At 36.4% G+C, this 72,089-nt stretch overlaps 1 pseudogene; it reads right to left on the reverse strand.

The window, feature by feature from the left end:
• Positions 1 to 33,399: 33,399 nt before the first annotated feature.
• Positions 33,400 to 42,594, reverse strand: LOC118989622 (40S ribosomal protein S2-like; annotated as a pseudogene).
• Between the last annotated feature and the right edge of the window lie 29,495 nt (positions 42,595 to 72,089).

Below are 72,089 nucleotides of genomic sequence, written 5' to 3' on the forward strand. Positions count from 1 at the left end.
ACCTTGCTCTTCATCAGAACTTGCATTTTCTTTTACTATTTTTCTTTCTTTTCATTTATTTAGGTTTTTGTTTGTTATTTTCTTCTCCCTTTCATATTACATTTTAATTTTTCTTCTTTCACTTCACTTGTATTCCAAATAACTCACTACTCTTGGTCTTTCATTTTTTATTCTTTTCCATTCAGATTACAGACTTTTTATCATATTATTGTTATTCCAAATCCTACATGGCACCCTTCCCTTGTCTTAATCAATTTTACCATCTTCCTGATGGCAAAAGCTTTATTTTCTATCACACTTCATCATGTTCCTATCCCTTACTCTCAGTATCTCTCTTCCATCTAACCTCGCATAAGTACCCTTCTTTCTTAAGTTAACTCACATTCTTTTTCCCTTCATATAAGAGTCTTATTTCTTTTCTACCTTTTATAAACAGTGGCTAGTTGGGCAAAATACCACAGTTGTTGCTGTGTTACTCCAACAGAACTCCTATTTGTTCACTATTTGTTTGTGAACAGTCTCCCCCTGATCATAGAATACTCTCCCCTGTCTTTCTCCATATCACTTTCCGCCTGCCCCTGATCAGTTGAGTGAATAATTTTATTTCATTATTTTTCTTTTTTTCTCCTCTCTCAAACTGGACTTTACTCTTTAGTCTTATTAGTTTTCTTACTCCATCCTCTCAAAATTATTTTTCTCTGCAGTAGACATCTCATATTCACATTTTGCTTTTGTACAATATTTTTATTCCCATTCCAATTTATTAAATTTTATTTAGCTATCATTGCTATCCACCTGCTGTGGTTTTTCCGCAGTTTTTCTCCCATTGGTCCAGTATCTTTTCAATCTTACTTCAAACCTTATAGTATACTATTCCCTTTCCTTACCCAATTGTTCCCAATCCCCTCTTGTGTTTTGTGTACATTGTAAATTTTGCCCTCTCCCTTTCTTCTCCCCAGTTGTATCCCATCTGTTATCAATTCTCTGCCGTCTTACTACACAACATTTTACCCTATTTTAGTCATCTCATATTCCCTTTGTCATATCTTATAATATCCATAATCTCTCTTCAACTTTATTAATCTTTGCTCCATTATAGTTGAGATTACACATGTGATAAGGGTGTTCTTTTTCCTGGCATAAGTTGGATGTCTGGTAATATTTCTTTGTTAACCAACACCTGTACATCAGGATACAAGACAAAGTGGGAGTTAGGACTATCAGTAAGTCCACTGGAAAAAGAATCCACCAAAAAGGAAGCAACCAACAAGTAAAACCCAAATACTGCAAGAGAACCCATACAAACAGAAGAAAGGGCAACCCTAGAGCATCCAGACAAGGAGATAAAGAGACCACACCACTGAGTCCCACAAATTCCTACCACAAAAATCCACCCTACAAAGAAAGCTGGCAAAGCATATGATCCTAAGATACATAAACAAACAAAAAGAGTCATGTAAAATGGGGAAATAAAAAAGACCCCTCTCAAAAATAATGGAAGACTCCCCAGTAAAAGAGCTAGAAGAAATTGAGGCAAGCAACTATCAGACATAGAATTCAAAACAATAGTTATAAGGATGCTAAAGGAACTCAGTGATAACTACAAGAAAGTAAGTGGGAACTACAGCAGCATAAAAAGGAAATAAAAATGATAAAAAAAGAACCAGAAAGAAATGAATAATACAATTTCTGAAATAAAAAATATATATTAGAAGGAATTACAAACAAGCTGGGTGGAGCAGAGGACTGAATTTTTGAGCTGGAAGACAAGGCAGAAAGAAATATCCAGGTAGAGCAACAACATAAAAAATGACTAAAAAGCATGAGGATAGCTTAAGGGAACTTCAGGACAACATGAAATCTAACAATATTCAAATCAAAAGATACAAGAAGAAGAAGAAAATGAGCAAGGGATAGAAAATCAGTTTGAGAAAAAAATAATGACAGAAAACTTCCCTAACCTGGAGAGGGCAAAAGCCACGAAAGTTTAGGAAGCACAGAGAGACTCAATCAAGATGAACCCAGAGAGGTTTACTCCAAAACACATCATAATTAAAAGGCCAAATTTTAAAGACAAAGATATAATCTTAAAGGAAGCAAGGGAGCAATAGATAACATGCAAGGAAGCTTCCGTAAGGCTAGCAGCTGCTGAAACACTACAAGCCAGAAGGAAATGGCAAGAAATATTCCAAGTAATGAAAAGCAGAAGCCTGCAACAAAGACTGCTCTACCCAGTAGGCTGTCATTTAAAATGGAAGGTGAAATAAAGACTTTCCCAGACAAAAGTAGATTAAAGAATACACCTCCACTAAAACAGCATTGCAAGACATACTAAAGGGTCTGCTTTATGAAGATGAAGGTAAAGTATGAGAGAGAGGATCACAAATACAAAAGGGAAAAAACAGCAATGAATGTATACCTATTAATCATATTAATGTAAGTGGATTAGTAATATTAAATGTAAATGGATTAAACAATCCAACCAAAAGACATAGGGTAGATGAATGGATAAGAAAACATGACCCATATATATGCTGTTTATGAGACCCACCTCAGAACAAAAGACCTACACAAACTAAAAGTGATGGGTTGGAAAAAAGCATTACAAACAAATAGACAGTGAAAAAAGCTAGGGTAGCAATACTCATGTCAGACAAAATAGATTTCAAGACAAAGGCCATGAAAAAAGACAAAAAAGGTCATTTCATAATTCTAAAGGGAAGAATCTACCAGAGAGCTATAAACATTGTAAACATATATGCTACCAACATAAGAGCACTCAAATATATAAGGAAAATCTTGGAGGACTTCAAGAAAGATGTAGACAGCAGAACACTTATAGTAGGGGAATTTAATACCCCACTGTCAATAATGCATAGATTTTCCAAGCAAAGAATCAATAAGCACACTGTGGCACTGAATAACATGATAGATCTAATTAACTTAACTGATTATATATATATATATATATATATATATATATATATATATATATATATATATAATCAGTTAGGTTAATTATATATATATATATAATCAGTTAAGGTTATATATATAACCTTTCACACCCAAAAAGCAAAATATATGTTCTTTTCAAATGCACATGGAACATTTTTAAAGATAGACCACATTATAGGACAGAAAACAAGCCTAAAAAATTCAAGAAAATTGAAATCACATCAAGGGTTTTCACAGACCACAAGTATTTGAAACTAGAAATGAACTTTAAGAAAAAGGCTGAAAAACAGTCAAATACATGGAGACTCAATAACATGTTACAAAACAATGAATGGGTAAACAATAAGATGAAGGGAGAAATTAAAAAATTTCTGGAAACAAATGAAAATGAACAGACAACAACCTAAAACCTATGGGACACAGCAAAAGCAGTCCTGAGAGGAAAGTTTATAGCAATACAAGCTTACTTAAAAAAGATCAAAGTTTCAAATTAATTACTTAATTGGACATATACAAAAATTAGAGAAGCAATAACAAACACAGCCCAGAAAGTATAGAAGGAAGGAATTCATCAAGATCAGAGCAGAATTAAATGACATAAAGACTAAAAGAACAATCCAAAGGATCAATAAATCCAGGAGATGATTTTTTGAAATAATAAAGGTAATTGACAAGCCTTTAACCAGGCTCATCAAAAAAAAAAAAAAAGGAGAGATGACCCAAGTAAATAAAATCAGCAATGAAAGTAGCAGAATTACAATCAATATCACAGAATCACAAAGGATAGTAAGAAATTACTATGATCAATTATATGCCAAGAAATTTCAAAACCTGAGTAAAATAGACAAATTTCTAGAAACAAGTAATCCTCCAAAACTGAGTCAAGAAGAAGCAGAAAGCCTGAATAGACCAATAACAGCTAGTGAGATCGAAGCAGTAATCAAAAAACTTCTGGCACATGAAAGCCCTAGGCTGGGTGGATTCAAAGGAGCATTTTACCAAACATTTAGAGAAGAGTTAACACTGATTCTTCTCATAGAAGAATACAGAAGGACTGTACACATATGAAAAAATGCTCAACATCACTAGTCATCAAAGAGATGCAAAATGAAACCACAATGAGATACCACTTCACACTGGTCAGAATGGTCATCATTAATAAGTTAAAAAACAAGTGCTGGAGAAGCTGTGGAGAAAAGGGAACCCTAGTACACTGTTAGTGGGGATGCAGACTGGTACAGCCACTGAGGTAAAACAGTGTGGAATTTCCTTGAAAAACTAAAAACAGAACTCTTTCAATCCAACAATCCCGCTGCTGAGACTATACCCTAAGAATCCTGAATCTCCAGTTCAAAAGAACCTGTGCACCACTGTGGGGGCGACTTTCCTCCCAAGTGCCCCTGAGTGCCACAGATGAGAGTAAATATGACAGAGACATGATATGATCTGCTGGGAGAGGAGACATAGCCAGTTTCCCAGAGAAAAAGGGCCTTGAAGAGTGGCCAGTTTTTCAGGGGAAAAAGGTGTTGAGTCCCCTCTTTCAAGGGCTTTTATTGTGTTCTAATACACAGGAATACAGAGTGGCAAGGATCAAACAGTAGATAGTCTGAGTCAGAGTCTGACAGGCAGAAAGTTTTAGAGTTTTCTGCTTTGACCCTTAACATATGAATGAAAGCACTTTTAAAAAATTTTTATTTAATTAGTGTTCAAATACAGTTTTCTGTCTTTTACTCCCAGCCCAGCCCCCCCCCCCCCAGTGCTCCCCAGCCCTCTCCCATTTCCACCCCACTTAATTGTTGTACATGTGTCCTTTATATTAGTTTCTGTAAATCCTTCCCCTTTTTCACCTGAAATTTCCTCCCCTCTCCCCTCTGGTCACTATCCCCTGTTCTCTATTTCAGTGTCTTTGTTTTTATTTTGCTTGCTTGTTTGTTTTGTTCTTTAGCTTTCTGTTAAAGGTGAGATCATATGGTATTTGTCTTTCACCACCTGGCTTATTTCATTCAGCATAATGCTTTCCAGTTCCATCCATGCTGTTACAAAGGGTAGAAGCTCCTTTATTTCTGCTGCATAGAATTCCATTGTGTAAATGTACCATAGTTTTTGGACCCACACATTTACTGATGGGCACCTAGGTTGTTTCCAGCACTTGGTATTGTAAATTGTGCTGCTATGAACATTGGTATGCATAGGTTCTTTTGGATTGGTGTTTTAGGGTTCTTAGGATATAGTCCTAGCAGTGAAATTGCTGGGTCAAAAGGCAGGCTCATTTTCAGTTTTCTGAGAAAATTCCATACTGTTTTCCATAGTGGTTGTACCAGTCTGCAATCCCACCAACAGTGCACTAGGGTTCTCTCTTCTCCACAACCTCTCCAGTACTTGTTGTTTGTTGCTTTGTTTATTTGTTTATGATAGCCATTCTGACTGGTGTAAAATGGTATCTCATTGTGGTTTTAATTTGCACCTTTCTGATAGCTAGTGATATTGAGCATCTTTTCATCTGTCTCTGGATCTTCTGTATGTCCTCCTTGGAGAAACGTCTGTTTAAGTCCTTTGCCCACTTTTTAATTGTGTTGCTTGTCTTCTTAGAGTGGAGTCATGTAAGTTATTGTGTAATCTCCAAAGGATATTAAACCCTTATCTGAGGTATCATTGGCAAATATGTTTTCCCATACAGATGGTTCTCTTTTGATATTAATACTATTTTCTTTAGTCATAAAGAAGTTTTTAATTTTGATGAGATCCCATTTGTTTATTCTTTTCTTTCTGTCCCTTGCTTTAGGGGACATATTAGTAAAAAAGTTGCTGCGTGAAATATCTGAGATTTTCCTTCCAGTGGTCTCCTCTAGGACTTTAATGGTGTCATGGCTTATATTTAAGTATTTTATCCACCTTGAATTTATTTTGGTGTATGGTGTAAGTTGGTGCTCAAGTTTCATTTTTTTACAGGTAGCTGTCTAGTTCTCCAAACACCATTTGTTGAAGAAGCTATTATTAATCCATTTTATGTTGGTACCCCCTTTGTTGAATATTAATTGGCCTTAGAGATTTGGGATTATTTCTGGGCTCTCTGTTCTGTTCCATTGGTCTATGTGCCTGTTTTTATGCCAGTAGCAGGCTGTTTTGATTACAGTGGCCTTGTAATACAGTTTGGTATCAGGTGTTGTGATCCCTCCTACTTTGTTCTTCTTTCTCAAAATTGCAGCTGCTATTTGGGGTTGTTTATAATTCCATATAAATTTTTGAAGTGTTTGTTTTATGTCTGTGAAATATTCCATTGGTACTTTAATAGGTATTGCATTGAATCTGTAACTTGCTTTGGGTAGTATGGACATTTTGATGATGTCAATTCTTCCAATCCATGAACACGGTATATGTTTCCATATGTTTGTGTCTTTCTTGATTCTTTCTTCAGTGTTGTGTAGTTTTCTGCATACAAGTCTTTTACATCCTTGGTAAGGTTTATTCCTAGGTATTTTGTTTTTGCTTTTGCTATATCAAATGGGATTTTTTCTTGATTTCTGCTTCTGCTGTTTCATTGTTAGTATGCAAAAATGCCTTTGATTTCTAGATATCGATTTTGCCAATGAACAATAGGTTGGGGGATTGTTATGTGAATGGGTGGGCAGAGTAAGGGTGAGCAATGGGAAAAAAGTCAGGACAAATGTAACTGAACAAAAATAAATTGAAAAATAAGTAAATTTCGGTGAAATTAATATAAAATATAGTAGCAAAAGAACTAGATGCACAGTGGTCGTTTTTTGCAATTTTATTGCATGAAAGGCATACATTGTTTTATTTACTTTTTGTATTTATTTAATTTTGAATAAGTAATAAATTAAGATAATCCTGTTTTAGAAGTGTATTAACATGGCATACATTGAAAAGTTTTTTTGTTTCCTAATACTCAATTCAATTTTCCTCCCCATAAGCAACTAAGGTTTATGGTTTTCTGAACAACCTTCCAATGTATTACATCGAAACATCAGTAAAAACATGCACTTTATTCATGGTTTTGACACCCTCCTGCAGTTAATTGTCTCAGGACTGAAAATTGCTAATGGTTTTAGCCATTTTTCAGGTCCTATTCTAAGCCCTTTTTCAGCATTTATTCATGTAATCCTCACAACAATCATATGAGAGGAGCAATATTGTCATTTTCATTTTTCAAATAAGAAAAATAATATGCAGAGAAGTAAAGTCTCCTTTGTTTATATCCATCTTTAAAGTTCAAACTTCTAAAAATGTCACTTTAATGTTTTGATATCATTCCATATTAATACACAAGGGTTGAAAAAAGTAGGTTTATAGTTAATTCAATACAGTAATTATACAATAACAATAATAAATAAATAATAATACAAGAACAAATTCTGTGTTTCATGTATGCACAACTGTAAATCTATTTTTGTTCATCCTTGTATAAAGAGCTTTTCACTTTCCCATGACTACAAATTATTACATTACATGAATGTACAATATTTATTGAACTGGTTTCCTGTTGATGTTATTTCTATCTTTTGTTATTTCAAAAAATGCTATCATGTATATATTTGTAGTGTCTTAGGGCTACTTTGAAATGCAACATCAATTTGCTAGAGTAGAATAACTGGGTTAAACAGCATAAACATTTGTAATTTTGACATGTATCTGCCAGATTGCTCTCCATTTTGTGTTGCATAAATGTACACTCATGCTAGCAATGGAAGGAAGAAAAGCTGGAAGGATATAAAACCAAATTAGTACTACACTCTTTTTCTCCCCTAATTGATGAATAATTGTACTTTTTGAAAGTCATCTACTGTGTTTTTGTTTCCATCAAGGTAGTAGAATATGTGACGGATCAATTTGCATCTTTCCTCTGTGTTTTTTAACTATTCTGATCTTGTCATTTTATTCAGGGAGGAAAAAGAAAGCCACTATTGGTCAATCCACAATCCTACCTTTGTAAAAACCTATGTTTATTGAAGAGATTGATGTTTATGGAGAAGACAATCTTAGAGAAACAAGGATTCAGTGGCTTTTTGCCTGAGTAATAACAGAGTGCCGCTGAGGGCTTCAAACTGCAAGAGGAGAAAAACAACTCCTTGGTGGCAGTTCTCCGATAAGTTGGCAGGATATCAGAAATGATGAATACATCATTGTCAAGAAGAGGCAAACCTGAAGAACGGGGTCCTGGAATCTCCAAAGAAGCCTGTGACACAAATATGGTTCCAAAAGAGCACTGGATTTGCAACAAAGTCTACCTCAAGAGTTTCCAGTGAGGACTAGTAACACCACCAAAAAGAGGGAACTCTCCAAATTTCATGCTTTGTGAGATTCCCAGGGCATTTTCAGGCCTTGGGAGGATTTACGTTCCCAGTATGACAAGAAAGTAAATTCATTTGTTTAGTGGAAGGTAGAGTGAGCTCAGAGTTATAGTTAAAGTATTTTGTGAAGTTCCTTTATACCTAAAATGTTAAAAAATTCACTAAAAGTACATGCTACTTTTCTTCCTCCCCTTTTCCTATTAGTGTCTATTGGAGTTTTCAGCTAACAGAAGACTGTACATTCATATCAAAGGAAGAAAACACTGTACTGAATATCTATTAATTAGTACATCGGTGAGCAGGGCACAGAAAGAAAAGGCTCTATGTGAAAATGGTGTTCAGAGTTCAATAATTTTAGTAAATAACATTTTACAAATAGTATTTCCTGATTCTGATATTGTTCTTCTTCTTCTGTGTGATCCAAGTTGTGTTTGCACTCAACACATAAGCTTTGTCCTATGGGGACAGTGACAAAGTTAATACCTTTCTTTCTTTCTTTTTTTGCTTTAGGTTATTGTTTCTTTATTACCCAAAGAGAGAATTCACCAAACTAGTAACGATTTTCTTGAAGATGTGGGGGGAAATGCTGAATGTGTAGATATTGAACCATTTCTCTAAATCTTTCAGCAGTTAATGTGATTATGAAACCCCAGGACAGGTTCCAGAAAAATCCATATGAATTTTGTTTTCATCCACCAATAGATATTTGAGGAAGAAGATTCATATCCTCATAGTCCAGTGCCTTAAGACTGCCTTTAAAAAGACATACCATCTAGTGAAATTGCAACTACTTTTGTCCTATTTAATCTTGGTTTAGTTTTATCAGTAGCTGCTTTGAGACCTCTGGTGAAAACACAACTATTCATTTCTTGAAAGATGCTGTAATGGATTATTTATTTTTAGTTGGAAAACAAACTGTCATGTGTCTAAAGCTGTACAAAAAACAAGATTCCATTTAGTTGGAGGATATTAATTGAGAAATTATGTATTTTTCTTTAAAAAAACTATGCTGATCTGTGGGTAAATAATGTATTTTTAAGTAATGGCCAAGTAGCTACTGAATTTTGCTATGTATAATGCCCAAATTTTTTGGGAAAAATAAGGATATGCATTATACATGGGTTGTACTGATTTCTTATCTATATAAATGTTTTAAATTCTTTTATTTATGCTATGTATTGAAAGTATAACTCTAAAAACAATAACAATATCTGTATGCAAAATAATACCCCAGAATACAATAATTAGCTTTGTCTCTAAATATAAATAAATACAAAAATGAATTTAAAAAATTAAAACAAAATATTTTTTTCTGAAAGTTTGGGCCAAAAATGTGGGCATGCCTTATACATCACAAAATACATCATATTTGAAAAATATAGAACAATACAAGAAAAACTGAACTGCTTTTAAAATTGATTTCTACATTTTTTCTGTTTGCATTAACTTATTTTCTATATCTACTTGTCACAGCACCACACACAAGATAGATCAGAACAAGCGTGGAAGACACTGTTGGTATCTCACCCAGAGTCTGTTGACCAGGCTGGTACACTTACACACTACCCTTAAGTATTGGTTACTGATGACTGACAGCAATTTCTTTTCTCCCTCAGCCTATAAACTTCAACCTGCCCAGGAGTCATACTACAGCAAAAGACTGATTGAGAATACAAACCATGGGTCCTGTTGCCTCAGGTGGGGGTATGTATCCAGATATCTGTGTGCATTAGGATATTCTAGATTACTCAAGACTATATCCTTACACATATCTTTCCCCCTCATTCTACCACTTTCATCATTCCCTTACAAATTTTCTCTTAAATATTCTGCTTTAATAAGTGATGCACATGCCCTGACCAGTGTGGTTCAGTTGGTTGAGCATTGTTCTGAAAAGCAAAGGTCACAGGTTTGATTCCCTTCAGGACATGTGGGTTACAGGTTCCGTCCCAGGTCAGGCCATGTACAGGAGGCAACAGTCAATGTTTCTCTCTCACATCAATGTTTCTCTCCCTCTCTTTCTCCCTTCCATTTTTTCTATAAATAAATAAATAAATAAATAAAATATTCTCAAAAACATGGCCTTACTTAAATCTTAAAAAAATAATAATAATAAATGATATACAACTAATCCATTTCTAAGGCTCTGGTTCTAGGCAAACAGAGTTGCCATGCTATGTGTTTAAGGTGAATAGGTATGTTGTGGGAAAACTCAGTTCTTCTTGCTGATGCAGTAAAGAATTAAATATCTGCAAGTCAGTTAGTATACAAGCAGAGTTTATTAGTGGTAATACCTTCTCAGGGAAGAGAATGGGCTCTGCCAAGGTGGGTGAGAAAGGCAGATCCCCTGGTCCCTTTGTCCTGAGGATTTACATAGTTGGCGGGATGGGGTGAGAGTTACATACTGATTGGTGGATAAAGGTAGTACCAGCTTCCCCTGGGGTAGTGGTGGTGGGGGGTAACCACCTAAATGTGTGCATGGGTAGAGGGTTGTTAACCCAGATTCTTACCTTGCTCTAGACCACATTTGGTCATCTTGTTGTAAAACAGATATGTGACAGGAGGCAGTTAATCAAAGTTGAGGCAGTTACCCAAAGTTATTTATGTTTTTTTTTTTTCTGTAAGCACTATGGACTGCCTCCTAAAACAGATAGCAACCTGAAGAAGATAATTAACCAAGGTTATTTATTGGCTTTTTGGTAGGACTCTGTGGACCCCCTCCCACAACCCTCCTCCTGCATTTTCTAACTTCTTTCTAAAAGGTATCTCTAGAAGAACAAAGTGGGTAAAGGTATTTTGTGTAAAGGGATAGTGTATTTATAAATTAAGAGCCAAAAAACCCTGGAACAGAACAAAAATAAAATAAACAAAAACAAACCTAAAGCTGCAGTGAGTAAGTGCAAGTCACAGGTGTAGACCTCCTAAGAAGAGAAGTATTTCACTTTTTTTGTTACATGTACAACTCAAAACCAACACATCACTCTCCTTCACCAGTTGCCCAGATTATTTTGACACTTCTGTCTGACAGTAATATGAATAGCCATGAGACAAATCCAAAATTCTAAATATAAATATAAGATAAGGAAGTTATCTTCAAGGATATAAATACTAAACTCTGCAAAGTACCTAAGACATCCTCTGACTCTCACTAAACAAGCCCCTCAAATGTCTTGAACTTTCATTTTACTTGCAATATACCTCTCTCAGTGAAATTTCCTGTGTTTTGCTTATATTCACTTGTCAGAGGTCTTCCTCTTGGGAGGTGTCTATGGAGCCTGAATAAGAAATTGGAAGAGGAGGGACTACGCCAAGATGGAGGCATAGGTGGAAACAGTGTGCCTTCTCCCACAACCAAGTTTGACTACAACAAAGGTTTGGAGAACAAAGACACAGCCAAAGAACAGAAAATTGAATTATACAGAAGTCTGACAACAACGAACCCATTCAACCGGCATGGTAAGAGGGGCGGAGCCAGCAACGGAGCAGGGTTGGGCAGGAAAGATCCCCAGACCTAGGCATGCAAGTAGCCCGGACCCAGTCAGGGTGTGGGGCAGACTGACCACAGTCGCACACTCACATGCAGTGGGACGAAATGCGCGGGCCCCGGTGACGGTGGCAGCTGCGGCACCTGTGGGGGCCGCGGTGGGAGGTGGCAGAGGGGACGCCATTGCTCCTCTTTGACCCTGCTCCCACATACAGCTTTACAACCCAGTGACTGAGTTGCCCTGCTCTGGTGAACACCTAGGACTCAGATCCTGCTACGTAACAGGCACGAACAGCTCAAAAGATGGCGCAAGAAGAACTCAAAGTCCCAGAGCCGATAACTCTAAGCGACCGAGAAATTGCCAGCCTCTCAGAAGCACAATTCAAGACACTATTTATCAGGATACTCACAGAACTGGTAGATTATAGTCACAAATTAGAGGAACATAGTCACAAATTAGAGGAACATAGTCACAAATTAGAGGAACAGATGAAGGCTAAACTAATTGAAATGAAGGGAGATGCACAGGAAACCAATAGTGATGGAAAGGAAATTGGGACTCAAATCAATGGAATGGACCAGAAGGAAGAACAAAACATCCCACCAGAAAGGAATGAAGAAATCAGAATTCAAAAAAAATGAGGAGAGGCTTAGGAACCTCCAGGACATCTTTAAAAGTTCCAACATCCGAATTATAGGGGTACCAGAAGGGGGAAAGAAACAGCCACGAGTGGAAAACGTATTTGAACAAATAATAAAGGAGAACTTCCCCAGTCTGGCAAAGGAAATGGACTTCCAGGAAATCCAGGAAGCTCAGAGAGTGCCAAAGAAGTTGGACCCGAGAAGGAACACACCAAGGCACATCATAATTACATTAGCCAAGACCAAAATGAAGGAGAGAACCCTAGAAGCATCAAGGGATAAGGGGACAGTCACCTACAAAGGAGTACCCATCAGACTGTCAGCGGATTTCTCAAAAGAGACCTTACAGGCAAGAAGGGGCTGGAAAGAAGTATTCCAAGTCATGAAATCCAAAGACCTACAGCCAAGATTGCTTTATCCAGCAAAACTTTCATTTAGAATGGAAGGACAGATAAAGTGCTTCTCAGATAAGGTCAAGTTCAAGGAGTTCATCATCACCAAGCCCTTATTGGTGATGCTAAATGCTAAAGGGACTGATATAAGAAAAAGAAGATGAAAAATATCAACAGTGAAAGGACAGCAAACTGACAGTTATTGACAACCACACCTAAAACAAAAGCAAACCTAGAGGACAGCTAGATCAGGAGTGGAACCATAGAAATGAAGAACACATGGAGGGTTAGCAACAGGGGAGTGGGAGGAGGAGAAGGGGGGAGAAGGTGCGGAAAATAGCATAGACAGTAGGTAGAAAATAGATAGGGGGGAGGGCAAGAATGGTGGAGGGAAATATAGAATCTAAAGAACTTGAGACTCGTGGTTATAAACTAAGGGGGAGAGAATGGTGGGGGAGGGAGTGTGTGGGTAGAGGGGAATGAAGTGGGGGAATAGAACAACTGTAATAGTATAATCAATAAAATATATTTAAAAAATAAATAAAGGTGAGATCATAACATAAAAAAAAGAAATTGGAAGAGAAGCTTAGCTGTGCTGCTTTCTCCCAGTCAGAGCAGTAAGCAGATCAGTTTAACCTGGTACAGTTTGAAATCTGGTGAAGAAATTCTGTCATGGAGGCATTTATTTTTTGAATCATAGTCTAAGCCATATTATAAAGATTATATTTTGAATATTTGCATAGGTTGAGAATAGGGGCAAATAGATATTAGCCTGTGGACCAGTTTAGTCACCCTGAAGTCTTTACAACACCGCAATCAGGCAGCTCTATTCAACAGATACATAGGTGAATAAAACCAGATTTGCCTCCAATTTACTTAAGCAGGTCAATCCCTCAGGGTACTTATGGATAGTAAGGGCTGCAGAAGTCAGAGCTGACCAGTGGCTATTCATCCATATCTTTAAACTTCGTCTGTATTGTCTTGTGTATTTTTACATTTTTCAGTTTACATTCAATATCATTTTTTATTGATTTCAGGAACACAGCATAGTAGTTAGACAATCACATACTTGATAAAGTGGTCTTAACCAGCTTGAATTTTGGTGTAGTACATTTTTCTAAGTATACTAATAACACATGCTAAGAGCAGAAAATATGTAAAACAGTACATCATAGAGGTAAGGAAATTCATAATAATGGTAACACCAACAATAATGACTATTAATTGATAAATCAGGACATTTTGATATAGCTGATTGGAGGTAGCTTTTTCATTGCCAAAGAACTTGTGAGATAGCACTCTTGATGCACTGTTTTGCTGTAGCCTCAAGAAAATAACTGCATTACACTTCTGGCCAAGATGGAGGTGTGGGTAGACACACTGTGCCTCCTCCCACAACCAAAAAAACAACAACAAAGTAAAAACAAAAAACAACCAGAACTGACAGAAAAAATTGAACTGTATGGAAGTCCAACAACCAAGGAGTTAAAGAAGAATCATTCATCCAGACTGGTAGGAGGGGCAGAGATGGGCAGCTGGGTGGAGAGGACTTCCAGAAAGACAATGGCTGAAAGACCAGGACAGGCAAGGCAGTGGCTAGCAGAGTGGACAAGGCAGTGGCTTGTGGACTAGGTGTTCCCACATTCGCATGCGACAACTGGGGAGTGAGATAGACTGCACAACCCAGGTTTCCAGGACCAGGCAATAGAGCCTCACAGCCTCTGACTGAAAACACTTGTGGGGGTTGAAGGCAGCAGCAGGAGAAATTGTCAGCCTCACAGGAGAGTTCATTGTAGAAACCCACAGGGTCCTAGAACATGCACAAAACCCACACACCTGGGAATCAGCACCAGAAGGGCCCAATTTGATTGTGGGTAGCAGGGGAAGTGACTGAAAAGCGCAGAGAGCAGAGCAAGCAGAACTGTTCCCCCTCAAACCCCTCCCCACAAACAGTGTCACAACAAAGCAATGTGGGTTGCTTTGCCCTGGTGAACACCTAAGGCTTCACCCCTTACTATGTAACAGGCACCCTCTAGACAAAAAAAAAAGTGTGGCCCAAATGAAAGAACAGATCAAAGCACCAGAAAAATTACAACTTAGTGACAAAGAGATAGCCAACCAAACAGATACACAGTTCAAAACACTGGTTATCAGGATGCTCAAGGAACTCAATGGGTACTTCAACAGCACAGGAAAGACCCAGGCAGCAATGAAGGTTGCATAATGTGAAATAAAGAAAAATCTACAGGGAACCAACAGTGAAAGGAAGAAAACCCAGGACTCAAATCAAGGGTTTGGAGCAGAAGGAAGAAAGAAATATACGACCAGAACAGAATGAAGAAACAAGAATTTGAAAAAATGAAGAGAGGCTTAGGAACCTCCAGGAAATCTTTAAATGTTCCAAAATCCAAATCATAGGGGTGCCAGAGGAGAACAGGAAGACCAGGAAATTGAAAACTTATTTGAAAATGTCATGAAGGAGAACTTCCCCAATGTGGGAAATGAAATAAACTTTCAGGGAGTCCAGGAAGCTCAGAGAGCTTTAAAGAAGTTGGACCCAATGAAGAACACACCAAGGCACATCATGATAACATTACCCAAGATGAAAGAGGAGGGAATCTCAAAAGCAGCAAGAGAAAAGGAGAGAGTTACTTACAAAGGAGTTCCCATTAGACTATCAGCTGATTTCTCAAAAGAAACCTTACAGGAACAAGGGGCTGGAAACAAGTATTCTAAGTCATGAAAGGCAAGGACCTACATCCAAAATTACTCTATTCAGCAAAGCTATAATTTACAATGGAAGGACAGATAAAGTGCTTCCCAGATAAAGTCAAGTTAAAGGAGTTCATTATCATCAAGCACTTATTATATGAAATATTAAAGGGACTTATCTATAAGAAATAGAAGAATATTAAAGAACTATGAACCATAGAATGACAAGAAACAACTATCAACAACTGGACCTAAAAAAACAAAAACAAACTAAGGAAACAGCTAGAACAGGAACAGAATCACAGAAATGGAGATCACATGGAGGGTTATCAGTGGGAAATGGGAGGGAGTGAGAGGGGAAAAAGGTAGAGAATAAGTAACATAAATAGTAGGTAGAAAATAGACAAGGGAAGGTTAAAAAGGGTATAGAAAATGGGGAAGCCAAAGAACTTATATGTGTGACACATGGACAAGAACTAAAATGGGGGAATGCAGGTGGGAGGAGGTGTGCAGGGCAGAGAGGAATAAAGGGGGAAATGGGATAACCGCAATATCATAATCAATAAGATATATTCAAAATAAAGATTCTTAACTTTCTGCTGTCTATTTTATGCCTATTATTTATGCTTCTTATTTCCTGTACCTTTTCTCCCATTCTTCCCTGTCCCCCTCTCTGCTGATAATGCTCCATGTGATCTCTAGTTCTGTGAATTTGTTTCTGTTTTAGTTATTTGCTTAGTTCATTGTTGTTTTTGTTTTCTTTTTAGGTTCAGTTGTTGATAGTTGTGAGTTTGTTGTCATTTTACTGTTTGTATTTTGATCTTCTATTTCTCAGATAAGTACCTTTAATATTTTATATAATAAGAGCTTGGTGATGATGAGTTCTTTTAACTTGACCTTATCTGGGAAGCACTTTATCTGTCTTTCCATTGTAAATTATAGCTTTGCTGTATAGAGTAATTTTGGATGTATGTCCTTGCCTTTCATGACTTAGAATACTTGTTTCCAGCCCCTTGTTCCTGTAAGGTTTCTTTTGAGAAATCAGCTGATAGTCTAATGGGAACTACTTTGTAGGTAACTCTCTCCTTTTCTCTTGCTGCTTTTAGGATTTTCTCCTTATCTTTAATCTTGGGTAATTAAATTATGATGTACGTTGGTGTGTGCTTCCTTGGGTTCAACTTCTTTGGGACTCTCTGAGCTTCTGGACTTCCTGGGAGTCTATTTCCTTTGCCTGATTAGGGGAGTTCTCCTTCAGTATGTTTTCAAATAAGTTTTTAATTCCTTGCTCTTCTTCTCCTTTCGGCAACTCTATGATTCTGGTGTTTGAATGTTCATAGTCGTCCCAGGGGTTCATAAGCCTCTCTTCATTTTTTAAATTCTCGTGTCTTCACTCTGTTCTGGTTGGTTGTTAATTTCTTCCTTCTTGTCCAAACCATTGATTTGAGTCCTGGTTTCCTTCCCATCACTGTTTCCTTTTATTTCACTTTGAACTAAATTACATTTCCTTTATTTCATTTTGCCTAACCATAACATTTTCCTCTGTTTTGTGACTATTCTCAACCATTTCTGTGAGTATCCTGATTATCAATGTTTTAAACTTTACATCTGATAGGTTGGCTACTTTTTCATTGCTTAGTTGTATTTTTGGAGTTTTGATCAATTCTTTGATTTGGGCCATATTTTTTGTCTAGGTGCACCTGTTAATAGTAAAGGATGGACCCTTGGGTATTTGCGAGGGTGGGGCAACCCACTTTGCTGAGCTGTGGTGCTGAATGTGGGGGAGGGGTCTGAGAGGGAACATTGCCACTTGCTCAGCTCTCTACAGGCATTCAGTCACTTCTCCTGCTACCACAACCAAATTGAGCCCCTCAGGTGCTGATTCCCTTGGTGGGTGGGTGGTTTTGTGTATGTTCTATGACCCTGCAGGTCTCTCCAATGAACTCCCTATGAAGCTGGGAGTTTCTCCCACCACCTGAACCTCCATAGATTTTTTTCAGTCAGAGGTTTTGAGGCTTCATTTCCCCACACTGGAACCCTGGGTTGCATGGTCTGTCTTACTCCCTAGTTGTTCCTCCTGATTTTCTGCACACAAATGTGGGACTGCCCTCTCCACCAGTCAGCATCTCACCTGGTCTGACTGCTGCTGCCTTGTCATGAGTCCTCTCTGCCCCAGCTGCCCATTTCCACCCCTCCTACTGGTCTGGCTGAATGTTTCAGCCAGAAACTCTGCTCTCTCTGCCCTTCTTTAACTCCTTGATTGTTGGACTTCCATACAGTTTGATTTTCTTTCAATTTTGGTTGTTTTTTGTTTTTAAATTTGTTGTTGTCCTCTTTTCAGTTTTGTGAGGAGGCAAAGTATACCTACCTATACCTCCATCTTGGCTGGAAGTAAAACAGTTAAAATGTTTTTTATTGTTGTTTTATTCTGTAGATTTGTTTTAGGCTTGACAAAAAAGACAAATGAAATGATTTGATTCAACTTACATTCAATTCAGTAAAATGCTAACAATTTTAATGTGCATTCTGAGAAGTACATTTTTCTTGTACTGATGAGTCCTTGGAATATAGCCATTTTTTATATATGTCTGTGTGGTTGAGTATATATGCACATACATTTATATATTTGCATATGCAAATATTTCTATCTGGCTACAATGTTCATAATAGCAAAACATTATAAGCAACTTAAATGGCAATCAACTTAGGATCATTTTAATATATTTGTTGTAAAAGCATGCAATCAAGTTTTATATAACAAAAATAATTAGACATATATGTGTGTGCTTGTTCATGGAAGTGAGAAAAATTAAAATATGTGTGGTCATAGTTTGTTAGATTACTTTATTTAAATATTTTATGGATTTTTTCTGAATATATGTATATGTATAGGTATATATTTTTATACATGCATACACATACAAACATTATATGTATAATATTAATGCTGATATTAAAAACTAAACAGGGACTATAAGGAAAACACCTAAATCAAACAAAAGCATAGACTGCACTAAGAAACAATAAACGAATTTTCTTTTATTTTTAAAGTTGATTTTGGTGGTCATTTGTGGTGTATGTATTTGTTAAAACTTATCGAACTATCACATTAAAATGAACACATTTATTATATGTAAATTATAGGTCAGTGAAGGCTTTTTTGTTTTTATTTTTAATATTTTGTTGTTTATTCTATTACAGTCTTCCCAATTTTTTTCCTTTTGCCCTCCTCTGTCTAGCCCTCAGCCACTTCCATAATCAATTCCCACAGCATTGTCCATGTCCATGAGTCCTTCATATATTTTCTTTGAATAATCCCTTCATCTTTTCAGTTAATCCCTACATCCTTCCCTCCCCTCTTACATCTGTCAGTTCATTCCACGATTCTAAGTCTCTGGTTCTATTTTTCTCATTAGTTTATTTTGTTCATGAGATTCATCTTATAAGTGAGATCATATGGTATTTGTCTTTCACCAACTGGCTTATTTCACTTAGCAAAATTGTCTCCAGTTCCATCCATGATGTCCTAAAAAGTAGAATTTTTTTTTTTTTGCAGTATGGTATTCCCTTGTGTAAATGTACCACACATTTTTTGATCCACTCATCTACTGATGGACACTTAGAAAATTTAAGATTAGGTTTCCAAATCTTAGCTACTGTAAATAACACTGTTATGACCATAAGGGTACATAAATTCTTTTGAAGTGGTGTTTCAGGATCCTTAGGGTATATTTCCAGGAGTGAAATTTCTGGCTCAAAAGGCAGTTCCATCTTTAATTTTTTGAGAAAATTCCATAGTATTTTCCTCAATGGCTGCACTAGTCTGCATTCCCACTAACAGTGTACTTGGGTCTCCACATCTTCATTAGCATTTGTTTGTTGATGTATTAATGATAGTCATTTTGGAAGATGTGAGGTGCTATTTCATTGTGGTCTTCATTACTCTCTCAATGAATAATGATGTCAAGCATATTTTCATATGTCTATGGGCCATTTGTATGTCCACCTTAGAGAAGTGTGTGGGACTTCAACATCTGAATATTTACTTTTTACTCTGATACTTTGCCAAATTCACTAGTAGGTCAAGTATTTTGGGGGGTGGAGTCTATAGAGTTTTCTATGTATACTATCATGTTGTCTGCAAATAATGACAGATTTACCAACTCCTTTCCAATTTGAATGTCCTTTATTTCTTTTTTTTTTGTTTTATCATTTTCACTAGGACTTCCAGTACTATATTTAATAAGAGTGGTGAGAGCAGATAGCCTTGTCTTATTTCTGATCTTAAGGGAAATGTTTTAGTTTTTACCGATGGAATATGATGTTGTCTGCAGGTTTCTCACATAGGGCCTTTAATAAGTTGAGGAATCTTTCATCTACTCTATCTACGCCCATTTTGCTGAGTGTATTTATTATAAATGGGTGCTGTACCCTACATAATGCTTTGTCCAGATCTATTGATATGCTTATGTGATTTTTATATTTCATTTTGATTTATGTGATGTATCATTTTTATTAATTTGAAGATATTGTACCTTTGTTTCATCCCTGGAATGAATCCAATTTGATTATGATGTATGATCTGTTTAATACATTGCTGGATCCAGTTTGCTAATATTTTGTTGAAAATTTTAGCATTCATGTTCATCAGAAATATTGACCTGTAATTTTCCTTCTTTGCTGTATCTTTATCTGGTTTTGAAATTAGGATAATACTGGCCTTGTAAAGAGAGTTTGGGACTGTTCCCTCTTCTTGGATCTTTTGAAGTAATTTGAAAAGGATAGGGGTTAGTCCTTCCTTGAGTGTTTGGTTAAATTCTCCTGTGAAGCCGTCTGGTCAGGGCTCTTGTGTGCTGGGGGGTTTTGATTATTGCTTTAATTTCACTAGGTGTTATCAGTCTATTCAGGTTTTCCACTTCTTCCTGATGGTTTCAGGAGACTGTGTTTCTGTAAATTTATCAACTTGCCAACATTGTCCAATTTCTTGGCATATGATTTTTATAATAATTTCTTACAATTCTCTGTATTTTTCTGTTGTAATTCCTTCTCTTTCATTTCTGATTTTATTTATTTGGATCACCTCTCTTTTTTTCTTGATGAATCTGGTTGAACATTTGTCAATTCTGTTTATCTTTTCAAAGAACCAGTTCCTGGATTCTTTGATTCTATGTCATTTAATTGTGCTCTCTGAACTTGACCATTTCCTTCCTTATACTCACTCTAGGGTTTGTTTGTTGTTGTGCCTCTAATTATTTTAGATGTAGGGTTAGATTGTTTATTTGATATTTTTCTATTTTCTTAGGTAGGCCTGTATTGCTATGAACTTCCCTCACAGTAATGTTTTTTCTTGTTCCATAGGTTTGGGGTTGTGTGTTCATTTTCATTTGTTTCCAGATACTTTTTTTAATTTCTTCCTTGCTGTCATTGTTACCCCATTCATTATTTAATAACATGTTATTCAATCTCTATGTATTTGAATGATTTTTAGTTTTTTCCTTGGGGTTGGATTCTAGTTTCAAGCCATCGTGATACAAAAAGATGCTTGATATAATTTCAATTTTCTTGAATTTGTTAAGGCTAGTTTTGTGTTCTACCATGTTGTCTATCTTTGAAAATGATATATGTGTCTTTGAGAAGAATGTCTTCTTTGCTTCTTTGGAATATAAGTTTTTGTATATATCAATTAGGTCCCCTTGATTTAGAGTACTGTTTAATGCCACAATATCCTTGTTGATTTTTTGTTTGGGAGATCTATCTATTGTTGGTAGTGGAGTGTTAAAATCCCTTTCAATGACTGTATTGTTGTTGATCTTTTTCTTAAAGTCCTCCAAGATTTTCTTTATATATTTAGGTGCTCCTATATTGGGTTTATATGTGTTTACAAAGGTTTTTGTTGGACTGCTCCTTTAAATATTTTGTATTGACCTTTGTCTCTTGTTATGGCCTTTGTTTTGAAGTCTATTTTGTCTAAGTATTTCTACCACAGCTCCACCCCCCATGTCTAGGCATGGAATATATATTTTCAATCCCTTCAATTTTAGCCTCTGTAAATCTTTCGTTCTGAGGTGGGTCTCTTGTAAACAGCATATATATGGGTCATGTTTTCTTACACACTTGGCTACCTTATGTATCTTGGTTGGAGTATTTAATCCATTTACATTGAAGGTTCTTATTGATAAGTACTTATTTATTGCCATTTTTCTTTGTACCTGTGTTCCTCTCTCTATATATTTTTTCTCTTCTTAGAATCACCTGAAATGTGAGTTGGGTGGTGATATACTCTTTTAGCTTTTTTTTTAAATCTGGGAAGCTCCTTATTTAACCATGAGAGCCTTGCTAAATAGAGTAGTCTTGGTTGAAGATCCTTGTTTTTCATTACTTGAAATATTTTATGCCAGTGCAGTCTGGCTTGTAGTGTTACAAGAAAAAATTTTCAATAAAGAGAGATAATGCTCCTAAACTTGAAAAAATTAACCTATATAAAAAGAAACTATCCATCAAATGATCTTGGAATTATCTCCCATATAATTTCTTAAAAATCACATACATGTGTTTTGGGAAAATTAACAAAATTAATCTAAATTTTATTTAAAACCTTGTTAGGAGCCAACCGACAGCCATCCCTTGACACAGTTGGGATGGATGAGATGCACCTGCACAGCAGAGGCAGCTGTGGCTGGATTTCCTGTCTATCTCTCCCTTGTGTATTTGTCTTTGCGATTAATAGGTGGTAGGATTTTTAGACACATGCATTCCAGGTCCAATGATCCACATAATTCCAATAAAGTTGTACAGAATAATTTCTTGGCTAGAGAACAAAGTCCCCTGCCTAATGAAGCAGCCCCTAAATATCTAAAAGTTGATGGAGTAACAGACCCTCCTTTACCTTGGATGGGAATATATACTAATTAGAATTAGGCAAAGAAACAGGAGAATCTGGTTAGCTACTACAAACTAAGCACGTAGAAACAATTACCAAGGAGTTAGAGTCCATATTACATGAAGAAATATTTTAGACAAAAAGATAGATAGCTAATTAGACATCACAAAGGCCTCATAATGAATTTTCTAACCTCTGCTCAGTCTAGTGTACCTTTTTGCCCCATGTCAAATTCTAAGACCTTTAATAAACAATAGGACATTCAAACTCTGTACATAGAGCTATTTCAAATTGTCTGATTAATGGCTCTCCTGGCCAAGACAACTTTTGTTTAACATAATTGAAACTATGGAAATTCTTGTACTTTTCCTGGTTACCTCTGTATTGTTTTTTTCTGCTTAGCTGATCACGCCATGCACCTTTCCTTTAATGTTATACAACAATCTCTATAAAAATAAAGCCTAAATCAAACTCTGAGTTCGGTCAGACCCACAGAGGGTGGCTTTTCTCCGGCATCCAATCAGGTGTCTGACTCATCATTCGTCGCCTGTGCCATCCATCCTTCAGGGACTCTGAACCCTGCCCAAGCTGGACCCCCAAAAAACCTTAAATATTGAGTTGGCCAAAAGTTTGTTTGTTTTTGTAAGATGGCTCTACTAGCTCTTAGTTGTCTTTAACTTCATTTGAAACAATTTTGTTAGATTGTATTATGACAGGTGTCATATCAATGTGCATTTTAAAAACTTATCAAATTGGTGAATTTTTGTGTAGCCATTTTAATATTAGAGATGAAAGAATATTTGCAACATTTTTGGAATATTATGCTTTATCATTCCATTCCATTTTGTAAAAATGCAATTGAAACGCACAAAGAAAGATTTGTTCAGTGTATGCAGAACACACTGTGACTGATTAGACACGTCAAAAACGGTTTGTGAGGTTTCATGCTGGACATTTCTTACTGGATAATTCTCCACAGTCAGGTAGACCAGTTGAAGTTGATAGTACTCAAATGGAGAAGTTAATTGAGAGCAATCAATTTTATACCATGTGGGAGAGAGCCGATGCAGTCAAAATACACAATAAAGTTATTGGTGAAAGTTAAAAATTTGTCTTTTATTTTAAGGAGAAAAGTAAATGGACTTTTTAGCCAACCCATTAGTTTGTATAAATTTTATAACGTTTTTCCTACAAAATCGTAAATGTATCTTCATATGAAATGTTTGGATTATTTATAGATTTGACTAAACACTAATTTACAAATAAAATCTCTGTGTATTTCAAAGTAGAAATAATAGAGGATATTTGTGGGAGCCCGCCAGGCCGCAGGGGACCAAGGACAGAGTCCCCCACTGTGAAAATGGTGGAGGGACTTGGTTTCTGGTCCCTGGAGCCGGCGGGTATCTTGACATCTTCCGGACCTTCTCCTTCTCAGCCTTGAAGGAAAGAACAAGATCTTGGCATATGCGTCATGTTCCAAGGAAGTGATAGTCATGAGGACACTGTTATCTTCGGCCTAATGTTCTCAGGATATGAGAACATCTTGCCCTCTTGATAACTCTCGGGAGTGTACGAACTTTTGTAAAACAACATTGTTCTCATTTCCTCGCGGCCTTGCTTCAGGCCACTGCAGTTTTGCATATAAGCCAGCAGTTCCTTGAATAAAGTTGCCATTTGCCAGCAGAGCTTATGGTCCTCTCCATTCTTTTAAGTCCCTCGCCTCACCTCGCGATCACCCTTGCTGCTGCGGGCAGCGGCAGATATTCTCTGATCACAACTGGAACAACAATGGGTTAGCAAAATAAAATATTGAAAAGATCCTAACATCTGGAAATTATAAAAAGAAATCTTTCTCAAGCAATTTAAGAGGAAAATCCAAACTTAAGTTGTAGAATGCTTAAAAATCATGAAAGTCATGCATATCAGAAACTGTGAGATAAAAGCATAAAGTTTTAATTAGAAATAGAAAAAAGAAAACAGTAATCTAGGGAAAGTAGAAGGATTCATTTAACACAGATAAAGCAAAATGCAATCAATTGGACCTAAAAAAATGTCAGAACTAATAAAAAACAAACACTAAATCCTTGAGTAAACCAATAAACTAGATGATACAGAAGTAGAAGACACAAATGCAAAAAGTAATATATAATGAAAGATATGTGGACAAAAGGAGGCCACATACTAAACCTGACAATCTCACGGAAGGCCTATGTGGTGGCCTTATAAACTCAAAGATCTAAAGTAACCACAAAGAATGGTCTGAAATTAAAACTTAGTAACTAAAATCAGTATATGGAGAGCAGTCATGTTCTAAGCTGGAATCTTTCCTTACAAAAGTCAATCTTTACCTTTAATTAAGCCTGTCTATTGTCTTTTTGCATGTGTTATAACATACCTTTGGAATGTCGATGTAGTTTCATTTTTCCAGAACTCTCAAAGCACAGATACTGCACCAGAGCACCAGAGCAGAGACCACAAATCCTCTCATTGTTATTGAGTCAATTGTTGACAGTTAACTATCTTGTACCCACCTATGTAAAAGAAGTATGTATTTGTCATTATACATTTTATTCAAACCCAGAAGTTTCCCCACTTTTCTTTCTTCTGCCTGCCTAATCTATTACTAATGGATTTCATGCAACCCGCCTACACCCTCTCTTTTGATTGTAATGTATAGGGCAGGATGCAGAACTGCCATTCTCTGAAGCATTTTCTCAATCCGTTGATGCTTTGCTTCTTGGCAATTGTCATCAGTTTGCCTCAAGAAAACTCATAAAAATACATACAGGTTTGGACGTTTCTTATATTAACAGGTAAATCACCATATTTGGAAGAAATTAAAAATTAACAAGATATTATGTTGTTAAAAAATACAAAAGCAATTGAAACCCCAGGGGGAAGAAGGAATGTTTTAAGGAAAGTGCGCTAAACTAAATTGACTTCAATGCAAAGTATCTATACACGCTTTGCTATAGAAAAAATACAGTTGTGAAAATGCTACCCCCCTGTCGAAAATAACCAAACTCAGACGTTTTTTGCAGTGAAATTTTACCAAAACTTGTACAGATCAGAAAATTCCCAAGCTATTTTAAATGTTCAATACTTTGTAAAAGTCTCTTTTTTGAAGCTTGTCTTACAATGATATCAAAATCCAACAAAAATGTTATTAAAAAGCCAAACATGTTTATTGTTGAAAATGTTAAATAAATATTAACAAACATTATTCACACACACACATTAAAACAGTAATATTATGGCATAACCAAGTGAAGTTTATTTCATTACAGCAAGAATGCTTCAGCATTATGAAACCTACTAAATTTATCATATTAATGTATGATAGAAGATAGTCACAAAATCATTTCCATAAATGTTTAAAATTTTTGGTGAAATGTAGTATGTTTTGCTTAAAAACTTAATAGAAATAATAATACATGAATACTGTTTAAACATTATAAAAAATACAGGTACCTCAACCTAGACCTCATTTCTTTTTTCTTTATGCCAAAGAGTCATTAGAAGTATTCTCATTAGGATTCTAAAAACAAAGGATAACCAGTCACTATTATCATTATCATATCATTTTGAAAATGTCAGCCATTGTAGAGAGACAAGTGAAAAATGTTAGGTATGTGAAAATGAGAAAGGGAGTCATGATGTTTTATTATTTGTCACTAATGTGAATGTATAATTGAAAACCTAAGATTCAGCTGGTAACAGTGATAACAATAAAGGAATTCAGATAGATTTGTAGATACCAAATCCCTATGTAGAAATCAATAGTTTTCTGATTTATAAACAACAAAAACAACAAACAAAATGGAATCAAAGTAATTAGAAAATGTCTTATTTGAAACAATTTAAAACTGATTAACTTAACAAGAATTTTTCTCTGGGTATAAAAATATTTTAAAGCATTATTTAAAAAGCCAAAGAAAAACTTGAACACACAGGAAGTAATATGGTAAGCTGCAATAAAGTATTTATACTCATACAAATGGCAGTTCTCCCTAACTAAATGTTACCCCAGTAATAATAATAGATTTTCAACTGAAGAGATAAGAGCTATATTTCCATGGAAAAATAAATGTGAAAAAGAAAAAGATATAAAAAAACATAAATAATATGAGGCTACCTGACTAACATATTAAAACTAGACAAAATAAAAGAGTGTAATACAAAGTCATAAATAGACATAAATTAATAAAAGAAATAAAACCAAATATTTACCAAAATGGTAATATTACATAAATATATTAGATAAATATTAGACAGAATTTTAAATAAACTAGAAAAAATAAATTAAACAATAAGTGTATGAGTTGTTTTAGTGGAAAGTAGTCATCTAGAGAAAAAAAAGATGTGTATATAACTTCCATTTTATACTAAAAGAAATTTCAAATGGATAAAAGAATGTTAAAAATAATCTGCTAAATGCATTTTTAAAAAGTATTCTAACAGAAAAATGTCGTATGATATAAAAGTGGGAGGGGCCTGTTCAATTATGAAGACAATATTCAGAAGCCTTAAAAAGTTAATAACTTTTATAACATTAAAAATTAATGTATGAGGCCCTGGCTGGTGTAGCTCAGTGGATAGAGCGCGGGCCTGCGAACCAGAGGATCGCAGTTCGATTCCCAGTCAGGGCACATTCCTGGGTTGTAGTCCAGTTCCCTGCAGGCCAACTCCCAGCAGGGGACACACAAAAGGTAACCATACATTGATGTTTCTCTCCCTCTCTCTTTCCCCTCTAAAGCTAAATAAATAAATAAAATATTTGAAAAAAAATTAATGTATAAAAGCAGAAGCATAATAAAGTCAAAATGAATATCAACTGCAAAACATTTTACAAATTATATCACAAAGAATTAATTGCCTAATTATGACAATAATTTCTATTAATAAGAAAAATGAACTAAATGAAAAATTTAGAACAAAAGTTTAAAAATTTAACTGAAATTAAAATTCAAGCAACAATCTCATTGTTTATATGAGAAAAGCAAAGGACAGAATTGAAAACAACAGGGCTATGTTCAAAGGCCACAGAGGCTAGCGTGAAGAAGCTCCAAAAAGCCAAATGTAAATCTATTTCAGAAAAAAACGGGAAATAATGAATCATTAACCATAGACTAATCTAAAATTCTATATGCCCAAACTTATATAAACAAATGAGCCAGTCAATCAATAATCCAAAAATAAGTAAAAGGGAAAGGGAGGAAAACTTGTTAGTAGATTTTCATCTACTTAGTGTAGAGTGAATGGATAGAAATGGAAAATCATCATTTATTTTTGTTGATAGATTCTAAATTGGTGGGTGAATGTGTGATTTAAGAATATCTGCATGCTCTCGAAGTATCTTCCAGAGGATACTTAATCATTACAAAGAGAAAATTATGATACAGTGCAAAACCTGCCAGATACTATCTAAAGCAAGTAATCAAATTTCACATCCTAAGTACCTGAACCAAATCCACAGCATATGCCTTCTGACACAATGAAAGACACACAATTACTTCTGTGGTATTCTTTCCACAGTCATAAGAAGACTTGACACAAGACAAAAATAGAGATATTATACAAAACAACTTGGCAATCCTCTTCAAAAATGTTAAGGTGTTGAAAGAGGGGAAAAAGATCTATTAACTATTATAGATTAAAGGAGACTAAGGTATATAGCAACTAAATGCTATATATAATCCTAAATATAATCCCACACCGGTATAAAGACACTAGTAGAGTATTTAGTGAATTATTTAAAAGATTTTATTTATTTTCTTGCCCTGGCTGGTGTAACTCAGTGGATTGAGTGCGGGCCTGCGAACCACACGATTGCAGTTCAATTCCCAGTCAGGGCACATGCCTGGGTTGCAGGCCAGTTCCCAGCAGGGGACTCACGAGAGGCAACCATACATTGATATTTCTCTCCCTCTCTCCTTCCCTTCCACTCTAAAGATAAAATCTTTTTTAAAAAAGATTTTATTTATTAAGATTTTATTTATTTTTTATTTTCAGATAGAGAAGAAGGGAAGGAGTAAGGGAGGGAGAGAAACATCCATGTGAGAGAAAAACATCCATAAGCTACCTATGCATTCCAACTGGATCCAACCCACAACTCAGGCATGTGCCCCTCTGGGGAATCGAACTGGTGACTCTTCACTCCCCGAATAATATCCAACCAACTGAGCCACACCAATCAGGAATATTTTGTGAAATTTTGATACAGTATTTAAGTTATAATTTTCCATGAATGTTAATCTCCTGGTTTTGGTAAATGTACTGTTTTTATGTAAGATGTTAATATCTGAGGGATATTGTTGATGTTTATACCAAAATTTTAGTAATCTTTGCAACAGTTTTATATGTGTGTAATCTTTTCAAAATGAAAAGTTAAATTTTAATAAATGAAAATGCCAAAAATATTTTTATTATAATTCTTGTAAGAAGCCAATAGTTTTATAACTATTGGTCAGCATGTGAGAAAACAGAAACCTTAATATATTGTTAATCAGGGCCATGTGGCTCTGTTGGAACATTGTCCCATAGGCCAAAATGTTGCAAGTTCCATCTCCAATCAGGGCACATACCTAGGCTGTGGGATCCCTGGAAGGAGCACACAGGAGGTAACTGGTAAATAGATGTTTCTCTCTCACATCTCTATTGCTCAATCAATCAATCAATAAACATATCCTCCAGTGAGGTTTAAGCATTTTTGTAAAAATATAAAATATATATTGTTAGTTGGAGTAAAATGAGTACTATCTTTATGGGGTACATCATGATTTAAATATTTATGGAATTCAAGTCAAAATTTAAAATTCATATACCTTTTGACTCAGCCTTTCCACATTACTATGTGATTTTAACTTCCAGTTAGTCTTGCATGGGTGTAAATAGTACAAATGCAAGGATAGACATTGCAGCATTATTTATAAATGGAAAATACTAGAGACCACATCATTTAATCTATCGAGGACTAGTTAATTCAAACAATAAAAATGAATAAATAAATAGCATTCCATTTAATTCTTAAAAATAAAAGTATAAGGAAGTACTTCAAGCAATAATATTGATTGATATTTAAAATATACAGTTAGATGGAAAAGGCAAGATTCATAAAATTTTACCATTTGTTACTACTCATGTGTATATTGCCTCGAAAAGAAATGTAAGAAACACTATTTGGATTGACAGTATGTTAATAGTTAAGAGGTAGGTAGTTAAGAACATAAGCTTTGCAACCACATTCTGAGTTCCAATATCAGCTATGTCACTACAAGTTGTAAATTACCACTTGTGGAAATTACTAAAGCAAACCAAGCCTCAGTTTTCCTCCTCTGTGAAATGGGGGAATAATAGTTGCTACCAACAGGGTTGTGTTGAAGATTAATTTCAGTCAATTGATTTAAAGTTTAGAACAGTGCCAGCACTTAAAAACAGTTCAAGAAATGCTGTTTTTGTAAATGCTGTTTTTGTAATTAGTCTCCCCTTTAGGGAGACTGATGCCAGGGTAGCAATTGCGACCTTTACAGACACAATTTTACATTTTTATTAGAGCTATGTGATTCTATTAACTATTTAAAAAATATATATTCAAATAAAAAGTAAAATTTTATTCTATGAGGAGAAAAAACCTCAATATTTGTGGACTTGTTTTCTAGTCATGTTCCACTCATAACTTTAGTACATACAACTATTCCACTGAAGATGAATTTGTACCTTAATATCACATCAAATATTTTTGTCAATATTTATCACTTAATTATTGGTTTCATGATTTCATCATGATTAAGCTGACAATATTATTCTTTCAAATTATCTAAATTCTGAACACATATTGAATGTTCCCATTCAAAATAATATGCATTGCTAATTTTTTATAACAAGTATTTTGGAATTAAGCACTTCGTTTTATTGTCAAAAACACAAAATGTTTTTATTAACTAACAAAAATAAGATTTTGTTTCAATATCCATGCTAGTTTAACCACATGTGCTTAATAAGTACAATAATGGTTACAAGTAATATTCAGGTTCAAATTTTATTAAAACTCTGTCATTTTAATTTAGAACCATATCTTCATATTATGTTCACAAACAAATTTCATAAAATTATTATCTTGTGAACAATTACTTAAATAGGAGAGAATTTGCCAAGTATGTCTTCTAATTATGACTTGATGTAATAAAATGCACTTAACTAATTTAGCCAGGCTAGAAAGTTTTATTACCCTTAATCTTTGATTCTAGAAATGGAAAATGAAGCAGGAACTTCAGTTTTCATAAAAAGCTATAAGAATGTATGCATATACTCACAGGGCTTTAATCTCATAAATTCTGTACTCTCTGCCAAGACCAACACTATCACAGAAAATTAGTTTGATATCAAAAGCTCTAATTGTGTTAAAACCCATCATTACCTTCCTTTTTAAGAATGGAACGTATCCAAGACCTCCTTGCCAAAGTCTGAATTCTACAAGATTTTGTATTAGGCTGACTGCTAGAGACACTTAACAAAACCTGAAAAAAATAGTTGTACACTGAAACAACATAAACATCTCAGTTGTACGTTAGTGTCCTTACCTTGCTATAGGATAAAAGCCACCAAATGTCCACCTATACCTACACAGTGAGATAAAAAAAGGTAATAAGCCCTGGCTGGTGTAGCTCAATGGCTTGAGTGCAGGCTGTGAACCAAAGGGTCACTAGTTTGATTCCCAGTCAGGGCACATGCCTGGGTTGCAGGCCAAGTCCCCAGCGGGGGGGCATGTGAGAGGCAACCACACATTGATGTTTCTCTCTCTCTTTCTTCCTCCCTCCCTCCTCCCTAAAAATAAATAAATAAAATCTGTAAAAAAGTAAATTTTGAAAAAGGGAATGGCATTATTGAGCCCATGTCTCCTACAGGTCATGTACATTGTTGCACATATAACACTTAATGCTCAAAATATTCATGACATATAAGGACTGTTAAACCCATTTGCAAATTAGGACTATACAACTGTAAAACAGAGAAGTTATATAGTCTATGCTAAGTTAAAAGTGTACCACATCTTCTATGACTGTGGTACAGCTTTACACACAACATCCTCTTTTTTTTGTTTGTTTTTCCTTCATATGCCTCCTCAAACTCAGTGAGTGATTGGATGCGGTTAGGGTTTGTGCTCTAGTTTGGAATAGTGATTCTCAAACTGTAATGTGTTTATAGAACAGGTAAAGACCTTGATGAAATGCAGATTCTGAATTGGTAAATCTGAGTTAAATCTTGGGTAATGTCCTTACTGCTATTCTGTGGGCCACACTCTAGGAAGGAGAGCACTTGTGCTTTCTCTCCTCCCGGAGGGACATGCTGGCTGTAAGCAAAAGCCATATTAAATATCCCCCATGCAAAATACTTTTCCATAGCATTTGGGGGCTACAGAATTCATACTGCAGCCTCATCAGGTTGACCAGTCTAAACTGATTCTAAACTTTGCTCATATGAGTGTCTTTCTCCATTGTAAAAGTAATGCATATTTGTTATAACAATCAGAAAATAACTACAAGCAAAGTGGAACAATAAATTTAAATTTTTACCTGAAAATTATACTCAGAAGGAAAAAAGGACTCAGAAAAACTTTTTGGTATATATCTTTACAGAATCGCAATGACATACTGCTTAATATATTTGTGGAACTTATTTTTCTGTTAATAAATGTACGTCTACCCCATCATAAAACAATCAAAGAAACTTGCTATATTCCACTTGTCTACAGCCTTTAAGTCCCTTTCTCTTTATGGACCTCAGTTTCCTCACCTTTAGAATGAGTTGAACCAAGTGAGCTGGCAGGTTCTTTTTCAGACCCTTCACTAGTGAAAACCACTGTTTTTATACGCTTAATTCAGGGTTCTGAATTGCTGTACAGCAATGACTCTATCCTCAGATGTCATAAATTCCCATAAGAACAAGGTCAAAGTAGTAGGTATGCAATCTTTGTACATCACAAAGGGTTAGCCTTAAAGGAATCTTCAAAAAGTAGCAATCACATTTAAACCTCCAGAACATGAATAGGTATACAGGATTTTTCTGTGTCTCTATCTGCTGCTACCTCAGCTGTTGAAGGTCAGTTTTTGCTTAGATCTACGTGGGTTTTTCAGAAGGACATTCAAAATATACAAAATACTGTGATGAGTTTTAACTTTTGCAAAAACATCTCTGGGTATTCTCTCCAGAGTATTATGAGTACATGATATCCAGAGTATTATGTACTCTGGGATGTATTATGTACTCTTTTTGAGTTAATTAAGTGATATTTTGCATGTAAGTAAAGAGCCTGCCATTTCATTTTCTACCAGAAGTTACTCTTATTTAGTACCGTTGAACTCTACTAAATCAAAAAGTGATATATTTCCATGGGTGCTTGCATAAAACTAGGAGCAACACTAGACAGAAAATTAAATTTGAGGATAGGCAAATGGGGAACAACTAGTTCAGGTGATCTCTCTCTTTCTCTCTGTGGATACTTGATGACTCCTGTGTTTAAAGTGTACATTTAGCTTTCTAGGGTCTTGTGTGAGAATACAGGCTTTTCACCTGACTGATTGATTTATCTATTTAACTAATTTAGAGTATCTCTCCATTATGTGCATGTCTGCTACTCAGGACTCTCACCTGCCAATTATTAAACACTAACTGCCCCAGTTAGCTCCGTTTTAATCTCTTAAACTACTTCTTCATAGAACAGATTCCCCTCCCTCCCTCCCTCCCTCTCTCCCTTCTCTCTATCTCTCACCCTCTCTCTCCCTCTCTCCCCCCACCTCTCTCTCTCTCTCTCTGTTTTTATTCTCTTGCTGGGGTTTTGTCCACCAGAGACTCCTGTCACTCCTAGCACAATTTCTTTGGCTCATTACCAGTACATAATTTTTGGTTCCTTTTTATCTTTTAATTTCTTTCCAATTTTCAAAAATGTTCCTTTTCATTCCATGTTTATTGTTTCAATTCCATTTATTGTTTAAAGGCTTAATTCTTTTTTCTTTTTCTTGAATAGAATTATGTGGTGGCCACAGCAGGAGTCTGGGTCCTTTACACAGAAATGCCAGGGTAGCTTTTTTAAAATTCATTTTATTTTTTAAATTTTTATTATTTATTCCATTACAGTTGTCACAATTTCCCCATTTTGCAGCCTTCCACCCAGCCCACCCCTTTTCCCTACAGTCATTCACCTCTCCATTTGTTGTCCATGTCCATGATCATTCACACGTGTTATTTTACTAACTAACCCCTTCCCCTTCTTTCCAGTATTCCCACCTTCCTCCTCCTCTTCTACAGCTACCAGTGTGTTCCATGTTCCCATGTCTCAGGTCTATTTTAGTTGTTAGTTTATTTTATTCATTAGATTCCAGTTATAAATGAGGTCATACGTTATTTGTCTTTCACTAATTTCACTTCGTGTAACAGTCTCCCGTTGAATCTATGCTGTCACAAAAAGTAGCAGTTTCTTCTTTCTTTCTGCTGTGCAGTATTCCATTTTGCAAATGTATGACAGATTTTTGATCCACTCATTTACTGATGGCTATTTCCAAATTTTGACTGTGGTAAATAGTGCTGCTATAAACATAGTGGTGCATAAGTTCTTTGAATTGGTGTTTCAGGATTCTTAGGATATATTCCCAGCAGTGGAAGAATTGCTGGGTCAAAAGGCAGTTCCATTTTCAGTTTTTTGAGGAAATTCCATACTGTTTTCCACAGTGGCTGCTTCAGTCTGCATTCCCACCAACAGTGCACTAAGATTCCTTCTCCACATCTTCATCAGTGCTTGTTGTTTGCTGATTTATTAATGATAGTCATTTTGGCAGGTGTGAGGTGATATCTCATTCTGGTTTTCACTTGCATCTCTCTGATGGCTAATGATGTTTAGCATTTCTTCATGTCTTTGAGCTATTTGTATGTCCACCTCAGGGAAGTATCTACTCAGGTCCTTGACCCATTTTTTTTATTGGGTTGTTTGTCTTCCTGGTGTTGTGTCATATGAGTTCTTTATGTATTTGGGGGATTAAACCCTTTTCCAGTGCATCATTGGCACAATGTTCTACCATTTACTTGGCTCCCTTTTCATTTTAATGATGCTTTACTTAACTATGCAGAAACATTTTAATTTGATGTAGTCCCATTTGTTTATTTTTTCCTTTGTTTCCCTTGCTCTAGGATAAGCAAAAATATAGCTATGTGGGATATCTGATATTTTACTGCCTATGTTTTCTTCTAGGACTTTCATAGTACCACAACTTAAGTTCTTTATTCAATTTGAGTTTGTTTTGGTGTATGGTGTAATTTAGTGGTCTAGTTTCATTTTTTTCATGTACCAGTCCAGTTCTTCAATACCATTTATTGAAGGTGTACTTTTTACTCCATTGTATTCTCAAGTCCCCTTTGTCAAATATTAATTGACCACAGAGGCATGTGTTTATTTCTGGGTTCTTTGTTCAGTTCCATTGATCTATGTGTCTGTTCTTATGCAAGTACCAGACTGTTTGATTATAGTGGTCATGTAGTATAGTTTGATATCAGATATTGTGATCCCTCCAACTTTGTTTTTCCTTCTCAAGATTGCTCAGGCAATTTGGGGTATTTTGGTTTCATATAAATTTTGGGAAATTATTTCTATATCTGTGAAATATGCCATTGGTATTTGAACATGAATTACATTGAATCTATAGATTGTTTTGAATAGTATGGACATTTTAATGATGTTAATGATTAACCAAACATCATGATCCAATCCATGAACACAGTATATGCTTCCATTTTTTAACCTTTCTCAGTTTCTTTCTTTAATGTTTTATAATTTTCTGAGTATGTCTTTTACCTCCTTGGTTAAGTTTATTTGTAGATACTTCATTTTTCTTGTTGCAGTACATATGATTTTTTTCTGAGTTTCTCTTTCTGATATTTCATTATTGGTGTACACAAATGCCATTGATTACTAAATATTGACTTTGTATCCCACTACTTTACTAAATTCACTTTTTTAGGTTGAATAGATTTTGGGTGGCAACTTATGATTTTCTACGTATAGTAACATGTCATTTGCACATAGTAACAGTTTTACTTTCTCCTTTCCAATTGGCATGCTTTTTACTTCTTTTTCTTGTCTAATTACTGTGGCTAGAACTTCCAGTACTATGTTAAATAACAGTGGTGAAACTGGGCACACTCGTCTTGTTCATGATCTTAAGGGAAATGCTTTAATTATTTGCCCATTGAGTATGAGTATGTTGAGTATGTTGAGTATGTTGTTGGCAGTAGGTTTCCTATATATGGCCTTTATTATGTTGTGACATGCCCCTTGTATTTCCATCTGTTGAGTGCTTTTACCATAAATTGGTGCTAGATTTTATCAAATGCTTTTTCAGCATCTACTGCATCTATTGATACAATCATTCAATTTTGTCTTTCATTTTGTTTATATGATGCATTACATTTATTGGTTTCTGAATGTTATACCATTTTTGCATCCCTGGGAGAAATTCTATTTGATCATTGTGTATCATCTGTTTAATGTATTGCTGGATCCAATTTGCCAATATTTATTGCATATTGGCATCTGTGTTCATCAAAGGTAGTGGTTTATAGTTTTTCCTCTTTGTTGTATTTTTATCTGATTTTGGAATTCAGATAATACTGACCTTGTAAAAAAAAACATTTGGGAGTCTTCCCTCTTCTTGAATTTCTTTTTTGATTAATTCGAGAAAAGCAGCTGTTTCCCCATTGCTGCCTTTAAGATTTTCTCTTCATCTTTAAATTTTACCACTTTAAGAGAAAGTGAGGTGTTAGTTCCTCTTTAAATGTTTGGTAAAATTTCCTTGTAAACCCATCTGGTCCAGGGCTTTTTGTGATGGGAGTTTTTTTTTTTTAATCATTGCTTTAATATAGCTTCTTGTTTTTGGTCTATTCAGGCTTTCTACCTCTTCTTGATTCAGTTTCGAGAGAGTGTATATTTCTAAAAATTTGTCCATTTCTCCTGGGTTTTCCAGTTTATCGGCATGTAGTTGTTCATAGTAATTTCTAACAATTGTTTGTATTTCTGTGATATTGATTGTTACTTCTATCTTGTTTCTAATTTTATTTATCTGGATCCCCTTTCTTTTTTTCTTGATGAGTCTGATTAAAGATTTGTTAATAATGCTTATCTTTTTAAAGAACCAGCTCCTGGATTCATTGTTTGGATAGTTTTTCAGTCTCTATGTCATTTAATTCTGCTTTGATCTTAATTATTTCCTTTCTTCTATTTTCTCTGAGCTACATTTGCTATTATTCCTCCAGTTCTTTTAGGTGTGGGGTTAGGTTTGAGATTTTTCTCTTCTTTAGGTAGCCTGTATTGCTATGAACTTCCTCTAAAGACTGCCTTCACTGTGTCCCATATGTTTTAGGTTGTTGTGTGTTCATTTTCATTTTTCCCAGATTCTTTTTGATTTCTCTCTTTATTTCATTGTTAACCCATTCATTATTTAATAACATGTTATTTAGTTTCCATATATTTGGATGTTTTTGAGTTTTTTTCCTTGAGGTTGGTTTCTGGTTTCAAGCCATTGTGATCTGAGAAGTTGCTTGATATGATTTCAATTTTCTTGAATTCAAGGCTTGTTTTGTATCCTACCATGTGGTCTATATTTGAAAAGTGAGCCATGTGCATTTCAAAAGAATGTATACTTTCTTCCTTTGTGATGAATAGTTCTGTAAATATCAATTAAGTCCATTTGACCTAAAGTGTTGTTCAATGCCAAGATATCCTTGTTAATTCGTTGCTTGGAAAATATATCCATTATTGATAGTGAGGTATTAAAGTCCACTATGATGACTGCATTTCCTTCACAAAGTCCTCCAAGATTGTTCTTGTGTAGTTAGGTGCTCCTGTGTTGAGTACATATATGTTTACAAGGGTTATATCCTATTGTTGGACACATCCCTTAAGTATTATTTATTGACCTCCTTTGTCTCTTGTTATGGGCTTTGTTTTGAAGTCTATTTTGTATGATATAAGTGTTTCTATCACAGCTTTTTTCCCCAAGTCTAGGCATGGAATATATTTCCCAACCTCTCACTTTCAGCCTCTGTAAATCTTTTGTTCTGAGGTGAGTTTCTTGTAAACAGCATGTATACAGGTCATGTTTTCTTTTCCATTCAGCTACCCTATGTATTTTGATTGGAATATTTAATCCATTTACATTTAAGGTTATTTTGACAGGTACTTGCTTATTGCCATTTTTCTCTTTGTACCTATGTTCCTCTTTCTCTCCCTCTCTGTCTCCTCCTCTTCTTAAGGCATTCCCTTCAGCATCCTTTGCAGTGCTGGCATGGTGTAAATGTACTGTTTTAGCCTTCTTTCCCCTCTTTATGTCACCTTCCATTTAAACAAGAGCCTTACTGGATAGAGTAGCCTCCATTGCAGGTCCTTGATTTTCAATACCTGGAATATTTTATGTTAATAACTTCTGGCTTATGGTGTTTCTGTTGAGAAATCAGCTTATAGACTAATCAGAGCTCCCTCATGTGTTGCTAGCTGTTTCCCCATTGCTGCCTTTAAGATTTTCTCTTCATCTTTAAATTTTACCACTTTAAATATGATGTGTCTTGAAGTAGGCCTTTTTGGGTTCATCTTGATTGGGACCCTTTGTGCTTTCTGAACTTGCATGATTTTTAACTCACCAAGTTAGCGAAGTTTTCTGTCATTATTTTTTTAATTTATTTATTTACTTTTAGAGGGGAAGGGGAGAGGGAGAGAAACATCAATGTATGGTTGCCTTTTGTGTGTCCCCTGCTGGGAGTTGGCCTGCAGGGAACCAGCCTGCAACCCAGGCATGTGCCCTGACTGGGAATTGAACCGCGATCCTCTGGTTAGCAGGCCTGTGCTCAATCCACTGAGCTACACCAGCCAGGGCCTGTCATTATTTTTTCTAACAGGTTTTCTATCCCTTTCTCCTTTTCTTCTTCTTCTTTTTCTACTTCTGGTATTCTTATGATGCAAATGTTGTTTCATTTTCTCCTGAAGTTCCCTTAAACTATCCTCATTCTTTTTTGAGTCCTTTTTGTTGTTGTTGTTTTGTTACTATAACTGCTTTTTTTTTCTACTTTGTCTCCCAGCTCACTGAGACAATCCTCTGCTTCATATAGCTTGCTTTTAATTTTTTCTAATACATTCTTCATTTTAGATATTATATTCTTCATTTCTTTCTGGTTCTTATTCATAATTTCTACACCCTTTTTCATGCTGATGTAGTTCCCACTATGTTCCTGGTAGATTCTACATAGTTCCTTGTAGTTCTCACTGACCTTTTGAGCATCCTTATAACCTTTATTTTGAACACTATGTCTGAGGGATTGCTTGCCTCAATTTCTTTTAGATGTTTTCCTGGGAATTCTCCTTTCCTTTTTAATAGGGGTTGTTTCTTTGTCTCCCCATTTTAGGTGACTCATTTGTTTGTTTCTGAAATCATATTGCTCTGCTTTGACTCCCTGTCTTCATAGGGTGGCCTTCTGTGGTAAGAGTTCTGTGGGACTCAGTGGTGCAGTATCTTTGAGTTTTTGATCTGGATGCTCTAGGGATGCCCTTTGTTCAGTTTATATGGACTCTCTTATTGTACTGAAGCTTTGATTATTTATGGCTTATTCATTGGTTGATTTTCCCCTCCAGTTGAGTGACTAGAGTCACACCCCCCATTATTTATTGTATGCTGTGGTACAGGTAATGGCAGAACAAAGCAAAACTACCCAGAAATCAAACTCATGCCAGCAAAAATACTCCCCTGTCACATCAGCAATAGCAAAATTAATAAGCAAAGGTTAATAAAAATGGATAGAAATTAAAAATATTATAAGATAGGAAAATATGAAATGATTAAAGGAAAGATAAATGATTTTGAGAGGTAGGTGAAGGAGAAATAATAAGAATAGGGAATAGGAACAAGGCAAAAAAGGGAGAAAATAAAATTCAAAACAAAAGTAAAAAAATGAAAGGGAGATGGCAAAACAGAGTAAAAAGAGGGGAATAACATAATTTGAGGTTTGAAATAAAATTAAAAAATAGTGAACCAATAGGAACAAAATTGAAGAAAAATACCCAAAGTGTCAATAACAATGACAGATGAGCAAAGACTAGTAAAATTGGAGAGAGAACAGGAATATTATAAGAAAGACAAAAAACAATATGGGATGTCTACAGTAAAGAAAAATGATTTTGAGAGGATAGATGAAGGAGAAATTATAAGAGTAAAGAATAAAATCCAGGCTAAGAAAAATAAAAAAATAAAATTCCAAACTGAAATAAGGAATGGCAGGCAGAAGGCAAAATGGAGTAAGACAGTAACCTCTGAGATTTGAAATAAAAATATATAGTGAACAAATAGGAATAAAATTGAAGAGGAACACCAATAACTGCAGTATCCATGTCAAACAAAGAATGATTAATGAATATAGCAAAAATAGAATATTATAAGAAAGAGAAAAAGTATGTGAGCTGACTAAAGGAAATAAAAATGACTTTGAGAGGATAGAGGAGGGAGAAATACTAAGAGTAAGGAATAAGAACAAGGCATGGAAAAGGTGAAAGTAAATTTTAAAACAAAAAGGAAAGAAAATGAAGAAGGCAAAATGGAATGAAGCAAGGGAAGGGTGCAATGTGAAATTTGAAATAAAATAAAATAATATAAAATATAAACAAAAAGAATAAAAAATACAAAACAACAATAGTGAATTAGTTGAAATACAATTGAAGAAAAAGAAAACCTGTTAAAAAGCTATCTGAGAAAAAGTAACGCAAATACTGAAGGTCAAGGTGGAATTCATCTCTGCCGAGTTTGATGTTTGCCTTCTGTTTTCTCCTGGATCTGCCTCTTCCTTTTTATCAGCTCAAGATCCACACGGGTGGGTTATCTAACTTCTGGCAGCACTGCATGTGCCACCTTCACCTGCTTCTAGAATGGGCTTCTATTGCAATCAGGAAGGTGAGACCCCTTGGTCTCCCATGGAAGGTGCTGTTCAGTCTTCTGTGAACGTTGTGAGTGTGTTTCCCTGCCCCTGTGCCTCCTGTCTTGGTCTGTCCCAGCTCATTTCCAATAATGTATAGTTTCTGATGAACTCACTGTCCACAAGGGAGAAGCTAGCTCTTTTCTGCTTGGTGCTGATGCCAGTTCTGTGTGAGAGCAGAGGCTGGGCAGGGCCCTTACGACCCTTTGCTGCATTGATTTCTGGTCTCCCTGCCTTGCTGGCCTCAGTGGAATAGGGCTCTAAGAACCAGTGTATTTTGTTTATTTTGTGTATTCACTGAGAAAAGTTCCAAAATGTGCCCTTTTGGGATTTCTCTTCCTGTCTTTCTCCTGTGGATATGCACCCTGTAGGGGGCTCTTGAAACTTCCTGACTGTTCTGCAGAGCTTCCCCATTGGATGTGGTGTTTGCTATCCTGCAGGAGGTGGGGGCTGGGTATGTCCTTCTCTTCACTGTTGTTTCAACTCTGCTGGGAAGGGGGTTCTTCCTGGCTGTAACTAATCTCAGGCACTCTCCTCTTCCCCATCTATCTCCCAGCCCACTTCCCTCAAAATAGACATGGTCCTGAACTCTGTTTTGCATAACCCCTGGCTTGCTATTTGTGCTGAGCTGGGCCCAGAAGTCCCTTTACTGTGCAACTTTCTCATCTCCCTGCCCAGCTGTAGTCAGTGGGAACAAATTGTGCTTTCAATTTTGCCACTTTGCTGGCAGGACAGATGCACCAGCATCCCTGACCAGCATGCTTCAGTTGCCCTTTTTAAAAGTCTCTCTGTGGCAACCCTACTGCAGTACAGAATACCAAATCACTGTCTAGTTCTCTGTGTATACCACTCTCCAAAAAGCCACAAGTATCTCATGATCATGGCTGGCTACAGCCTGCTTCTGCCCAACTCAGCAGCAGCCCCTGATCATTTTGGGAGACAGAGTCCCTCTCTCTCTCTCTCTGGCACTCTCCAAGTTGGTGTTTGGCACTGCAACTGTGGATGTGCTGCTTATTGTGGGTATGAAGCCTGGATCTCCCTGACTTTGTATATCTTCCCACATCACTTCTGACCAGGGTCTGGAGGAGTTCTCTGTGTGTGACTAGGGTCCCCACCCTGGGAAGGGAGGGAACCACAAAGCTGCAATTTCTGACTAGTCTCTCCATTGCTGCATGTGCCATATATGGAATATTTCCCCTCTAATTTATATACTCTCCTTACTGCCTGTCTTAAAGCATCTTCTGTACTCCTTGGCTTCAAAACATCATATCAGCTAAGATTCCATTGATTGTTCATGATATTTGTCAGAAGATCAACCATGAATATGAGCTGGAGGTAAGAGCAAAAGGACTCAGCTTCTACCTACTCAGCCACCATCTTCTCCCCCTTAGGATGTGTCTTTACAAGATGGTCATTGAGTTCCTGACAGGGAGGCTTGATGAACACAGTCTCTCTTCAGAGGCCAGGGGTGAGATAGCTGCAGGTCTTAGAGATGGCTCCAAAGATGGCCTTGGTGAAGTTGCCCAGGGGGGCAATGCAGCCCCTGTCTGAGGTATAGCGGTTGTCTATACTGGCTATCATCAGCAGGTTTTGGGCACAGGGGCTGAGACAATGGCAGTGCCTCTGGGGACAAGGATGAGTTCACCAGCACAGAGCCACAGTGGCCAGTCACCTTGCAAGAAATGCTTTGGGGCTTGCTGGTCTTCTTCCCCCAGTAGCCTCACTGCACAAGGAAAATAAAGAGCATGGCCAAGATGATGGTCCCAGATGGCAGTGACTACTTCCTTTGCATACTTAACACTCATATCATCATGCTCATTGTAATCCGCAATGGCAACAAAGGCCTTCAACCAGGTCCTCTGGACAGCATGTGTCTGCTTTTGCATGGGAATAATCTTCAAAACCTCATCCTTGAGAGACACCCCCAAGAAAAAGTGAATTATCTCAGATTCCTTGATAGGCATGGAGAAGATATAGATCTCCTCTAGGGACTTGACTATATGTCTTTGACTAAGCAGCCCAGTTTGGTGATGGGGATCCACTCCTTACCCTTGACCTTGACTCCATGAGCTCTGTGGCCTTGCTCTTGCCCCTGACCCTGGCTATGGCCATGGCCTCAGCCCCAAGTGCCACTGGTAAGTCCTCTACAGAAGCCACCGTGGCCTCCCATTCCAGGGCCTCTGGGCCTCCAGGTGCTCCCACAGAACTTGCCACATTCACCATTTAGTATTATTCGAGAAAAGCAGCTCATCTTCCATTTCTTAAGACATTATATATTTTTATTTTTTATTTGTTCCTTCCAGTTTTATCTTAATTTCTGATATAATTTGTTTATTCTTCTTGAGTTCAGTAACCCTATTTCTGACTTTTGCTAATTACCCATGTTTTCCCTTCATGTCCTGAATCACTTTAATGTCTTCTAGCTCATTTAAAAATAGTCAGTGATAGTTTCTATTTGTTTTGTGGGCTCATCTTTATAGCTTGTTCCCATAGTCTATAAAGAATTTTGTCTGCTCCTGATTCTTATTTTTGTCTTATTAGGCTTTTGATTAAAATTTAACTTTACACTTTTTATTCCTCCAAATATATTTTTCTGTTATTGTTACCTTTATTATTTGATGAGATAAATAAACAACTTGGTTTACAGTAGTTGGAGGCTTTTCTGGGTGTTTTTATGTGAAAATAATTTTTCTGATTTTTTTTTTTGATGCAGCAATGCTCAATTTCAATTCAGCTCCTAGAAGTTTCTGCTCAGTGAAGAATACATGCAAAGGGATTCTGGAGTCTACTGTGAGAATTATCAGGGGCTACTGATAATTCAACTGCTGCTGCAGTTGTTCAGCATTTCTGCACCTGACCCCTAACACTTGCTCATTTTGAGGAGAGCAAACCCCTTGCCAGTTTTGGCTGATGTTCTCAAGTTGTTTTACAGAAAACGTCTGTTGGTTCTTTGAGGCGACTTCTCAGTTCCAAAGGATGCCACCCTCACTGATTCCTTTTTCTTCTTCCCACATAGCCAGTGGTGCAATGCCTGTCTTATGGCTAGTGATACATTTTGGAGATATCTTGAAACCTGGTTTTGTTGTATATGTGTAAATGTTGTTCATGTATTTTTGGTTTCCTTAAGTAGTTGTTATCTGTTTTTACATAGGAATTCAAAGAAGTTAACAAATCTTGCATGGGTCTGATGACATTAGAAGAATGTAGTCTCTTTTACAAAACATGGTAATAAGTGAGTAGCTTAAGTTTATTAAGTAGCCTTTTAGGATCTATACGAGAGCCACACTTGGCCAAATTTACCTCATTTGTTGATTGCTTCTTGCTATCACTAGCAACAATAGCAAGTCATGTATTTTAATGAAGAAGAAATATCATTAACTCTTCATTATATAAAATTTATGAATAACTTTTTAAAATTTGAGGACAGAAAGGGTTTTAAGCAATATGAGTAAATTCAAGCTGTCTATAAAAAATTATGACCTGTCTTACTGAGGTATAGGTTAAAAACAAAATGGAGGTTGTAAAATATTAGTCACTCAAAAAAAATTAAAAGGACAAAAGGAAAAAAATTAAGTTACTTAATTAAGTACTAACTTAACCAACTATGAGCAGATTTTCATTTTTAAACATCTAATGGGAATGGGAAAACATTTACACACTTCAGACTTGAATGATTGCCCTCTACTGAAGGTCCAGCTTTTCCCCCTAGTATACAGCTAGGTTAATAAATACCTGTTATTATACCTTTAAGTTTCTAGTATTATACATTTTAAGTATGTTGAAATCAAAGAGCCTTCATCCTCACAGCACTTTTCCTGATATGCTTGACAAAGCTAAGCCCAGAATAAAACTTTTAGGAGGCACTTACTAAATACTTGCTAATGGATTGACTTAATGATACTGTGCATTGTGCAGTTGTCCCCTATTGTTTTATACCTTTAATTTCCTTTCAAGACCAAAGTCCCTTAGATGTTTTATAGATCTGGGACTTGAGGTTCAGAGAAGATCTAGGATTTGTTCAAGTTTCCTGGTTCCATGTCTTTTGCTAATTCTACTATTCTATAGTTTCTGAATGGATGACTATTTTAGGGAGACTTTAGAATTAATCTCCCTTTACTCTGGCTTAAGAAAACTGTACTTTTTGTGTAGGCATCATTTCCATAAGTGCATTTATCTCTGATTTTCTTTCCCATATGCTATTTTGGCACATTCAATGATTTTCTCTCTAATAAGTATTCCTTCTAAGAAATATATTCAAGGATTTCCACTTAGCCATTAACGTACTATAGAAAGCTACTGATGAATGTTGCTTGACATGTGCTAACTACTCTGCTAAATTCATTCACAGAAAGTTTTATTTGATAGCCACACCAACTCTGTTACATTTTTATGGACTCACAACTCCTTATTTTATAGGTTAAAGATGTTAAATGACTTTCAAATGTCACAAAATTAATTAGAGAATTAGAATTCAAAACCATATTTGTGTTCCAATTAATGTGGCTTCAAGAACAAAGCAGAAAAATATGCACTAATTTACTGCCTGTGTTGGAATGCAATGTATAAGATATACCACACTCCATATTTCCCCAAAATCTTCTCATTAGAATATTTCTGTTTTGGTTTGTTCTTTTTATTATTTGTGCAGGCACATTTTTACCAAATAGCTTTTTTAAAGCACCATCTTTATACTACCATAAATACTTTTGTCATTATATCAGCTAAATAGAAGGTTTAAAAGTACTAAGAAGTCAAATGTTTGGCTTTAAAATAGCAGCTCCTTTCCCCTGATGATAAGTTAATTTCATAAGCAGTACTCTTTAAGAATATAAGTGGTGCATATTTATATGCTAGCCAGCTCTGAAACATTACTGTTTTGGCATTTGGAGAATCAGAGAAAAAATTGTTCATGGAGAAATTTTACAGAACAATGTTTGGCATTTCTACCTCATTTCGTGAGGTAGAACAGAATGTGAGTATTTGACTGAGTCCACTGAGTTTGAGGGGAGGATCCATCTGAATGTAAAAAGCAAAAGCCAAGTAGTTCAGGAAGTGGTTGATGAGAATATGATCTGTAGGTTAGGGAGTACAAAGGGATAATTTTGTTAGCTATAATGGTTTCTCAGTATATCAGTGTTCTCTCATGTGATGTGTATAGAAAATACACACTGTAATATTAAGCATTGACCAATACAGTATAGAGGACAAAAAATGTTCTCTCTATATATATAGATATAAATATAGATATAGATATAGACATAGATAGGTAGATGACATATACATTGTAAATGAAAAATGTTAATTTTATACATTGTAAAATGTATAAAATTAGGAGAATTTATATACGTTATAAACAAAAAATTAATCGATGACGAATTAGGTAATTAATAATTGTCCTTTTTAAAGGGTGATGAAGGAACTACCATATTTTGGGGACTATAAGACGTTCTGGACCATAAGATGCACCTAGGCTTTAGAGAAAAAAAATAAGGGAAAAATTTTTGAAGCAAAAAATGGGGTAAAATATTTAATAACCTGTGACCCCGCTCTACCACTGCCCCCCCAAAGTGAGCCAGGTAAGTTACATTTGGACTGTAAGATGAACCCCCATTTTTCTCCCAAATTCAGCAGGGAAAGTGCATCTTGCAGTCTGAAAAATACAGTATGTTAAAGAGATTCCAGATTTCATCTGCCAGAGTTGAAAAATAAAGGCAGATATTGCAATGGAGTAGCAAAGGGTTTTTTCCCTTGGACCACATAATAGAAACCATCAGCACCATCCAGCACTGTAGATGAATGGAATGGTGAAGGGCCAGTGGCTAGCTGGGAAGCTGCACATAGAAAAGTACAATTGTGAAGACAGGTCTGAAAACTGCTCATTTGAAAAGGAAACAGAAATCTTACTTTCTGTCTTAGTTTTCTTGAGGACAAATGACAAACGTAGTGTGGGCAGGGAAAGGTCAAGAAACTGAAATATTTATTGCCATTCTTTAGAGAGCGCAAGTGCTGACTGTGTATGTTTCATCTAGAAGACTAAGGGTAAAGTAAACTCCTTGTGTCTTTATAGCATTTCTGTATTTGAACAGCTTTAGTTAAAGAGAATTTTATTTGATTAAATTTGATTAATTTAAGTTGACTCATTATTGCTTAGGAAAAATTATCAGTAAGAGTTATTGTTGAACTTGAAGATTCTAACTAAAATTCAGCCTAATCCAGGATCATAAGAATCAATATGAGTTTTTACTGATGGGCAATTAGGTTGCTTCCAGCACTTGGCTATTGTAAATTCTGCTGCTATGAACATTGGGGTGCATATGTTCTTTTGGATTGGTGTTTCAGGACTCTTGGGGTATAATCCCAGCAGTGGAATTGCAGGGTCAAAAGACAATTCCATTATGTTTTCCGTAGGGGCTGCACCAGTCTGCATTCCCATCAACAGTGCCCTAGGGTTCCCTTTTTTTTTCATCTTCTCCAACACTTGTTTGTTGATTTGTTTATGATGGCCATTCTGACCATGGATGGAAATAGAGAGCATTATGCTAAGTGAAATAAGCCAGGTGGCAAGGGACAAATACCGTATGATCTCACCTTTAATTGGAACATAATCAACAAAAGAAAAAAAGCAAACAAAATATAACCAAAGACATTGAAATTAAGAACAATCTAACAGTGGGGGAGAAGAAGATGGCAGTGAGGTAAGAGGGAGCAGATTCCGATCCCCCTACAGGAGAAAAAACCAGCTGATCTATGGAGGAACAGAACAAAAAGCCAACAGTACCCCAGCATATATGAAAATAGGAGACCAAAAATTGTAGCAGACACTGAAAAACCAGATGGTAAGGAGAGTGCTTCAGGACAATAAGGTCCCAGGAACCAGCGAGGCAACCAGGGTGGCTGCAGCCCCAGGCCCGGCACCCATCGGATCTGCCAAAAGGTTCTTGGGAGAGAGCTGGGTCAACTGCTCCCTCCTGGCCAAACAAAGTTTGAACAGCACCAGTAGAGACCTGGTTGCTTGAAGAGAGGGGAATAAGGACGCAGTCGCAAACACACAGGGACTGTGAGCACCCATGGAGTCTGTGGATGCCAGCTGGGGAGAGTTGAGAGTTGGGCTGTGTCAGGCCCTGATCCCAGTAATCCCCAGTCTGGCTGAAGAATTGGGCTGTTCGAGAGGCCAGGCTACTGTATAGAGCAGCAAGCTTGAGTAGGAGGAATTTCTCAAAAATAAAAACTGAAAAGAGAGGCACTGTTTGGAGAATTCTCCTGCAGAAATCACTCTGGCCTCCTCCCTACCCAGCCAGGCAGAAGCGCAGAAGGCCCTGTACACCCACATAGTCCTGGAAAGAGTGCTAGCCTGAACCCCTGGGACTGGAGGTGGCCTGGCTGAGCGTGGATCCACAGTCTGGAAAGAGTGCACTCTGAAGATGGCCTGGATCCCACACCAAAGGCCCAGGCTAGCCCCAAGGAGGGTGTGAGAGGCTAACTGACTGTGGATATGGAAGGAAGAAAACAAAACCAATCACCCCTCAGCCAGCAAGACCAGAAATACTGGTTTGGCCAGTTTAAAACCAGGAAGAAGCTGGGTTTTTTTTTAGTAATTCTTTATTTTTTCATTTTTATTATTTTTTATCTTGTACTTCCTCTTTCCTTGCTTTCCTTCTTTCTTGTTTTATTTCTTCTTCCTTTATCTCCAATTTTAACTCTTCTTCCTTAATTCTCCTGCTTCTTTTTTTTTAAATACCCACAAGTGAGACAAAAAACCTGGAACTGTGAAAACACCAGAGTTGGACCCAAAGAGGGGGCATCCTGACAGCTGAGACAGTGCGAGAAATTTACTTTGTTATTACAGAGAAACTGAAAGTTAATGCATATTTCTATTATTATTTTTTCATTATTTTTACATCTTTTATTTTAATACTATTGTTGTATTCCTCTTCTTTCTGTTAAGTCTTCTTTGTTTGGCTGGTTAAATTGTATCATTTGGCAGGTTTCCCCTGTTCTCTCTGTCATAGTATATTGCTAATTTACTGTCCTTCACCATACTTATGTTCCATTAGCACACTACTGAAGATCCTATACTCCCTATTATAATTATCCAGATGACATAAATTCTGAAGCCCACTTCACATTTTCCTGAATTCTATTACACAGTGCTTAACTGTATTCTCTCACACACTACACCTATTTACCACCCTTTAGTCTCACCTTACCTCAGAATCTGACCTCCCACAACATCACTGCTTTCTAGATCCAACTCACAATCCTTCCCTCCCCAACAAGAGTCTTATTTTCTATCCATCCTTTCTACAAAGTGGCCAGTTGGGTTGAATATCACAATTAACACTGTACATAGCCAAAAGATCCCCTATCTCTTTTCTTCTAGCTACTACTGTAAATAGCACAGAATACTCTCTTGCTGTCTTAAACCATTTTGCCTTCCCCCTCCAACTGATCACAAAAAACAGTAGGTGGAAGTGGTCAACACCAGGATACCCACTGAAAGAGGAAATCTAACAACAAAGGAACCACCAACAGATAAAAAGAGAAGAAGGTGAAGGAAAGAGTGGAAGCCACACTAACCTCAATCCAGGACCTATCTGGAAATACAACTAAATAGTGGAGAAATTACTTTCTTGTTCAGAACAAAACTGAACAAGAGCAAGGGAGAATCCTCAAAACCTTGTACACATGGAAGAAATAACTTGAACACAACCTGCCCTCACCAGCACTAAGAAATACAACAGATGGTGGACAGATGGACCATCAGTTAACCCGCTGGTGAAAAAGACACACTAAAGAAAAACCCAACAACAATAAAAAACCCAAAGACAAACACAGAGCCAATTTAAACAACAGCCCAAGACCAGTGAGCTCAGGAGATCAAGGAGACTGCACCACTGAATCTCACAGGTATTCTACCACAGAAGTTCACACCATAAACCCAGGAAGCCAGAACTGATTTATTTAAGAAGCTGAGGCTAACAAGAAGAGTCTCACAAAGAAAGGGAAGACAAAAAACAATCCCAAAATGGAAGGAAAAAAGGAAACTTCAGAAAGAATGCTGAATGAAATAGAAGCAATTCAACTATCAGATATTGGGTTCAAAGCAATGGTTATCAGGAAGCTGAATTACTAGAAACTACAGGGAAACTACAATGGACTCACTGCAAACTGAATAAACATGAAAAAGGAAATAGAAACTATCAACAAGGGCCAAGGGGAAGTGAAGAATACAATTTTGGAACTGAAGAACACAGTAGAAGGAATGAAAAGCAGGATCGATGAAGCAGAAGATGGGATCAGTGAGCTGGAGGACAAAGTAAAAAAAAACACACTCAGAAAGAGCAAGAAAAAAAAAGAGGCTCAGAAAGAATGAAGAGGGACTAAGAGAAATGCAATACAATATGAAACAAAACAATAACTATATAATGGGGATACCAGAAGGAGAAGAGCAAAGGATAGAAAGACTATTTGAAAAAGTGATGATGAAAAAATTGTCTAATTTGTTGAGAGAAAAAAATCACACAACTCCAGGAAACACAGAGTCCCAATCAAGAGGAACCCAAAGAGGCCCACTTCAAGACACATCATCATTCAAATGGCAAAATTCCAAGACAAAGAGAATCTTAAAGGCAGCAAGGGAGAAAGAGAAAGTTACATACAAGTGAGCTCTGGTAAAGTTAGCAGCTGACTTTCAATCAAAATGCTCTAAGCCAGAAGAGAATGGCAAAACATATTCCAAATAATGAGAAGCAGAGGGCTGCAACCAAGGCTACTTTACCCAGCAAGGCTCTCAATCAAGATAGAAGGCCAAGTAAAAAGCTTCCAAGACAAAGGAAGTCTAAAAGAATATGCCTCCACCAAACCAGCTCTACAAGAAATACTAAAGGGACTGCTTTAAGGAAAGGAAGGAAAAGAGAGAGATAGAGGAACTTAGGTATGAAAATGGCAATGAACAAATACCTGTCAATAATAACCTAAACCAGAAATGGATTAAATGCCCCAATAAAAACACATAGAATAGCTGAATAGATAAGAAAGCATGACCCACACATTTGCTGCCTACAAGAGACCCACCTCAGGACAAAAGACCTACACAAACTGAAAATGAAAGACTGGAAAAAATTTTCCCAAACAAACAGACAAGGGAAAAAACCCAGGGTAGCAATACACATATCAGACAAAATAGACTTCAAAAAAAGGTCCATAAAGAGAGACCTGAAAGGTCTCTTTAAAATACTCAAGAGAAGAATCCACCAAGAAGATGTTAACATTGTAAATATATATGCACGCAACATAGGAGCACCCAAATATAGAAAGAAAATCTTAGAGGATTTCAAGAAAAATATTGACAGCAACACAATTATAGTAGGAGATTTTAACACCTCACTGTCAAAAATGTACATATCTTCCAAACAAAATATCAACAAAGATATTGTGGTATTCAACAATACCCTAGATGAAATGGACTTAACTAATATATGTAGAGCCCTTCAACCCAAAAAAGCTAAATACACATTCTTTTCAAATGCACATGGCACATTTTCAAAGGTAGACCACATGATAGAATACAAAATAAGCCTCAACAAATTCAAGAACATTGAAATTATACCAAGAATTTTCTCCAACCACAAGAAAATGAAATTAGAAACCAACCCCAATGGAAAAAAAACATTCAAAGATTATGCAATTTGAATAACATGCTATTAAACAATGAATGGGTGAAGAATGAAATTACAAAAGAAATCAAAAAGTTTCTGGAAACAAACAAAAATGAATTCACAACAACCAAAAACTCATGGGACACAGCTAAGGCAGTCCTGAGAGGGAAGTTCATAGTAATACAGGCCTACCAAAAAATATAGAAACATTTCAAACAAAAAACTTAACCCTATGCCTACAAGAACTCAAGGAACAACATCAAAGACAGCCCAGAGCAAGTAGAAGAAAGGTAGTAACAAAGATCAGAGAAGAATTAAATAACATAGAGACTAAAAGTACAATTCTAAAGATCAACGAACCCAGGAGCTGGTTCTTTGAAAAGATAAACAAAGCTGACAAGCCTTTAGGTAGGCTCATTAAGGAAAAAAGAGAGAGGACCCAAATAAACACAATCAGAAATGAAAGAGGAGAGATTACAACTGATACCACAGAAATACAAAAGACTGTAAAAAAATACTTTGAAGAACAGTATGCCAAGAAATTTAAAAACCTAGGTGAAATGGACAAATTTCTAGAAAAATATAATCTTCCAAAACTCACTGAAGAAGAAGCAGAAAGCCTGAACAGACCAATAACAGCAGATGAAATGGAAGCAGTAATCAAAACACAAAAGCCCTGGACCAGATGGTTTCACAGGAGAATTCTACAAAGCATTTAAGGAAGAGCTAACCCCTATCCTTCACAGAGTATTCCAAAATATCCAAAATGATGGAAGACTCCCAAATCTTTTTATAAAGCTAGGATCATCCTAATCCCAAAACCAGATAAAGACACAACAAAGAAAGAAAACTTCAGGCCAACATCGCTCATGAACATAGATGCTAACCTCCTCAACAAAATATTGATGAACTGCATCCAACAATACATCAAAAAGATCATATACCGTGACCAAGTGAGAATCACCCCAGGGATGCAATATTCACAAATCAGTAAATATTATACATCACATAAACAAAAGCAAAGAAAAAATCACAGATGATTTCAATAGATGCAGAAAAAGCATTTGATAAGGTACAGCATCCATTTAAGATAAAAACACTCAGCAAAATGGGAATAGAGGGAGCATTCCTCGACATAATAAAGGCCATATATGAGAGAACCACAGCCAACACCATACTCAGTGGGCAAAAACTAAAATTTTTTCCACTAAGATCAGAAGCAAGACAATGTTGTACACTTTCACCACTTCAATTCAATATAGTATTGGAAGTTTTAGCCACAGCTATCAGACATGAAAAGGAAATAAAAGGCATACAAATTGGAAAGGAGGAAACAAAATGGTTATTCTTTGCAGATGACATGATAGTGTACATAGAAATTTCTATAGACTCCGCCAAAAAACTATTTAACTTAATAAATGAATTTGGCAAACATCAGGATGCAAAGTCAATATCCAGAAATTAAAGGCATTTTTGTATGCCAACAATAAAACAGCAGAAGCAGAAATCAAGAAAAAAAATTCCATTCGATATAGCAACAAGAAAAATAAAATACCAAGGACTAAACCTGACCAAGGAGGTAAAATACCTGTATTCAGAAAACTACACAACACTGAAGAAAGAAATCAAGGAAGACACAAACAAATGGAAACATATATTGTGTTCATGGATTGGAAGAATTAACATCATCAAAATGTCCATACCTAAAGCAATTTACTGGTTCAATGCAATACCTATTAAAGTACCAACAGCATATTTCACAGACATAGAACAAACACTTCAAAAATTTGTAAGGAACCATAAAGGACTCCAAATAGCTGCTGCAAGTTTGAGAAAGATGAGCAAAGTAGGAAGGATCGCAATAGTTGATACCAAACTGTATTACCAGACCACTGTAATCAAAACAACCTGGTACTGGCATAAAAACAGGCACAAAGACCAATGGAATAGAACACAGAGCCCAGAAATAAACCCAAGTCTCTATGGTCAATTAATATTTGACAAAGGGGGCAGCAACATAAAATGGAGTAAAAATAGCCTCCTTAACAAATGGTGTTTGGAGAACTGGACAGCTACATGCAAAAAAACGAAACTCGAGCACCACCTTACACCATACACAAAAGTAAATTCAATGTGGATAAAAGATTTAAATATAAGCAATGATACCATTAAAGCCCTAGAGGAGAACATAGGCAGGAAAATCTCATATATTTCACTCAGCAACATTTTCACTGATATGTCCCCTGGAGCAAGGGACATAAAGGAAAGAATAAACAAATAGGATCTCATTAGAACAAAAAGCTTCTGCACGGCTGAAGAAAACACTATTAAAATAAAAAGAGAACCAACCATATGGGAAAACATATTTGCCAATGATACATCAGACAAGAATTAATCTCCAAAATATATAAAAAACTCACACAACTCCACTCAAAGAAGACAAGCAACCCAATTAAAAAATGGGAAAAGGACTTGAATAGACACTTCACCAAGGAGGACATACAGAGGATTCAGAGACACATGAAAAGATGCTCAGTATCACTAGCTATCAGAGAGATGCAAATTGAAACCACAATGGGGTACCACTTCACAGCAGTCCAAATGGCCATCATAAACAATGCAACAGGCAACAAATGTTGGAGAGGTTGGAGAGAAAAGGGAACCCTAGTGCATTGTTGGTGGGATTGCAGATTGGTACAACCACTATGGAAAACAGTATGGAATTTTTTTTACAAAACTAAAAATGGGTCTGCCTTTTGACCCAGCAATTCCACTGCTGGGATTATATCCTATGAACCCTAAAACACCAATCCAAGAGAACCTATGCACCCCAATGTTCATAGCAGCACAAATTACAATGGCCAAGTGCTAGACGCAACCTATGTGCCCATCAGTAAGTGAATGGATCCAAAATCTATATTTACAAAATGGAATTCTACACAGCAGAAAGAAAGAAGGAGCTCCTACCCTTTGCTACAGCATAGATGGAACTGGAAAAAATTATGGTAAGTGAAATAAGCCAGGCAGTGAAAGACAAATACCATATGATCTCACCTTTAACAGGAACCTAAACAACAAAAACAACAACAACAACAAAAAACAAGCAAGCAAAATATAACCAAGACACTGAAATAGAAAATAGGCTGACAGTGACCAGATGAGAGAAAGGAGAGAATTTCAGGGCAAAAGAGGAAGGGTTTACAGGAATAAGTATAAAGGATACATGGACAAGTACTGGGAGGGGGTGGAAGTGGGTGGGAGGTGGGGAGGGCTGGGGGGTGGGCTGGGATGAGAGTAAAAGGCAGAAAAGTGTACTTGAACAGCAATTAAAATTTCAAAAAAGAACAGTCTGACAATAGCCAGAGGGGAGGGGAGAGGGGACAGTATGGGAAAGGGTTTTCCGGAACTACTACAAAGGACTCCTGGACAAAACCAAGGTGGGGGGATGAAGCGAGGGAGGGGGCTGGGTTTGGCTGTGGGGGAGTGGTGGGAGGAAAATGCAGACAACTGTAATTGAACAACAATAAAGTATCAGTAAAAAAGAATCAATGTGAGTTTTAGGTAAGGAGAGCATACTTTGAAACTGATGGGACATTAGGAGAAAGGGATGTTTCAGGGGGCTGATTTTATCAACAGTAAGCTCTGACAAGGATTCTGGTGACATTTCATAGACATTACTTAACATTGATAAGCAGATGTTGGGAATAAAGCAGCAGCAAATTGCAAGTGAGTACAAGAATGAAGTTTTTAGAAGGTAACATCATGATCTTAGAAGTTATGTGGATTTAGAAGGACCTCACTGGAGCAGTGAGATTGCAGAAGATACTAAACAATCTTTGTGAACCAAAGTCCTTAGTATGGGACTGTCTTTGTTGATTATTCATCCAGAATCAAATCAAAATACAAATATTTTATAAATATAAGTTTATGGTACATTGACCTGTTTACTGATAGTATATGTAGATAAGTATTAGAGTTGGGAAGTGATGATATATATTAGGTTTGTGGGGTTAGTAGGTAGCAGTTTTGTAGGTCTCCCCATAATGTTCGAGGAAAGAAAAGTGCCTAGATTACTTGGTTCCATATGCTTTCTGAGTTAAATTAACAGTTACCCACAAAATATGCTCCATTAACTCACCTTCTGAATACATGTAATTCATCTTAGAGCATAAAACTGGAACTATAAGTGAACAGAACCCCCAAAACACAACAGCTAGAGGTAATCAGAGAGCTTTGCAGAGAACTGAGGATCACTGGTGAAAAATGTCAACATAATGACGTGTTTGAGATGGAGGCTTACATCTTATTGTCCTGCTGTACTCTGTCACCATTCAGTTCTTCAACAAATATTTAGTAGAGTAAAATTTTGGAGTAGATACTGTGTGAAAGACTAGAGTACAGTAATGGGAAAAAGAAACAATAATTACTCTCAGGATTCACACTCTACTGAGGAATATACACACGTAGACTCAGGTACATATGTTGATTTACTCTTGGGAAATGATAGGGTTCTGTGAAAGCACATTGAAGAATTCCCGCTAGGTGCTCTGGGAATTAGCAAGGATGGAGGAAGGAAAGACCAAGAGAAGTGGACTGGGGTGAATAAATGGCATCAATGTAAAGAGTCACTACTCTAGGAGGCTGGCATGAAACTCAAACAGTAAATGTGAAGAAAGGAGTAGTACGAAACAAGGACACAGTGGATGAAGATGCTAAACTCACTTCTCTACTCAAGTTATTCAGGTGTGTGACATGTATCAATCTATTTGAGAGAGCAGGAAAGAAAGGCATCTTACGGAAGACCTTTTCTAAAAGCATGGAATTTATAGGACAATTTTATGAAGTCTTTATGAAAATATTGAAAATACAAGACAGTGTATTTGCCACACTACAGTGGATTCCAGGTTTAAAAAAAATGGCACAACAGTTGGGTGAAGGAGAGAAGTACCAAGCATGATGAAGTGAGATAATCAGAGTATATTTGAACTGTGATACTTTTGACTAGGATCAGTAAACAAGAATAATGACAATATGAACAATTTGCAGGTTATCTAGTTATAAAATTTCTAAACCACTACCTCCTGCTCACTGTTGGATTGTGGGCATTTTCACCTCTCTGAAAGAAGTCACCCATGCTCTGACTTACACTGCCATCCTAGTGTTGGGCTAGCATATTATAAACCGTGCAAGCTGCTCGTAAGTTGCACAAACTCAGTGTTCTTCTTAACATTTTTTCTGAGACTTGGCACTTGGACTTCTGGTTAACTTATTTTTGAGAGTCACTTTCACTAGATAAAAATAAGAGCAACAGGAAAGAAAATTTCAGGGAAGAGTTAAAATAATTTATTTTGAAAAGCCAGCTGTTCTAAACTGTTTTTTTACTCATTTCTCTATTACATTTTTGGAAGTAGATTTCAACCTTGATTTTTATATCTTTTTTTTTAGTTTCTCCTACATTTCTCTATCCCTGCCCCCTGGATTTCAAAAACATTTCTTGAGCATCTGCTACATGACAGACATGGTATTAAGTATTGCAGATGTAACCATGAATCAGCTATAATTCCTGCCATTGGGGATCCTGCTACCTGGTAGAAGAGAGGTAACAAATGAATTTAATATAGTATAAATGTAACTGTTCATTAATTCTATAAGAACGCATATTTATCCATGCACTCACCTCCAGGAACACAACACACATTTATTGAATTCCATCTATGTGCATGTACTGGTTAGGCACTCAGAGTGAACAGGACAAATACAGACCCATTCTTCAAAAAGCTGAGATTCTAACTAATTAGGATCTTCTCTAGTGGCTGAGGTTGAGACTTGTCCAGTCAAAACAGTAGAGGTGACATATTAATTGCTTTAGAAGGACAACAAGCATTGTACTGCGTGCATTTTACAAACATACTCAATGTGGGTAATTCATGGAATGTTCAAGGATGGATAGTGAACAGAGAAAATACAACTAGAGTGGTGACTGTCAAGTGTGTCCACAGAATGCTAGTCCTGTGGGCAATTTATTAGAAGCTCTGTAAGCCAAAAAATTATGAAAAAAACAAAATTGGGAAATACTACTTCAGTAAAAATTAAATGGATTTATTATTGCAGAATTTCTTGCTGCCTTTAACTTGGAGAAACAAATGTACATCCAAGAGGGACCTATAGCTACCATAATCAATGGATTATTTGACTGAAGAGTACCTTTATCATAGAACATTTTTCAGGACTATCCTTCTATACAACCTACTTTTGAAATGATGGGCCAGAACAAAAGCATGCAGCTGCTGGTGGAACTAGATACATAGATGGATATGAGTCATGCTGCAAAAGGCTTTTGTGCAATACTATTTGGACTCTAGTGACTAAATGGATGTGGAGGAGGAACACAATAGGTTTGTATCATTATTCTCCTTTGAATTAAACTAGTTTACTTTTAAAAAACTTTAATCCTGAAGCATTCAATATTCCTTTAAGAAATTATGTACCAGAGATGCATATGCCTGAGTTTGAAATGTATCAGCTGTTACATTTTGGCATATTTTCTGTGAGTGATATTTTAAAGAGCTAAATATATCAACAAACATAAATTCCCAAAACAACTTTAATACAGAGTATTATGGATCAGAATATATTCTATGATACCATACATAGAGTAAAAATGGTTGCAAAATTACTATAAAATGTTTATAGATATATAAATTTATGCTATATAAATCCTCACAACAATTTAAATACAAGGTAGTGTGGTTCAGAATATAGTCTATGGTACCATGCATAGAGTTAAAATGATTGCCAAATTACTATAAAATTATAGTACTATAATTTTTATAGTATTATAAAATTATAGATTTATAAATATATGCTAAAACACAAAAATGTTCATGGGATTTATAAAGACTGAATAAAAGATTGCTGATTTATCTAGACATAATGGGTAGAAAGGGCATTTAATTGTGTGCCTATAAAATTTAATTCCCAAGTCAAAATACAGTAGTATCTAAACAAATAAAAAATAATGCTAATGTATAAAGCTGGGTAATGATTGTCTCAGGTCCAGTTCTGTGGCAATAGAATTTGAGATAGTGGGTGATTTATTGGACCCGAGAACAACTCCTAAAAGAAATGAGGAAAGAAGGATTGAGAGGAAGGAAAACTAAACTGCAATTCAGTTACAATAGTGGCACCATCTTATGATCCCTCTAGAACTGGATGACTCTCTAGAGATTTCCAAATTGAGATAAAAGTGTTGAATATTGAGACTCTTGCCTTTACCAGCAATAGGTTTTAGGGTGACCTGGGAAAGAAGTAAAAATTTTGGCAAGCCACTTTGATTTAGCCTGGAGCAATTCCTGGAGTGATCCGCAGCTGAGTCCTTGGCGGCCTAACACTTAGCTGTTGGGTGGATATGTGATTGCCTTAGTCCTGCAGGCAGATCTGTGTCAGGTACCACAGCTTCCACTACAGTGAAGAACATGGGACATTGTATTATTGTGTATTGGTATGTTTGAAATATTTTATACTTTCTCAAACATTGACACTAAGGGAAAAAAATTAAAGAAATAAAGAAAAAACAACAGTTTGACTTTAGTAAAAATACTTCCTGAAGAATTCCTCAACACACACATACACACACACCCAAAACAATATAAGCCCCAACTATAATAGCATGTCATTATTACTTTATATTCTGTTTTCTCTGTGTTTTTAGAACTGAGGGTTCTCTTCTCTTTCTTTCTTGCCTGTGTTATGGAAGGCCTTATTATGTATTTTAAAAATTAGAATTCATTCATCATTATTTAAAGTTTTTTTATAGGAAATCTTTAGATGCCCTTCTTACTGGAACATGGATGTTTTCCCTAAAGTGTCAATTTTGAAGTGATTCTTTTAAAAGAATCACTTTAATCACATTGCTGATCACATTATAGTATTCTTTTATTTAATCATCTAAATTTTTCCTTCCTCTGTCTCAGTATAGAGAGCTTCAATTCCATTTTAAAATGTGGCTTTGCATTTTACTTTTTTTGGTCAGTTTGAGCCATAAGATCCACATACACACTAAATCTGTGCCAGCAAACTATTGTCCAAGGACAAATCTGAACTACTGTCTGTCTTTGTCATACAATGATGTATATTTATTTACACATTGTCTATGGTAGCTTTGCCCTACAATTGGGGAGTTGACAGTCATGACACAAACTGTATGGCCCACAAAGCCTAAAGTATTATTATCTGGCCCTTTACAGAAAAGGTTTGCTGATCCTGATTTAAAAGCATTAACTATTTTTACATTTTCAGAAAATCTACATGTAGTGGACATAATAGTGAATAGGGGCTGATATGTCTGCCTCTGTGACCTATATTTACTGCTTTTAAATAGAAATTTAAAATTTACTAAAGCAAGTCAGTTGTCAGGGGTGATGATTTCTTACATCTCTATAAGAAAAATCCTCACTGTTAAGAGGCCCCTGTGGTAAAGCCATTTCTTGTCCTAAAATATGTCTGAACCACAACAAGGAAAAAGTCAGTGCTCTATATGCCTTTACAGTTTGTAGGCAATTAAAAATTACTGATGACTTGGGCAATAAACAAAAGTGGTTTATATATGTATATACACATATGAGCACAAAATATGCATGATAATATTACTTCCATCATATAAGCAGGATGTTTGCCTCCTGTAAGGACAGATCTCATTAGAATGTCATCCAGAACATCTTCTTTAGTAACAATATTCATTTGTTTCTGTATCTTTTATTCTATTTTATTTGTTTTTAAAGATTTTATTTATTTATTTTTAGAGGGGAAGGGAAGGAGAGAAGGAGAGAAATATCAATGTATGGTTGCTTCTCATGAGTCCCCTGCTGGGAACTGGCCTGCAACCCAGGCATGTGCCCTGACTGGGAATCGAAGTGCGATCGTGTGGTTCGCAGGCCCGCGCTCAATCCACTGAGCTACGCCAGCCGGGGTGTTTCTGTATCTTTTATTAATAATCTTCAAATTATGTTTCAAAACCTTCTCTAATAAAGTCTACTTTGAGAAATGCCTTTGGCACACAAAATCAAAATAAGGTCACCAACTTTTATAATTAGATATAGGTACATTAGATAGATATACATAGATGAAAATATACATTTAATTATAAATATGGATATGAGACTAGAGATGCATGCCCATGTAATCTGTTCTTCTGAATCTTGCTGCTTACATAATTATCCTTCTTTACTGATGTGGACGTTTTCATGGGTTTTATACCAGTTTTTGATGAAGTGATCTCTCTGAATAAGGAGATATCCATGCATATCATCTAGGTGCTTCTCCATAGATTAAGTGGACTCATTTTCTTTCTTTCTAACTTTCCCTTCCTTCCTTCCTTCCTTCCTTCCTTCCTTCCTTCCTTCCTTCCTTCCTCTCTCTCTCTTCTCTTAGTATTGCTTGATTTCTAATAGTATCCATTGATTAGACCTGCCTTAGCCACTGGTTGAAGCAAATTGACAATGGAGTGTTCTGAGGTCCAAAACAATGTGCTGAGGGACCAAACTATAAGGGCAGTCAAGCTAGGGGATTTGTCTCTACCCTGTTTTTCTTGTTGAAAAAGTCTCTGAGCTAGGACAATTTCTCTATGTGACTTTCTTGCTTGACCAAACACACAGCATCTCTTCCGGTCAATTGCTGCCACAACATGAGAGAAAATCCAGTCCTAGGACTGCCTCCTGCAGCTGAGGATGCACCCCTCCCCAGATCCCCAAAACAAGGACTTGCCGATGTCACCCATCAGCAGTACCAAAAGGGATTTCAAGTGCTATTTCTTTCACCTACATTCCACACTCCTTTAGCTCTTGCCTCTCTAGATGAAAAACCATATCCAGGTTCCTTGAGAATTTTCTCTATTAAGTTCCTGGTAAGTAAGAGGTGTAAATTAGCCCTGGTTAAAGTCACACCTCCATTAAGTCTCTACTATATATAGGAAAAATGTTTGAAGTCTTAGCATGTACAAAACATCCGGTAACGAAATAAAAATTTCCTTTTAGCTTTATGTGGAGTTTAATGATGATAGGGTAGGGAGGCATGTGGTTACATGCTTTGTTTATACTTTCATACTGTAATACAGATTTTAATTGGGAGAATTCCTCAAGTATCTGTCATGTAAGCCCAATAATTTTCAAAGTAGCATCTCAAATTGGAACACAAAATTGAATTCTCATGATTTACATTTTGCTAAAGATGTACATTAATAGAGAAGGTGAAAATAAAACAGACCTTTAGTACCTTTATATAATTTCTACTGATTATGCATAGTGATTCCTTTTTGATAATCAGTTTGTGGGATTACAGTTTGCTTATATGATGAACTGGGAAAAATAAATAGAAATATATTTTCTTGTGATTCGGCAGTACCTCTAGTTGTTTTAGTAATTCACATTTTTATTTTGTTTTCTCTTAATTTCTTGGTATGACAATAATTCATTTGTGCTCTTTTATGTTGATTTTAAGAATTTTAAATTTATAATATAAAATTTTTATCCTTCATAGTTTCAATATTCAGATGTTGTTTCTGGCTTTTAGACAGAGCTCTTATTTTTCATTTAGTAGATCTGAGTGAGACAGATGAATATTTACTTATGAATGCAAAACATCTGCATATATCCACACCAACACTTATTAAGAAACCAAAATATTCAGACCTACCAGATATACATCTGAAAACTGAGTGGGAACATTCTTTTAGTTTTGAGGTAAAATTTAAAAATAATAATATTGATGATTATAAAACTCTGAATTCTACCTCTTAAGCATTTTCTGTGAGCTAGCCCTATACTTCATGTGTTGCATATATTTTATGCTATCTCTAATTTACCATGTTAGATGTGTTTGCATTCCTGTTTTCAGAGAAAATATTGGATACTTAGAGAGCTTTTATGAGTCATCCAATGTCACTTACTAGAAAATAGAAAAATTAAAATTTCAATCAAGGTCTACAATACTCTAAATAGAAACTCTTAACTACTATAGTGCCTGATATTACAAATATGCTTAAATTTATTACACAGAGATTCCTTTCCAGTTTTTCAGGCACCAACTCCTCTATAAATATCAGGAAGCTTATAATTTCACCACATTGTAATCACATGAAACCATAATAGTGTCCAAGCCTGGCCATTCATGAGTGTTCATATCTCATATGAGTCACATTTTCTTCTATTTACATTCATTTTAATTTCCTTTTTTCTCATTTATCAGGACATTTTTGGAATTTCATACTGTACAATGTCCTATAAGTGCCATTTGACTTTAAAACCCCTTTTAAAGTCAAACCCCTTTACAGTCAGATGCATACTACAATCATGGCCTTTTACTTAGAAAGAGTGTCAGGCAGTCATTGGATGCCCACATTAACCTAGGAGCTCAGTTTTGCATTTTTATGGTACAGCTGGTAAAAAAAAAACAATAATAGGTGGACCAAACATCAGTGCCAATAAGCACATTTGAGCACTGTCCCCATAAAGTAGACTGTTTCTTTAGGGCTTTTATCACTGTGATTTATAAATGCCACTTCACTCAACGTTTTCAGGCATGGAGTAGTGGGGATAAGGAAGCTCAATCTATGTAGGGATGGGGAACTTAGAGCATCTTTCATTTAACAGTAGGATAAAACATAGGAGGGGAGTTGTCTTGCCCTTAACAAAATTTTACTACAACCCTTAGAACTGGATAAAATCTGACTAATAAAACAAATTAGTAGATGCCAGGCACTTTTGGGTCTTCCATGGACAAGCAACATAGAATTGCTGCTTCTATAAGCACCTTGAGAAACTTGAAGAGAAATCTGTGAGGTGCTCAGGGAGACAGAGAAACAGAATGTATTTGTGCTTTTGACCCATCTGTTTTGCTGTGATTGAATTGTCAATTCCTTAAGAACCATAATTTTTTCTATTGAATGATGCTTATTTTAAGGGATGAAAAATAAAACAAATAAGTGTGGATGCTCACATCTTTCTTTTCTTTTTGGTGAAGTTTATTGTGTTGTCATTTACATAATAAAATTTACCTTTGTGCACAATTCTAATTTGGTAAGTGTTGACAAATATATACAGTCACATAAACACCACCACCACAGTAAAAATACAAATTACAGGTTTCCCCTACTATCCAAAAGTACAGCATTTTAATAAAAAGTTTTGTAAGCCAAAATGGTATAGAGTGAATAAGCAATTATCATTAATTTATATGGAAATAATTTTGATCATCCTAATCCAAAATTCAATGCATTCACAGTGTCTTTCATTCACCATGATCAAAATACCTAATTATACTCAGTTTCACACTAAGTGTAAAATCCTTAATGAGCTCTCTTAGGCTTTTCTTATACCTTAGGATCCATCTTGCTAATGGATGAACAAAATAAATGGAGATAAAGCATAGATGCTTGCAGACATAGTTCAACGTGATGGCAGCTTGATACTGAGTGGGTTCCTAGGGAAGGAGCTTTCCAGGGCCACTCTCACTGCTCCAGTGCTGCAGCCACTACAAAGGATGCTGCAAAACAAACACTGAACACTAGTTTTGCTTTTCAACTTCTGTCATAAGAGTGAAAAATTATTTTAGATCTCTCTTGGTTACCAAAACAGGTACTGATGTATGCCTTTCCTAAAATGTGAACTTTCAAAATGCAGGAGAATACCTGTATCTCCATCAACCCCTAAAGTTGCCTCATATCTTTTTCAGCCAATCTCCTTCCCCAGCCTCTAATTCATAGCAGCCATTGTTCTAATGGCTCTTCTTCCAATAGTTTGATCTTTTTCAGAATATTATTTAAACAGAACCATATAATATGTACTCTTTGTGTAAGACTTTTGAGATTCACCCATGTTTGTACATGTGTTAGTAGTTCATTATTTTTTATTACTGAGCACTATTTCATTATATTGTACCACAATCTGTTTACCCATTAACCAGTTGATGGACATTGGAGTTGTTTTAACTTTGAGACTATTATAAATAAAGCTACTGTAAATAGTCGAGTGCAGGTTTTTGTTTGATCATATATTTTTATATTTGTAGTAGGTAGTTTGTTGGGCAACATGCTTATCTTTATAGAAACTGCCATATGGTTTTCCAAAGTTACTATGCCATTTGGCATTTCCACCAGTGGAAAGGTTGGGTTCTGAAACAACAACAAAGGACATGATTTAAGGATCTAGTGAACTCTGAAAAAAGGCTGCGGTTGAATAATAGTATTCTACCATTGTTAATTTCTTAGTTTTGGTAAATGCTTATAAAAGATATTAACACAATTATATAAACTAGGTGAGTTGTAATGGGAACTTTCTATACTATTTTGTGACTCTTCTGTTAATTTAAAATTGTACCAAAACAAGAAATTAAATATCACACAATGAAGAGGCAGAGATTAGTGAAAACTTTAATGAATTAAATGTTGCACGCATGGTGGTCCTCATGATATTCCCTTCTAATTCACTATTCTGTCCCCTTCAGACATGAGATGTATCATGCCAGCTGACCATACACTTAGACGCTAAACACAACCAAATAGTAGCCTCATTGCAGCAAATTTGCCAGAATGAAATCTTTGCTAGAGCTAATGAACACTGTAACAGGGGGTAACTAGCAAACACATCCAATTTCCAGCTATGTAAGGATGGAGAATTAGAAGTGATTCACATGAATGTGAAATGGAAACAGTATAATTATAGTAATGTCATAAGTGTAAATAAACTTTCATACTCTGTAATAACATATAAGGAGGACTCCCCCAAAACAGAATTTATTTATAAAAATTGTGTATTATTTATTCTTACCCATGTAAACTTCAGTCATCAATAAAGTACTCTCCATTTGATGCCATGCACCTAATAAGACATTTTTCACTGCTCAAAGCAATTTTTGAACTTGTGGATTTTGATGCTTTTTAGTGCTTCTGACATTTTTTATTACATATCTTTCAGATTGGCAAAACATTTCTGTTTGAGGACTTTTTTCATCCCGGGGAACAAAAAAAAAGTTGTTCAGGTCAAGATCCTGTGACTAGGGCTGGTGGGGCACAGGGGTCATGTCATTTTTGGTCAAAAACTGCTAAACAGTCTTCCTGGTGTGGGCAGGTGCACTTCTAAATTGTCCATCATGAAATGTGCAGACACATTGAAAAAGTTTTCAAAAAAATTCACTGAAACTGAACACAGCCTCCCACACCAATGCCAGTTGGTATACTAATACAGATGGGTTTCTAACAGTCACCTAGTAGGGGAAGCCAATCCTCTAGAAGATAATTCTAGGCTTTTTTGTGTGCCCCCACTAGTTTGAAGGGAACTTGATCATTTGGCTATCATGCAGAACATCCCATTGCTTGACTTGAGTGATGGTATCATGTTCACCAGGCAAATTTGGAAACTTCAGGCCAAGATAGAGGTGTAGGCAGATACACTTTGCCTCCTCGCATGACAAGTAGAAGGACAACAACACTTATAAAATTTTAAAATGACCAGAACTTCCAGAAAATCAAACTGTATGGAAGTCCAACAACCAAGGAATTAAAGAAACATTCATACAGACAGGTAGGAGGGGAAGAGATGGGCACCTGAGGTGGAGAAGACTCGTGGCAAGGTGGCAGCAGGAATAAAATGGGTGAAGTGGTGGCTGGTGGACTGGGCAGTCCCATATTTGCTTGTGAATAAACAAGAAGGAAGAACTAGGAAGCAAGACAGATCACACAATCCAGGGTTCCTGCACTGGGAAATACAGTCAAAACCTCTGACTCTAAAACCTGTGGGGGATGTGGCAGTGGGAGAAACTCCCAGCCTTACAGTAGAGTTTGTTGGAGAGACCCATGGGGTCCTAGAACTAACTCACCCGTCTGGGAATAAGCACCAGAAGGGCCCAGTTTGCCTGTGGGCATCAGGGGATGTGACTGAAATCTGACCAAGAGCTGAGCAAGTTGCATTGTCCCCTCTTGGACCCCTAAGGCATATACAGTACCACAATGCAGGACATGGTTTACCCCACCCTGGCAAATACCTAAGGTTCTCCCCCTTAGTGCATAATAGGCACACAGAGATTAAAAAATACGGCCCAAAAGAAAGAACAGAATAAAACTCCAAAAATACAACAAAGTGATGAAGAGATAGCCAACCTATCAGATGTACAGTTCAAAATACTGGTAATCAGGATGTACACAGAAATGGTTGAGTATGGTCACAAAATACAGGAAGAAGTGAAGGCTATGAAAAGTGAAATTATTTATTTATTTGTTTAGTTAGTTAGTTAGTCAGTTATATACTTCCAGCCAAGATGGAGGCTTAGGCAGACACACTGTGCTTCCTCGCACAACCAAAAGAAGGACAACAACAATTTTAAAACAAAAAAAACAACTAGAACTGGTAGAAAATTGAACTGTATGGAAGTCCAATAATCAAGGAGTTAAAGAAGAAACATTCATCCAGACCAGTAGGAGGGGTGGAGACCAGCAGTGGGGCAGAGAGAACTTGAGGCAAGGCTGTGGCTGGCAGATATGGAGAGGTGGTGGATTGTGGACTGGGCGGTCCCACATTCACACCCAGATTCGCAAGGAGAAACAACTGGGAAGCAGGACAGACTATGCAACCCAGGGCCTCAGTGCAGAGAAATAAAGCCTCATACCACTGATAGAAAACACCTGTGCAGGTTGAGGCGACAGTGGGAGAAGCTACCAGCCTCACAGGAGAGTTTGTTGGAGAGATCCACAGGGTCCTAGAATGTACATGAGCCAACCCACTTGAGAATTAGCACCAAAAGGACACGCTTTGCTTGTGGGTAGTGGTGGAAGTGACTGAAATCCGGCAGAGAGCAGAGCAAGTGCTATTGTTCCCTCTTGGACCCTGCCCACACATACAGTGTCACAAAGCAGCGATGTGCATTGCCCTGCCCTGGTGAACACCTAAGGCTCTGCCCCTTATATGTAGCAGGCATGCCAAGACAAAAAAAAGAGAGAGAAAAGCCCAAATGAAAGAACAGATCAAAGCTCCAGAAAAAATATAACTAAGTGATGAAGAGATAGCCAACCTATCAGATGAATAGTTCAAACCCCTGGTAATCAGGATGCTCTCAGAATTGGTTGAATTTGGTTGCAAATTAGAGGAAAAAATGAAGGCTATGCTAAGTGAAATAAAGGAAAATGTACAGGAAACCAATAGTGATGGGAAGGAAACTGGGACTCTAATTAATGGTGTGGACCAGAAGGAAGAAAGAAACATCCAACCAGAAAAAAATGAATAGACAAGAATTCAAAAACTCAGGAGAGGCTTAGGAACCTCCAGGACATCTTTAAACATCCCAACATCCAAATCATAGGGGTACCAGAAAAAGAAGAGGAAGAGAAAGATATCAAAAACTTACTTGAAAACGTAATGAAGGAGAACTTCTCTAACCTGACAAAAAATATGCTCCCAGGAAGTCCAGGAAGCTCAGAGAGTCCCAAGGAAGCACATACCAAGGCACATCCTAATTATATGACTCAAGATTAAATTTTAGGAGAGAAACTTAAAAGCAGCAAGAGAAAGCAGAGAGTTACCTGCAAAGAAGTGCCTATAAGACTATCAGCTGATTTCTCAAAAGAAACCTTTCAGGCAAAAAGAGACTGGAAAGAAGTATTCCAAGTCATGAAAGACAAGAACATACATCCACAATTATTCTGTCCAGCAAAGCTATCATTTAGAATGAAAGGACAGATAAAGTGTTTCCCAGATAGGGTCAAGTTAATGGAGTTCATTTTCACCAATCCCTTATTATATGAAATGTTAGAGGGACTTATCTAAGAAAAGGAAGATGATCAGAAATACGAACAATAAAATGGCAACAAACTCACAACTATCGACAACAGAGTCTAAAACTATCTATCTATCTATCTATCTATCTATCTATCTATCTATCTATCTAAGTAACTAATCAAACAACTAGAAAAGGAAGGGAATCGCAGAAATGGAAATCGCATGGAGGGTTATCAGTTTGGAGAGGGACAGGGGAGAATAGAGGGAAAGGTGTAGGGAATAAAAAGCATAAATAGCAGGCACAAAATAGACAGGGGAGGTTAAGAATAGGAGGAAATGAAGAAGTTGAAGAACTTGTATGTATCACAATAGACATGAACTAAGGGGAGGGGATGCTGGTGAGAGGGGTATTGAAGGGTAGAGGGGAATAATGGAAGAAGAAAATGGGACAATAATAGCATGACCAATAAAATATGTTTTTTAAAAGGGCAAAAATATAACTAGACAAATTGCACACAAAGTGCTAAGTACATTGGAGAACTTTAGATGTCTCAAGTGCTCCAGAGAATGAGAGATAAACTACAGCAAATTTCAGGTGTGTGCCACATCAGTGAAATTTTTAGAGGTACAGAAGTGTGCCATGATATGCCACCTTTAGTAAAGGTCATATTATGTCATCTTACTCTTTCCACCACTGAGAAGAAGCACATGCTTGGAAGGCTACCTGGCTTGAATGAGGCCCAATGCACAAAAGAGCTTCAGTTTAATTATTCCAGTTGGCTCATTTTGCTTAGAAATTACCTATTACCTAGAATACCTCACTCTGATTGTAAACATGTTATGTGACATTTATTAAATTTCCCAAAAGAAAAATTACATTTAGACCCCAGGATATCTGTAGCAAGGTCCTGCCTTGCAGTAAACAACCACACATCATTTGACAAACAGCTGCTGGTCTGCTACTGCATCCTGACAGAGTGTCTGACCGTGAATACCAGACGACCGTGTGGCCCTATCTATACACTGTCACATTCATAAAGCCAAAGGTGGGGGCAGTCCACACCAATTCATGGTGATATGAAAGTGGTATGTCCAGATAATATAAGATAGCTTGGCTGCATGAGTAAAGCCCACACATCCACATTTTTTATTAATGTTGCACTGTGCTCCTCCTTGAGCTCATACATGTAACCACATGAGGAAATTATTTTTGACAAGCTGATAGGAAGAAAAAGTCCAAGCTTCAGAAATATGGTTGTATATTTTGTGTGGAAAGGAAAATGATCCAGGATAAGAAGGCAATAGGCTAGTGAGCAATGGCTGATGACTGTCTGAAGACTTATGGGCCTAGAAGAAAAAAGTTAGAAGATTGAGGACAAAGAGACCTGGAAAAGAGATATATGGATGCACTGATGAAAGTGGTCACAGTTTTCTAGGACTTAGTATTGTATATCAATGCCTACCAGAAAACATACTTGATGGAATAAGTACTGAACTACCAAGTAAGCAGAGCAACTCACCACTTGGCATTACTCAGCTGCTGCCATCCACCACCCCATTTCTAATACGATGAGCTCATGAATGGAGCGGCAATTGAGTCAGAGATGGACGCTACGCATGGTCCTCATAGCTTGTGTTCCCACTCACTGAAATAGCTACTGCTTTTGCTAAATGTTCAATCCTTCACCAAAAAACCAAGTCTATACCCTAGTATGATACCCACCCATAAGACTATTTGGTGGCAGGTTTATTACATTGGATCCCTCCTACCTTAGAACACAGCTACTTATGACTGGAGTCAGCATATATTCTGAGTATGGATTTTTTTCTTTCTTGCCTACAGGGCCTCAGCTGGCACACTATCTACCTAAAGATATTTATAATATCTGATGCAGCACAGAATTCTACATAACCACTCAATAGTCCAAGAGATCAACTTCACACCAAAGGAGGTATGTCAGTAGACATATGGTCACAGAAATCATAGTACATATATATACTACCTCAAAGCTGCTCTGTCCCACTTTGGGTACCAGCTTGGAGACAGAAGCATGAGGAGACAGAAGGTGAGGTCTCTAATAGGTAGAATAGGAGAGTTCAGAAATTAAAGGAATTTGAATATGAGTAGCTTTAATTACTATCATTTGCAATAATCCATGTAGGTAATTTGTACTTCCATTCTCTATTACTTTAGACTAAAGATTTACAGCTTCCAGTTCCAAAAGAGTTAACACACCAGGGGACATAGTCAGAGTCCTATTCAACTTTATTTTCAGGCTTCCACCCACTCTAGGTTCTTTGTGTGAAGAGACCAGAGAGACAAAAAGAGGAGTCAGCGTTCTGTCAGGGGTTATTCAATTGGAGCATCAGGAGGTAGTAGGGCTCATGGGGACAGGAATAAATAAATCTGGTACATAAATGATCCCTTTCGGAGTTATTTGGTAGTTTATTGCCCAATTTTGATGGTAAATAGTTATAACAACCATACATGGAAAGAGTTCTCGGGTGTGAAGGTAAGGTTCACCCCATCATTTATGCCACCGAGACCAGCAGAGGTGCCAGCCAAGGATATTGAGAATACACAAGGGGTTGTAAAAGAGAGGGAAAAGGAAGAGGATGAGCACAGTGTGTGGCTTCCAGGTCTACTAACTAATCATCTTCTAAGTTACCCAAGAAGAGACCACCTGGAATTCTGAACTTTACCAAACTAGTGAACCTGGGTAGTAAATGCTGTGGGCTGTTGTGTAGGTCATGCTGCACTGCCCAAATCTCCCCTTTCATGTCCCAGTCACTGCCTGGCTTCTGGGATTGTTGCCAGATAATGGCTCACAAGAAAAGTCCCTGGACATTTCCTCTGCTGAAGAAAATCACCTTGCCCAAGGAGGCACCCAGTATCATGCTGGTAAACTGGCACTTCAAAAGCAAATAAATATGCCCATGATGGCTGATTTCAAGTTATCAATAGTTTAATAACCAGTCTGAAAAATTCTTGAATATTTAGTAATTTGCTTTCTTAAGGCACTACAAAGATTCTGTCACTCCACCAGCAGGCTGCATGCAATGACTAGTCAATGGAGAGGTACTGGGACAGATAGGAAGGTTAAGTCTAGCTGCTAAAGCTTCTCCTACACTGCTTCACAGTTTAACTTCTTTTTCTCTCCAATCTTGTTTCTCTCCCCTTTATACACACTTTCATAGAAAATTTCTGATAAACTTATTGGACATAAATCTACATCTCAGAGTCTGTTTTCAGGGAACTAGACCTAGTTCACAGAGAAACACTAAAAAAAGTGAATAAATCATTCTCTTCCGCCATTAAACATCTTTTTTTCTAAGATGAAATTTATATTTTAGAAAACAAAAGGTGAATGATTATACCATATTTTCCACCTGCTTAACATACCAAAAAATAGAAGGTAATGAATTAGAGAAGCCACGGGCAAAAGAGTAAAAAAGTAATTTTAAGAATTTTGTTAGCAGTGTGATTGTGCCATACTCATGTAGCAGACAACTCTCCATTTAAGACTCAAGATATCACCCGGACAGAGTTACATTTCCCTTTCTATATAGGTTTATATAAAAGGATATTTAAACATTTTTGAGCCCACCCTTTTGAAAATATAAGCATCATCATCTAACATTAAATTCACAATCTGGCCATAATGTTCATTTCACAACACACTAAGAAACAGTTTTACAGAAATTTCATCCTGAGTTTCTCAGGGTATCAAGCAAAAATAATTTTCTCGCATTATGCTCCCATCAACAAGAACCTAATTTGCCAATACACTATGAAATATAAGATCATTAAGTCTTTTTGAAGCATTTGACTGACAGATAAGGATAAAAACTGTCAGATGCCTGATGGCTAATCTCAAATTTCAGCTCTACAGTATTTCTAAATGTGACATTAAAAAATTTCTGAGGAAAATAGATTTTCTACCCATCTGTTTGGAACAGATACCTTCAAACTTCTTGTTGCTTAAAAATTTCCAGGACTTTATACCTAGAAAAAGGTGTACTACTCAATAGAAATTTCTCAACTGCACACAAAATAATAATGAACATGAATAATGTTAAAGGTAAAACCTAAATCATTCTGCACAGAGTTCTTAATATTCTTCTTCACCGGCAATATTTTGCATATAATTATAATATGCAAATGTATATTTTGATAATATTCTTTAACCGACCAACAAAGGAAGATATTAACATATTTACAAATAGCACAATCTATCTAATTTGAAAAGCATTCTGCAAATATTATATGCCTCCCGATATTCATCTGAACATCCAAGAT

This window comes from Sturnira hondurensis, unplaced genomic scaffold, assembly GCF_014824575.4.
Source record: "Sturnira hondurensis isolate 20B ecotype Veracruz unplaced genomic scaffold, ASM1482457v3 Scaffold0006496, whole genome shotgun sequence".
In the NCBI taxonomy this organism is placed as follows: domain Eukaryota; kingdom Metazoa; phylum Chordata; class Mammalia; order Chiroptera; family Phyllostomidae; genus Sturnira; species Sturnira hondurensis.